The sequence below is a fragment of the Orbicella franksi genome, chromosome 3, assembly GCF_964199315.1.
Source record: "Orbicella franksi chromosome 3, jaOrbFran1.1, whole genome shotgun sequence".
In the NCBI taxonomy this organism is placed as follows: domain Eukaryota; kingdom Metazoa; phylum Cnidaria; class Anthozoa; order Scleractinia; family Merulinidae; genus Orbicella; species Orbicella franksi.
Window position 1 is genome coordinate 27,798,975 of NC_138147.1, and position 72,089 is coordinate 27,871,063.

A 72,089-nucleotide genomic window follows, 5' to 3' on the forward strand; every position below is an offset into this window, starting at 1 on the left:
CCAAAATATGATGCATGCAAAGAAAACACAGAAGTGAAAACTTGCTTTTATTATCCAACTGCAGCGAATACCGTCCAAATAACAGTACAAATATACACCGATATGGTACAGTAGAGAACCTGTTTGCCATGTTTGTCAGTACAGTAGGAAACCTGAAAGAATGAAAGATGCGAATGCAGCCATAACACTACTGGAAAAATGACCTGAAAAATATTTTCAGGCTCTGAACGGGATTCGAACCCACGACCTTTGCGTTACCTGTGCAATTCTCTGCCAACTGAGCTATCAGAGCCACATGAGAGCGGTCGTGTGTGGGTTCGGTCCTATATGTTCAGTGGACGTAATACTCGGCTCAAGTATATGAATTCCATAGTAATAGATGTCCAAAACCTATTCGCCGTACAGGTCGGCGCGCGCACGCAAAACTGCCACACTCTCCCTCTTTTATTGATAAATTTATTTGCTACAGCAGTTGGATAATGATCGAATCTCTTATTAGATGTTTTGGTGTGTAGTATCGCTGTATATTTTTACTCGTTGTTTGTATTTTGACTCGCCCTAAGGCTCGTCAAAATACGGCCCAACTCGTAAAAGTATACAGCGATACTACACACTAAAACATCTAACAAGATATATTAATTGTCCTAATTTACATTTACTGAAGGTTAAATTGAATTTTGAAGAAATTAAACCTGCTTCTTGTGTTCCAACAACTCATACCTACTGATATCTTTATTTGACTTCTTGGATGTAGGCTTCAATGACAGATCTTGGTTTTGCGTGTATCCTAGATCACAAAATGTGGAATACAAAGCAAAAGGAAAAAAAAGACTGTTTTCCCAGGAAAGGTTAAGCTGTAGTCTTTTTGAAAGATGATATTTCATTTGTCAGTTTATTATATCGATGACGACAGTTTGCTAAACTTCATTGTCTAGAAAAATGTCCTCTTCTGGTCAGTTTCAATTACTTATGTATAGCTTAAATTTGCCGCAAAAATATTTTCTGTTTTCGATTCCAGTAACTTTATCGCCATTTTTCTAGAACACATCTTTGGTCTAATTAATACGCCATTTACTTATATTAAGTCTAACAGTCGAGCTTCGTTCAGTAAATAGCGCTTCAACTCAGATTAAAGACGGAAGAGCTGTCTCGAAAGAAAGATGTTTGCAAAAGAAACCACTATATTATATTAATCTGAGCACGATTTGAAAAGTTTGACAAGAATACCCGTCACGCTAAACTCAATTAAATTCTCAAATTCTAATCTGACATAAGTTAAATTAAGTTAAAAAGTTAAAAAAAACCTGCGACCTCTTGACCTGAGCCCGCGACATGGTCACGTGATACTGGTCAGTGAATACCTTGTTTTGACAGCTGTCAATTAATTTCAACATGGATATCCAATATCAATGATGTACCTATGGTAACGGTGCTACTCTCATTTTTGACGTAGGGCCCTACGTACGTAGGGACAGTCACGTGACAACCAAGATTTTTCATATCGATGGGTTACCAAATTTTCTAAGGTATGGGACTCCACTCGCACGCGTTCGGCGAGCAGGAGCTCCGCTATTACATACAACTTTCCCATCTTGCGCCACGCGTAAAAAGCAGTGATTGTGTGTTGACCAATAGTTACGGAACGCGCTCACATGGTATGCCATGGGAATAGACAAACAAAATATCTACAATACGAAAATAAAACACCATATATTTATACACCAGATACAACTATGCTTTTCTAGAACTGGTAAATAAGCGCGCGAGCCAAAACAGGCAACCAAATTTATACACGAAGTCCTAGCAGGCAGCCTTGATGAACAAAGAATGTGTGCATATCCTATTATTGAACAAGCGTTGCTAAATTTGACTATTATATTCAAATTAACAACTGCATTTCCCTCTTCGAACACTTTGCAGTTAATTTTGAATATCAATTGGATCGATTCGACTCGGACGAAGGTGGCTCACCTCGATCTTTCGACCACCCACCTTCCCTAATTTAACCATTTTAAGATTCACACCGTCAACCGTTTATACGAATGGCACAGCTGATATAACTATTCTGACTAGTGTAAATCAGGGTGAACAGCTCTCAAAAAAATGTTTTTGAAACAAAAAAGGTGTATTTCAATTCATCGCTCGTCCATTTTTTTTTTTTGCTAGTTTAACAACTTCAGTTTTCTCGGTAAAATTAACTAATTAAAAATCAATTTTTCCTCCCTCTATCTCGAATAACTTCCCACGCCAAGTAAACATTTATGCCAAGAAATATGAGCCTTGCTAACAAGGAATTCTTAAACTTTGCCTGAAAATGATCAAATTTGTCGCAAAAACTACTTTCTGTTCACCAATCCAATAACCTTATCGCAATTTTTCTCTCTAACGCATTTATCTCATCCTTGGTTTAATACGCCCCAGAAGTAAAATAAGTCTATATTTACCTGACAGAATTTTGTTTTTTTAATAACTAGACGCTTCAATTTGCATTTAAGACAGACAAGCTGTCTCGAAAGAAAGATAATTGCATCGGAAACCATTTTTTATGGAACGGTTTGAGAAGTTCGACGTGAATGCTCGTCACGCTTAACTGAATTCAATTCCGAATTCTCAACTGACTAAGTTCAAAGACTCAGTATAGCGTAGCTTCGAAATTTAATGTTCATTATAAAATACTGCTTCACATAAAAGCACATTGCATCTGTCGATTTTAATTTTAGTATGCTATATTAGTTAACTCATTTGCCCTCGCAGCTGCAGAAATATGCGCCATCTATAAAACAAAATTGCAAAAATTTGCATGCTCCAAGAAAATAAAATTCAGCTTCAATGAAGACTTGGGTCATAATAATCGAATAATTCCCGCTTGAGTGTTAACTACGTATTCCAGAGTTTCCTTGTTTCATTCTACAAATGCACAAGAAATCATTTTGCGAATATTCGTTGGGTTGCTGAACTTAAGACGAATCATGAAAACACAACCTCTGAACTCAAGGCGGTTATTATAAAAGTTTAGTGCACAATTTCTCTCTTTTTTCGTAAACGACTTTTCGTGCCATAATAACTCACCCATCTCATAAAAGCTTCGTGCTTTCTGCCTGTGTTATAAGCTAATGTTTAACTTAATAACAGTATTTTGTCAAGAGTCTAATCTCTTTTTATTATGCGTGATGTAGTCCAAACAAAGAAAAATGGCAATTTATTGTTTTTCATGTCTATTCAGAGTTGCATTGTAAACTTACAATTTAGAACAATTTTTTAATTTCTTTTTTACAACCACGATGAAACATTTGTCGACGGCTACCTTATTGCTGGAAAAACATTTCATACTGATATATTAAAATGAGTAAGCACCACTTTTAATGTTAGGCAATGGTTACGAGAACTTTTAAAAATGATCTTGGTCGTAAAACATCATTTACGCTCTTTATCGTATTGGTATACCTGAACTAACTTGTAAAACAATGGCAAAGCACCTGTCTGATTGTGTCCTTCACTGCTTGTCTAACTTCATCTAGCTTCCAACAGTAAAGAATTGGGTTTAAAGACGAGTTTAAGAAAATTAAAGTGGTTGTATAAATCCTGGCATGATAAACAGATACAGATAGTCCACTCTTAGCCCTCAAAGCAGTCACTACACCATGAGGTAGATAACAAGCGACCAGCGTCAGTTGCAACCATATTGCAGTAGAAAATGTCTTTTTGTATCGCGCTATGTTCAGTTGATTTGTTTGGTTTGGTTGTTGAACATTGTGGCTGTGAATCTGCGTGTTATGTTGACGGAGGGTGAGGAAAATCTTTGTGTAAGAGAAGGTGGAGATTATAAGACATAGAGGTATAGCTATGGTTCCATACCATAAGGTTATCCGAGCATTCCAAAACCACATTGCTGAAAAGACAGCGGTAATAACCCAAGTAATGATAACGATCAGGTAGGTTCGCTTTAAAGTTACAACTTGTCTGTATCTCAGTCCCAACAACAGGGCGAGAAGTCTGTCTACGCTTAGTTCAGCCAGAGTTGCGACCGACACTCCACACAAGATATAACCTGTTAGAAAACTTGCCGCCGATAGGTGAGGACAAATATTCCAATTTTCATTCACCACAGACATCCTATAGGCAACAGAGAGAGGCTCTACAATTAGATTAACACAGAGATCAGTTGTTGCAAGAGAACGAAGCAAGAGTTTGGACGGCGGATGAAGTGAAGACTCCTTGTGAAGAGCAATAAGGCACAGAGCATTTCCTAGAAATCCGGTAACGGACAGAAAAAAGTTAAAAACTGAAACAAATTTCAACTGGCCGTGTAGTCCAGCAGTTAAATTTGGCGAACAAGTTAAGTCTTCGACTGTTTTCTGCTGTCCATCTCCAGTAAAGTTAGGTGTTGCCATACCGATCTGCAATATAGCTATTTGTAGTTTATCCGCAAACTGGAATCACTAGCGAAACTTCTCAGTGTAGTAAATTACGAAGCTGCTTGTTACCTCAGCAACTGACAAACAATCGAAACACCTTTTATGGCGCTTGTTATCTCCTAAAACATGTCAGTACGTGGATGATAATTGACAGTTTGGAAAGAAAACTTAACTTGCAAGCAGCTGGTGTACTGTCAGACTCTGAAGACTGACTGACGAGAGAAGCGACATGCTTCAGTTACACAGTAGTAAGAGAATAAATATGTGGAATCAAATGGTGACGAGTGAAATTGGATAATAATCTCGCGCGCGTTTTGTTTAGGCTCGGGAAATTTTCAGAATTTTGACAAAACGCTAGTGAATTATTTCCTAATTTCAAGAGAAAACCATTTGTTTAAGCTGAAATTTCGCGCCAAAATTAAGGAGTAATTTGTCGCCCATGATATTAAAGTAAGAAAGAGTAAGACTTTATTAAAGTGACTGACTCTTAGCTGCATAGAAAGCTACTTTACAGGTCTAGTGTCAACATAAGTAAGAAATGAAATAAATTTTAATGAAGAATATTAAAAATGCATAATTACTGCTAAAATCGATAAAATATAAAAATACATCCACCGTTTTTTTCTATAAAAAAAAGTACTATTGAATTAGCCCTATATGATTTGTGATTTTCGATTTTCTACCCTTAGGAAGCTGTTTTGTCTCAGGTTTTTCACAATACGGATATTTGTAGTTTTAGCTGCAGGGTGTGAAGAGAAATCATTAAGTACCACTAAAGGTTTTTTTTGCAATGCTTAACTATCCCTGGCCCACTCCACGAGGGTCTTGATCCTGCACAAAGGGCGAATTTCGTGAGAGTGCCAGATCGCTAAGTTTACTTCAACTTTTGTGGGGAAACGTTACGTTTTATTTGTTAAGATCTTGTGGCTGAAATTATCTGAAATCTAGGGTCCAAGCGAGCACACATGACAACATACACGGCACCAGTGCGTTGGGTTTAGCAAGGTTTGGCCTGGTTGAACGTTTTTAATTTTTATAGGCACTCAAGAAGCTTGAGTGGCTCCTGGCTATCGTTTTCTTTTCTACTTAATAGCCTCCTGTGTATATCCGTAGCTCCATGGCGCTGTGAAATAAGTGATTTGTTTTTTTCTGGTCACAAGACTGTATTACATATTTTACATGGTGGATGGTAAAGTAGCTGGCAAGTAGTACTGTCTTCATACTGCAAGCCTGGTCAAGATCTCTTCTGCTTCATCTTGAGATGGAGTCAGATCATCCTGACGTATGGCTAGTCGGCCATTTCAATCTCTACATTACAGACAACATGCTGACGTACTGGGCTATTTGGTCTGCTGCAAGCTACTCTTCTTTGCTGGAAATTTTCCTGTCACTACTGTCTTGCAGAGTTTCATCTTACTGCACTCATCCACTACACTTTGCCCTGTCCCCTCACCTTCCAAGAATGTTCTTTTCGGATGTGTTCACTTTCTCAGAAAAGCGGGTTCCTCTTCGTGATGTTCTCAGACCCATCTCATTGAGATTTCTCATGTGGATCATGATCACTAAAGGACGTTTGGGATTTCAACCCATTTTATCTTGATGCTGTCTATGTCGTTTCTCTCTCTAACTCCATCTGGTGTTTACCCGCATCCATGTGTCTCTGCAGACTGCAAAAGATTGGTATTCTTTTGTGAATCCCTCTTCAGGGTAGGAGCAATACACTCCTGTAGCTTTGACAACTTGGGACTCTTCTTCAATAGATTGCGAGGTCCTAGGCCATACTTAATAGACGGGAATGGTTATGAAGCTCGGCAAATATCAAAGGAGCAAACAAAGATGCCAAAATTTGTGTTGGAAGGTCCACGACCGTGCAAAATATTTTTTTGCGCTCATGTACTATGCATGAATTACGTAACCAAAACGTTTCTATTGGTCAGTTACGGGGTCGGTAGTATACAGCAATTGTGTTTTGTGCACGGTCAAGGCCAAAAAGGGGAACAAAAACATACAACAAAGGACTTTGTTGAGTTTCATAATAATCCCCTTCTATTAAATATGCCTAGACTGAGACTGTTGGAGCTGACACTTGTCAAACTCCTGGCTGTAAAACCAGCAGTCTCTCTTGCAGTACACTTAAGGGCTGCTCTATGCATAAGTCTGTAGGCCCTTGAGGTCTTCCAAATCCATTCCTCATGTGCAGGTTTGAAACGTTTACCAGGGCCCATACCATAAGCCTTCTACACTTTCAAACCTCTGGACTTGAAGCTAAAAACAATTAGAGACAGGATCCCAGACATTGTGTGCTTCATGGTCTGGCCTGACTCTTGAGTCTTTACAATATTATTGATGCCTCACACCCTTCAACCCACCTTAGGATATCACTAGCACTTTAAATGTCTTGGCCATCATTTATGTTACGACGCACATAGCTCTGCACTGTGGCAGTTCTTCTGCCACAGAGGTCCCTTCCAGCCTGTGGATCACTGAAATCATATCTGACAGTCTTAATGCCTGTGCATTCTCTAAGGCTGGCAAGTGAGTGGATGAGATTAGAACAAAGATAACATCCGGTATTGTCGAGCTTTTCCTTCAAAAAAGTTACAATTGAGCAAAATATCGAAGCCATTCTTATCATTGGAGTGTGCACATCTATAAATAGAAATTGAAATCCCTTGCGCAGTGGTAATAGATATTAAATAATAACAACAATAAATATAAATAGACATAATAATTAATAATAATAATAATAACAACAACAACAAAAAACTATTAATCATCACTTGGTGATATTATTTCCTGCTGATCAAGGTCTTTGGTTCTTGTTCCCACGCTTTCAGAATGTACAAATTGGTGAATTTCTGGAATTTGATGAAGAAAACTGGAAAAAACACAGAATTATGTCAAAAATGTTGATTTTCGGCCAAACCCACATGAAACTAGCAGTTGCTATGGAAGCATAAAATATGATGGACACACAATTGCCATATCAAAATATTTGTGAAGGATGAATGAACAGCAACTGAAAGTTTCAGCCCCTTAGAGTAAACCGTCTTTTCAATATTTAAATACCTTATTGAGGGGATGGCATCCAACCCCCACTCTCCCTTTTACGTCCGAAAGTTAAGGGATATTGCAAAGAGTTTTGCATTCATTGAGCTTCCACTGCCCTAAATAATATTCAAAGACTTTTTTAATAACATTAACATAGAAATAACTTCGATAAACTGACTCTATAATATCAAATATTTTAGATTTCGTCCTAGTCTCTTTGTTAAAACTAGCCTCTTGTCATGTTGTTTGAACAGCTTTTGTTACCAAAAAATAACAGATGCCAAAAATTTTATTCTTGATTTCATCAGGCCAAGGGTGACTCTAAAGTGTGATGAAATTAGTTTTGATTTAAAAAGTTGGATTTAAGCAATATTTAAGTCAGAATTTGAGCTAATTTGCCTTATAGCTAAATGTTGCGTGACAGGGGTAGGAAATGACATTCCTTGATTAGCACCTGTCACTTCAAATGACTTGAAATTCCTGGTGTGAACTAAGATAGGTCCAATCTTTATTTTCGTGAAATACCAATAAAATTAAATGTATTCTGTAAGCAGGAGTGGTGTCTAAACTTCGTGCTTATTTTAGTGACATTTTTGGGATTTTGGGCAAAAAAACCAGGAGGGGGGGGGGGGGGGGGTCTAACTCCTCCGGGAAAAATCACAAAGCCGGTCCACTTTGTCTTTTAGAGTAGTTGGGTAGTACCTTCAATCTGGCAAAGTTTAATCCAAAAAGGAAAGATGGCATGTATCACCCCTGCCTGGTCCTCTGGTAAACTCAGTCTTAATGGCAAAGATAGAGAGAGAATGATCTCTTGTGAACGGTTTACAGAGTTGTTCTCTCAGAATGATTTAGAAATGTCCTTTGTCCCTGAAAGAAATGACCATTCATGTTTAAATGTTCTCAGGGAGGCCCTCATTTGGCTTACGCGAGGCAAAAATATCTGACTTAATCATCATGTTTTCCCTGAAAATGGAAACTTTCCACAAGTATCTTTAATTCCGCCAGCTTCCAAAACACTGTCTACTAACTGCTGTTCATGTTTTGGAAGACAACTTTAATTGACTGTTCCTTTGTTAATTAAGATAAAATAATCGACAGCTTTCGTTTCGTTTCGTAATGTAGAATTGGTTGAGTTGGTTATGTGAATGATCTGTAAACTCCACCTCATCAGTCAGCCCAGACTGTCAAGGAATGCTTGTATTGGGTCGGTAGCCAAGCATCCCTAATAAATGTATGGGCGAAGGGACATGTCCTACAAACATAAGCGGTGGATCGAAATAACGCGCCAGTACTGATACGAGATTATACAGACCCCTCAAACTGGTAAGGAAACAGCCGAAACAAAGTAGACAAAGAAAATATCTACACAGTGAAAAATAAAACATTATAATAATATACGCCAAATACAACTTTATTTCTCTTGAACTGGTAAAGAAGCGCGCGAGCCAAAGCATGTAACCCAGAAACACTCACACTTGAGAAAAAACAAGGAGTTGATAAATGACATATATACCTCGAGCAATGAACACGAGGCGAGAAAAAAAAACAAAACAATAAACCAAATATTGTTTAATTTCTCTTTTCTTACAAATTTACCCGCCGGTCCTAACAGGCAGCCGTGATAAACAAAGAGCGCGTGCATACCCTGTGGTGTTATTGAACAAGCGTATGCTGAATCCGGCTACTGTATTTCAATTCATGAGTATATTCCCTCTTCAAAACACTTTGCAGTTAATTTTGAACGTAAAATGGGTCGATTCAACTCAGACGAAACTGACTCACTTCGATCTTTCGACCGCCTACCATCGCTAATTTAAACTGCTGATGATTCACAGCATCCACCGTTTATACCAATGTAATTACTTTGAACAGCGTATCATAGGGTGGACAGTTCTAAAAAAACAAGTGTTTTTTAAAAAGAATTGTGCATTTCAATTCATTGCTCGTACATTTTTTTTTGGCTAATCTAACAACTTCAGTTTTTTCGATGAAAATGACTAATTTAAAAGTCAATTTTTCCTTCCTTTATTTAGAATAACTTCCCACGCGAAATAAACATTTGTGCCAAGAAATATGAACATTGCTAACAAGGAAGTCCTAAACTTCCGTTTGAATAAATTTGTCGCAAACTTTTTTCTGTTTTCCATTCCAATAACTTTATCGCCATTTTTCTACCACACATTTATCTGAGCACGTTTTGAGAAGTTTGACAAGAATGCCCGCCATGCTAAACTCAATTAAATTCTCAAATTCTAATCCGACATAAGTTAAATTACTCAATAAAGCGTAGCTTCGAAATTTATGTTCATTATAAATTACTGCTAACGCTTCACTTAAAAGTACATTCCACCTGTCGATTTTAATTTTAGTATGCTATTAGTTAACTCATTTTCGCCTTGCAGCTGCAGAAATATGCACCATCTAAAAAAACAAAATTGCAAAAATTTGCATGTTCCAAGAAGACTTGAATCATAATTTTCGAATAATTCCCGCTTGAGTGTTAGCTACGTATCCCACAGTATCCTTGTTTTATTCTATAAATGCATAATGAATCATTTTGTGAATATTCGTTGGGTTTCTGAACTAAAGACAAATCATGGAATTACAAACTCTGAACTTAAGGCGGTTGTTATAAAAAGTTAGTGCACAATTTCTGTGTTATTTCGTAAACGACTTTTCGTGTCATAATAACTCACTCATCTCATAAAAGCTCCGCGCTTTCTGCATGTGTTATGAGCGAAAAGGAAACATCAAACCCCTCTTACTGTTTAACTTAATAACTGTATTTTGTCAAGAATCTAATTTCTTTTTATTACGCGTGCATGATGTAGCCCACACTACGAAGAAAGATGGAAATTTACTATTATTTTTTTTTTCGTCTCTATTCACAGCTGTATTGTAAACGTACAATTTAGAGCAATTTTTATATTTCTTTACAACAATAATGAAAACTTTCTCGATGGCTATCTTATTGCTGGTAAAACATTTCATACTGATATATTAAAATGAGTAAGCACCACTTTTCTGAATCAATGTTAGGCAATGGTTACGAGGACTTCTAAAATCTTAGTCATAATACATCATTAACTCTGTTCATCGTATTGGTCTACAAGAACTAACTTGTAAAACAATGGCAAAGAACCTGTCTGATTGTGTCCTTCACTGGTTGTCTAACTTCATCTAGCTTCCAACAGTAAAGAATCGGGTTTAAAGACGAGTTTAAGAAAATGAAAGTGGTTGTATAAACCCTAGCATGATAAACAGATACAGATAGTCCACTCTTAGCCCTCAAAGCAGTCACTACACCATGAGGTAGGTAACAAGCGACCAGGGTCAGTTGCAACCATATTACAGTGGAAACTGCCTTTTTGTATCGCCCTATGTTCAGTTGATTTGTCTAGTTTGGTTGGTGAACATTGTGATTGTGAATCTGAGTGTTATGTTGACGACGGGTGAGGAAAATCTTTGTGTAAGAGAAGATGGAGATTATAAGATACAGAGGTATAGCTATGGTGCCATACCATAAGGTTAACAGGGGATTCCAAAATACCATTCCTGAAAAGGCAGCCGCAATAACCCACGTGGTGATAACGACCAGGTACATTCGCTTTAAAGTTACAACTTGTCTGTATCTCAGTCCCAACAACAGGGCGAGAAGTCTGTCTACGCTTAGTTCAGCCAGAGTTGCGACCGACACTCCACACAAGATATAACCTGTTAGAAAACTTGCCGCCGATAGGTAAGGACAAATATTCCAATGTTCATTCACCTCAGACATCCAATAGGCAACAGAGAGAGGCTCTGCAAATAGACCAACACAGAGATCAGTTGTTGCAAGACTGCGAAGCAAGAGTTTGGACGGCGGATGAAGTGAAGACTCCTCGTGGGGAGGAATTAGGATTAGAGCGTTTCCAAGAAATGCAGTAACTGACAGAAAAGTGTTTAAAACTGAAATAAATTTCAACTGGCCGTGTAGTCCAGCAGTTAATGCGGAACACATGAGTTGTTCAGCTGTCTTCTGCTGTTCATCGCCAGTAAAGTTTGCTGCTGCCATTTACCTGGTAAGATAATAGGGCTGTTTGTGGCAGCTGTAATCAATTAGCTATCTCTGTGGAAACGTTTCACTGTCGAAAAGTTACAAAACCGTTTCTCAACTGACGAATACGATTTAAACTATTTTTATAATGCCTTTTTCAAGTTTGCTTAAACATGAATTTGAAAGACAATTAAATTTAGCGAGTAGCCAGTTAGGTGAGTAAATAAATAAAGATAAAATAAAAACTATTAAAATAACATTGCTCGACTATTGGTTTTGAAGGTTATGTCTTAAACTTCAGGAAATATGTCGCAAATTATGAAAATTCTTCCAGTTATTCTAAATTTCCTTTGATCAGGCATCAAACTAATTGTTAGTCATTTTATTTATATTGTTTACAAAGGTAGTGTCTGAAACAGTGCGGGTGGGAATGTATTACACATTTCAAAACGGGAATATATGTAGTGTGAATTTTTTTTTTTTTTTCTTCAGATCGGCCATTTTGTGGATGTAGCAAGAATGATTTATCTCAGTTTTCGAGTTGTTTTCCCGGAGACTACGTTTCGATGTATTTCAGTCCTAGATGAGAACTAATGTTCCTTGTTTATTCATGGTTGCTCGACATCCGTGATGTGTCTAGCTTTTCAGATTCATGAGACCTTAAAATCTACTTGTTTTATATAATCAAGAAACAAACTAGTACATATAAAGCTTTTTTTATTTCAGAATCTTTCACATTAACTCGAAAGCCGGCCTTTGCCCACTTTGGCGAACACGAAAAAAAGCCATTTGACGTAATCTATTGTCTATACAAAATGCAGCAGTCTCATTGGTTGCTATTCGTAGCAAAGAACTGTGATCACGCCACTGTCAAACTTGACTTGAAGTCGCTTCTCGCAGAATGAAAACTCACAGCGAAAGCATAATTGAACTGCAAAATCTACAAATCTTAAAGGAATACTGGAAAAGTCAAGTCAGTTTTTGTCATCAGAGCAGCCCTGTGGGCCGAAAAGCTTGGATGTCGCCTTGAATACTGCAGGAGTTGAAAAAATATTCTCGGAAAACTTGGGGCTGTGGTCAACACTGGAGGCCATTCGATTCGAGTTTTGAATGATAGGAACGTTAGTGACGGTAGAAATTTGTGTCCTCTGTTGTTGGTGATGCTCAAATCAGTTTGATATAGTGTCGAAGACACCTTGTAGCTGCGATACAGTTGGCCGTGAGCTGTAGTAAGCTATACTTTGCTCGCTGCTATGCCCTGAAACGGACTGGAACATTCGCATCGGAAAGCAAAGTTATGTGTTTATCTTAACTGATTTTAAGAAGTGATGTTTTGATGTTTCATTCCTGACATCGATCTGTGTCAAAAATTATTTTGAGACTGAGAAAAGTTGAATTTTTTAAATAGATTAATCGCACAAACATTTTGTTTATTGTTTCGTTAAATTCGAGACAAGCAACGGTTTCTTACCTTAAGGTAACTTCAAGACCAAATTTGTGTTTAGTTTAGTCTCACTCGACTGCCTCAGACTGCTCGAGTATTTTTCTGAGTTATTTTCTGAAAAAAAAAAGGCTTTTACTTTCTTTTTCCTGCTTCTCGTACCTGTTCAATGCCTCGACAAGACTTTTTTGTACCTTATCTTTCGTCCAGTCACAAAATATTACCTTAATTCTCCAAACCTTGCGCCATTTTAAAATACAGAGGTAGAAACTTTGAAACGATGACGTCAATCGTACGTCTGTCCACTAATAGATCATAGGCGAGAACCAATCAAAATGCGAGAATAACTTGGGTTATTATATCACAACATCTACTTCTGCTTTTGAAAACGGAAAAGGTCATCTACACACCGTCAATGACAGAAACAACATATGTAAACTGTACATTCGCGCGAACTTAACAATCAAAATACATACAGTCCCAGAGTTTGGGAGAATGTTAGGGTAGAGTATTGTATTGCTGCTGCAACTCTGCCCGTCCATTCGTGTTGGTCATTTCAAGGGAGTTTTCACATAGTGCTAACCTCTTAACTTTCGTTCTCGGTGCTTATTTATTTTATTTATGTTGTCGCCGATGTATTCATCGTTGCATTTTTTTTTACTCTTTTATCAATTGTCGCGTCTATTCATTTGTATTCTGAATAAACCCTTATTGTATTGCATTCACGGCATTGTATTATATTTTATACAGAGCATAGGAAATACAGTCGATATTTCCGACGGTAATATATAGATTTAACCAAGCTTACAAGCGGAACTCCTGATTATAATAATTAATCATAAATGAAAGGAGAATTTTTTCCCCTGGATCAGAAACTCAACAAGAAGCTATTTCTCGGGAAGAAATGGTGTTTCGTTTCCGGAAAGGTATTCAAAGTCTGCGAAAGGCCGGGGTTTTGATATCTTGTGCATGAAAAGTCCTGGGGTGAGGGGGATATGTGCTAATGCACCGCTTTGCACCGCACTGATTTACTCAGTTGTCAGAGCCTGGGGTTTTTACCGGCCAGGTGAGGTTTAGTACTGAGCCTATTGTAAAAGAATTAATTTAAGTTGTCTACACAGGTATCAATTATTGCAGTCAACACGCTTCGAAATGTATTTACTTGTGATACTTCACCTTGACTCTGCCCTAGGGAAGGCGGGGGTTGGGGGGGGGGGGACTCCCTTATATCGGCTATATAGCTATGTCCAGCGTCAGAGGGACATGTTTTTTTTTAAAGACATTTTAGTTAGAAGTAGAGTATCGATTTTGGTCATGTTGGTCTCAAACTGGGTATGGTTTGTGTACTCTAGTCTTGAATTAGGTATGTTTTTTTCAGAAGAAGCTACTTTTTTCATCATTATCGATAAGACCAGCAACTAAACCCATTCACAATACCTTTAACATCACTCTGGACTAGAGAACTACGGCAGGTCTGAAACAGGGTATTAATTTAAGGGTCAGGCCATAAATAGGTTAGAAAAATCGCAGACTTTGGTCTTAAATAGGGTAAGTGCTTTGGGAAGCGGGCCGCACAATCCCGCCAAATTTTTCGGTAATTCAAAGTATTGTGTGTAAGGCTAAATAAAGCTAAGAGGCAAAAGCATTTGACGCATAATTTTTCCATTTCTGTGCCGGGCAGTCCTTCATTCGAATGGATGCGGCACTCTACGTTTCCTTGTCAGTGACGCAGTATATTTTTCTTTTCAAAAACGACGCCTGATGTGTGACGATACTTGCGCAATTATTCCTCCACTTTCGCTTGAATATTATGGAGCTAAAATACAAATGTTATCGGTGTTTTCATGGAAACCAGCTCTTGAAATGCCGCGGGATATCGAAATACAAATTTTCTTATGTTTAAAAGCGCGCTCTAAGAAGTAAAGCTACTGAAATTGTGGCGGAAAATTCGAGAAATTCAACCAAATCTGGAAAATGTCGACACCTGCGATATGCAGAAAACCTCATAAAAAGCCATATTGTGCCTCTTTTGCAATATACCAACGTTAATTAAATTACAATAGAGAGGTTAAGCATGACGTTTACGGCAAACGGCAAACGGCAAAAATGAAACGTTTGTCGTCTCTCTTCAGCTGTGTGTACAGTAGAGTGAAATTATTTGTATTTGCAATGAATAGTAGGAGACGTTATTGCATTTTTGTGGGCTTTATTTACGGATTAGAAGAAAAGAACTGAAAATCAGAAGTTGTCTTTACCGTTTGCCGTCTGCCGTCTGCCGTTAACGTCATGCTTAACCTTTCTAATGTGATGAATTAGTTACCTTCTACAATATATCGTATCTGTAGTATCGTCCAAACGCACCAAGTGCGTGTTCTTTTCCCGTAAACAGTCACAGAAAAGGGGCGGGATTGTTCATTCCTGACAAGTGTTCTGATTGACCAAAATTATGTCGCCGTAGTTAATCACATTTAAATCAAGCACGGAAAAAGATATCTTCGTTTCTCTAGAATACATCGTTTCAGTAAGACTTAGGAACATTTAAGTCGCCAATTATTTCTACTGGCATGACATTTTAATTTCCTTTCTTTCCGTGTCACGAAATAACATTTAGTTTCGAGAAGTTATTTTTGCTGAACATGTTTACCTTGTTAATAATACACATGAAAAAATTACTCGATTCTGATTGGCTAAGAGCAGTGCAGTTCAAGTGTAACACCAGTGCAAAAAGTGTAACATCACTGCAAAAAGTGTAACACCAGTGCAAATTACACATCGAAATTCTGGATTATGATTGGCTGAAAGACAATAGGAACTTTTCTAAGAAAACGACATCACGTAAAATGATGACGAAAATTTTGTGCTAAAACTTTGAAAAAACTTTTCTCAAATGAGAAAAATGGCTTCAAGAAAGATCTTCCGGCACGTCCTCTGCGCGAATTTTTTCATGTTTATATTATTAATAAGTAATCACACGGTTCTTCTCGTTCAATTTGGAGTTAATTTGCACTTGTGAGTTTTTCAAAAAGCTGAAATTACACTCGCCGAAGCGGCTCGTGCAACTTCAGCTTTTTGAAAAACTCACTTGTGCAAATTAATTCCAAATTGAACTCGAAACCGTATGATTACCAATACGAATTACACAGCATTTACCCTGATAACATTCATACTCACTAAGTCAATAAATCACTCTGAAACGGAAAAAAGTACCATTTCTTTGCTGAGCTAAACAAAACTAACTGCTTTCATCGGCTCAAAATATCGCATTGGTGGACAAATCGCGTGGTGAGGCGGTGTCGCTACTCCCAAAATATATTTCTTTTTCACCATCACTATCAAGTCCAGGTCGCAGTTTTCTTGTATAAGATAATACTGAGAAACGAGAGTTTCACTGAAATGTTGCAAATGACACATTTTTTTGCGATGCACCGAGTTTTAGCTGAAATTTTGCCGCCGTATTTACATTAACAATTACGAACTTTACTCTGATTGGATATTACAAATCACTATGTAAATAGTTCACCCCTGAAGTGAAAACAATACCGTTTCCTTTCTGACGAAGCGAAACAAAAATGATCAATTGTGAGCATGTGATTGTTAAGCGTGTGGCTTCACTATATTTTTCTACTTACATTTTAACAAACCATACTTAATGAATGTAACCAAGATTGTAGAAACTACGTACACAATATATCGGGGATTTTGCAAGAGACGATTGCGAAAGGAATATGTCGGAAGAAAAGTCGACAACACGTCCGAGTTTAATTTGCTCCAAAATTTGGCTTTGCATGTACGCTCTCAGTCTCCCCCAGAGTAATAACCTGGCTTGAGCCCTCGATCCAACCGAAATCCCGGTAGCTGGTCAGCGGTCACCTTTGAAAAAACGCGACCTCGATAAACTCTTGACCTGAGCCCGTGACATGGTCACGTGATAGTGATCAGGGGATACCTTGATTTGACAGCTGTCAATTAATCATAACATGGATGTCCAATATCAATGATGTACCTATGGAAATGGTGCTACATGTACTCTCTTAGTTTTCAAGGTATGGGACTATGGAACGTACAACCAAAATTTTTCACACCGATGGGTTACCAAATTTTCTAAGGTATGGGTCTCCGCTCGCGCGCCTTTGGCGAGCAGGAGCTCCGCTGTTACATACAACTTTCTCATCGCGCGCCATGCATAAAAAGCAGTGATTGTGTGTTGACCAATAGTCATGCACCGCTGTCACGTGGTATGCCATAGAAGTAAACAAATGAAATATCTAAAATAAAACACCATATATTTATACACCAGATACAACTATGCTTTTCTAGCACTGATAAATAAGCGCGCGACCCAAAACAGACAACCAAATTTATACAGGAAGTCCTAACAGGCAGCCTTGATGAACAAAGAATATGTCCATTTCCATCCTGTTATTAAACAAGCGTATGCTAAATCTGGCTATTATATTCTAATTAACAACTGCATTTCCCTCTTCGAAACACTTTGCAGTTAATTTTGAATATCAGTTGGATCGACTCGACCCGGACGAGGGTGGCTCACCTCGATCTTTCGATCAACCAGCATCCCTAATTTAATCACTTTAAGATTCACAGCATCAAACGTTTATACAAATGGCACGGATGATATAACTATTCTGTCTAGTGTAACTTAGGGTGGACAGCTTTCAAAAAATGGTTTTGAAAAAAAAAAAGCTTATCTCAATTCATCGCTCGTACATTTTGTTTGTTGCTAATTTAACAACTTCAGTTTTCTGGTTAAAAATAACTAATTAAAAGTCAATTTTTCCTCCCTCTATTTCGAATAACTTTCCACGCCTAATAAACATTTATGCCAAGAAATATGAGCCTTCATAACAAGGAAGTTTTAAACTTTGCCTGAAAATGATCAAATTTGTTACAAAAAATACTTTCTGTTTACCATTCCAATAACCTTATCGCCATATTTCTCCAACACATTTATCTCATCCTTGGTTTAACACGCACCAGACGTAAATTAAGGCTATATTTACCTAAGAGCAGAGGTTTGTTCAATAAATAGACGCTTCAATTTGCATTTAAGACAGACAAACTGTCTCGAAAGAAAGATAATTGCATCGGAAACCGTTTTTAATGGAACGGTTTGAGAAGTTCAACATGAATGCCCGTCACGCTTACCCGAATTCAATTCTCGAATTCTCAACTGACCAAGTTCAAAGACTCAGTAGAGCGTAGCTTCGAAATTAAATGTTCATTATAAAATACTGCTTCACATAAAAGCACATTCCACCTGTCGATTTTAAGTTCAGTATGCCATTAGTTAACTCATGTGCCCTTGCAGCTGCAGAAATATGCGCCATCTACAAAACAAAATTGCAAAAAATTTGCATATTCTAAGAAAATAAAATTTAGCTTAAGCCTCAATGAAGACTTGAGGCATAATTTTCGAATAATTCCCACTTGAGTGTTAGCTGCGCATCCCACAGTATCTTTGTTTTATTCTACAAATGCATAATAAATCATTTTGTGATTATTCTTTGGGCTTCTGAACTAAAGATGAATCATGTAAACACAAACTCTGAACTCAAGGCGGTTGATAAATTTAGAGCACAATTTCTGTGTTATTTCGTAAACGACTTTTCGTGTCATAATAACACACCCATCTCATATCGCATGAAAACTCAGCGCTTTCTGCCTCTCTTATGAGCGAAAAAAACATCAAAGCCTTCTTACTGTTTAACTTCATAAATGTATTTTGTCAAGAGTCTAATCTCTTTTTATTATGCGTGATGTAGTCCCCACGAAGAGAGATGGCAATTTATTGTTTTCCATCTTTATTCACAGGTGCATGGTCAACTTACATTTTAGAACAGTTTTTATATTTCGTTACAACAATGATGAAAACTTTCTCAACTTTTCTCTATTTCACACTGATATAATAAAATGAGTAATCACCACTTCTAATGTTAGGCAACGGTTACGAGGACTTCTAAAATCTAAGTCGTAATACATCATTAGCCCTGTTCATCGTATTGGTCTAAAAGAATTAACTTGTAAAACAATGGCAAAGCACTTGTCCTATTGTGTCCTTCACTGCTTGTCTAACTTCACCTAGCTTCCAACAGTAAAGAATTGGGTTTAAAGACGAGTTTAAGAAAATTAAAGTGACTGTATAAATGCTACCGTGATAGACAGATACAGATAGTCCACTTTTAGCCCTCAAAGCAGTCATTGTACCATGAGGTAGATAACAAGCGACCAGCGTCAGTTGCAACCATATTGCAGTGGAAACTGCCTTTTTGTATCGTGCTATGTTCAGTTGATTTGTTTGGTGTGGTTGTGCAACATTGCGGCTGTGAATCTGAGTGTTGTGATGACGGAGGGTGAGGAAAATCTTTGTGTAAGAGAAGATCGACATTATAAGACACAGAGGTATACCTATGGTGACATACCATGTGGTTATCAGGGGATTCCAAATCCACATTGCTGAAAAGACTGCGGCAATAAACCAAGAGGTAATAACGATCAGGTAGGTTCGCTTTAAAGTCACAACTTGTCTGTATCTCAGTCCCAATAACAGGGCGAGAAGTCTGTCCACGCTTATTGCAGTCAGAGTTACGACCGACACTCCACACAAAATATAACTTGTTACCAAACGTGCCGCCGATAGGTGAGGACAAATATTCCAATGTTCATTCACCACAGACATCAAAAAGGCAACAGAGAGAGGCTCTGCAATTAGACCAACACAGAGATCAGTTGTTGCAAGACTGCGAAGCAAGAGTTTGGACGGCGGATAAAGTGAAGACTCCTTGTGAAGAGCAATTAGGATCAGAGCATTCCCAAGAAATGCGGTAACGGACAGGAAAGAATTTAAAACTGAAATAAGTATCAACGGGCCGTGTAATCCAGCAGTTAATTCTGCGGAACACAGGAGTTGTTCAAATGTTTTCTGCTGTCCAGCTGTAGTAAAGTTTGCTGCTGCCATTTAGCTGGGATGGTATGGCTGTTTGTAGGAGCTGGTATCGATTAGCTATCACTGCTGAAACTTTTCAGTGTAGAAAGTTACAAAAAGACTTCACAACTGACGAATAATCTAAACTATTTTTATAATGCCTTTTTCAAGTTTGCTTGACGTGTTGAATTTGGAAAGACAACTTAATCTAGCGGGTGGCCAATTAGCTGATTAAAATAAATAAAGATAAAGTAAAAATTATAAAGAGAACATCGTTTAACTATGTCTTAAACTTCGGGAAATATTTCGCAAATTCTGAAAAATTCTTCCCGTTATTCTAAATTATAATTTTTCCCTCGATCACGCATCAAACTAATTGTTAGTCATGTTAGCCATATTATTTACAAGAATAGTGTCTGAAACAGTGCGGGTGGCAATGTATCACACATTTTAAAACGGGAATAGTGTGAATTTTAATTTTTTTCTTCAGATCGGCCATTATGTGGATGTAGCAAGAGTGATTTATCTCAGTTTTCGAGTTGTTTTCCTAGAGACTAATTTTCGATGTATTTCAATCCTAGATGAGAACTAATGTTACCTGCTCATTCATGGATTGCTCGAAATCCGTGACGTTTCAAGCTTTTCCGATACATCTACATCTACATCTACTCGTGCTTTTGAAAATTAAAAGGTCATCTACACACCGTCAGCGAGAGAAACAACATATGTAAACTGAACATTCTGGAGAAAATAACAATCAAAATTCATGCTGTTCCAACGTTTGGGAGAATTTTAGGGTCGATTATTATATTGCTGCCCCTACACTCTGCCCATCCATTCGTGTTTGTCATTTCAAGGGAGTGTTCACATAGTGCTAACCTCTTAACTTTCTTTCAGGGTTATTATTTATTTTAATTATGTTGTCGCCGATGTATTCATCGTTGCATTTTTTTTTACTCTATTTTCAATTGTCATGTCTATTCATTTGTATTCTGAATAAACCGTTATTGTATTGCATTGCATTGTATTATATTTTATACCATGCCATAGGAAATACAGCCAATCAGAACACAGGAATGGCGTTGTATTTTCGACAGTAATACATAGATTTGGCCAAGCCTACAAGGGGAGCTCCTGATTGGAATAATTAACCATAAATGAAAAGAGGATTTTTCCCCTGGATCAGAAACTCAAAAAATAATGAATTGTCAGCATGTGGTTTCACTATTTTCCTCTAGTTACATTTTAACAAACCATACCTAATGAGTGTAACCTAGATTATAGAAATTCCGTACACAATATATAAGGGACTTTGCAAGAGACGATTGCGCAAGGAATATGTCGGAAAAAAAGTCGACAACGCGTCAGGGTTTAATTTGCTCCGAAATTTTGCCTTTGCATTTACGTCCTCACTCTCCCCAGAGTAATAACCTGGATTGAGCCCTCGATCCAATCGAAAAGACAGTACCTGGTTGGCGGTCACCTTAAAAAATAACCGCGACCTCTTGACCTGATCCCGCGACATGGTCAAGTGATACTGGTCTGTGGATGCCTTGTTTTGACAGCTGTCAATTAATCACAACATGGATGTCCAATATCAATGATGTACCTATGGTAACGGTGCTACTATCTCATTTTTGGCGTACGGTCGTACGTACGTAGGCACAATCACGTGACAACCAAATTTTTCAGATCGATCGGTTACCAAATTTTCTAAGGTATGGGTCTCCGCTCGCGCGCCTTCAGCGAGCAGGTGCTCTACTATTACATACAACTTTCCGATCGAGCGCCGCGCGTATAAAGCAGTGATTGTGTGTTGACCAATAGTTATGCAACAGTGTCACGTGGTATGCCGGGAAGTAAACAAACAAAATATCTACAATACGAAAATAAAACACCAAATATTTATACACCAGATACAACTAAGCTTTTTTAGAACTGGTAAATAAGCGCGCGAGCCAAAACAGGAAACTAAATTTATGCACGAAGTCCTAGCAGGCAGCCTTGATGAACAAAGAATGTGTGCGTATCCTGTTATTGAGCAAGCGTTGCTAAATTTGGCTGTTATATTCAAATTAACAACTGCATTTCCCTCTTCGAACACTTTGCAGTTAATTAGGGAAGGTGGGTGGTCAATTGAATATCAATTGGATCGATAGAGCGTTTTCACTCACGTGATGAGATTTGCATGTCGTCATGACAACCGACTTCATCCGCCATATTGGTGTTCGATCGCAAAATGCGTGCTACTCGTGCTAACCAACGGTGAACACCTGGGACATTCTGTACGACATTCTAGCGTTCTTAGCAAAGAAATTTAATTTTTGTCATCATGGTCCTTTGCCTCATTGTCGGATGTGGCAATAAAACGGGCAAGATACGGCCCACCGCTGAGAAAGTAAGTTGTTTTCGTGTTCCACGTTTTGTTGTCAACCAAGGAGAGTACACGGAAGAGTTGACTTTGGAGCGAAGAAGAAGTTGGATTTCTGCGATCAGCAGAGAGGACTTAGCCGACTCTATTTGAGAAAATGACCGGGTTTGCGGCAAGCAGTTCGTGTCAGGAGAACCTGCTAAAGACTGGGATCGTTTTAATGTAGATTGGTTCCCTACTTTGTGTCTTGGGCATTCTAATAGTAATGTTGCCGGAAGGAATTACATGCTAGTTGTAATAATATTAAGGCCTTCATGTAGTGTATCTACGGGAAGGGACTACAGGTGTATCCAAGTGCTCAATGGAACTCAATTGTCCCTACAAGGATAAAAATATAAATTTCAGTTTCAAGTCAACCCCTTATTCTTAGCATAGTATAATCATGGTAGTTCATCAACAAAGCCATTGTCAGCACTATGTTTTTGTAATTGAAACAACTTGGGAAGATCCACAGTTGATTACATCTTTCTGTTTATTCCAAGATCAATACATGTAAGAAGAAGTGTTTGAGACAAACTAGACAAAGTGTTTGACTTTGTTTCTAAAAGGAGTTTCATATATTAAGTCATTCAAATGTAGGAAACATTTGCAATAGACCATTCTTTAGGGAGTGATACAGATGTGCTCTCATTTTGCAGATATCAAATTGCACAGTTTGGGGAGGTATGCCATAGGCTAGGAGGTTGCAAAGGCAGCAGTAAATACTCCACAGTCACTGCCATTTTGCTGTTGCTGAACAGGAACAACTTGAATGCCAGTAAAATTTGCCTGTCCAACAAGATTAATTACCTGATCTTCTACTTCACTATAAATGATGTTACGGTAAAGACTGTCATATAAATTCACTGTGCCATCTCCACACTCCACCGATGCTATACACACCCAGTGTTTTTCCCCAGTGTGTAAAATCTGAATAAATTCACCATTGACCTGATTAAAGTTTCTGCAGGGACCCAAAGTTGGTCTCTGCAGACTCTCAACTCCAGGGTTAATTTTTCTAAGACATACATGCACTGCATGAATGATATCACAATCAAGCCAGCCGTGGGGGGACAAAATCAGTTTGTTGTGTTGTTCATTGAGCTTTGATAGGGAGCTGACTTTTCAGTAAGGCCTGTTGAAATGCCAGTTATAATGACATCATCATCTGACTTGCATGCATGTAATTCACAGGGTTCGTACGGGTCCTGGAAAACCTGGAAAGTCCTGGAATTTTATTGTGGCATTTTCCAGGACTGGAAAGTCCTAGAAAAGGGCTACTGGTCCTGGAAAGTTCTTGAAATCTGTTAAACTCAAGTAAAAAAAACCATGAAATTTATGACAGACAGTAAGGAGAATTAACATTGAGATAATGGGAGTGAAAGGGTTAACGTGAATTTTAGAGTCCTGGAAAAGTCCTGGAAAAGTCCTGGAAATTTGTTTCTGAAAAAGGGTACGAACCCTGTGTAAAGAGTCCTTTGCTTCTTTAGCTTCCTTGGTATTTAGCTTGAATTTGCCCCCTGACTTACAACCCATACATTCCCATGTTGTAAGGGCATTGTTTTGCATCCTTTTAAAGTTTAAGCAAGCCAAATGAAAAAACTGTCCGTTTTCACACAATGGGTTTATGACATTTAAGGACTTTATCTGAAGGCAATGGCTCCTTTTTTGCACACACATATGCAGTCCAGTTCAAGAGCTTCATCCAAATGTTCTTTTGTTTGTTTGCCTTTTGATTTCTTACTCCTGGCTCAAGCAGTTTTTTGGCACAGAGGACAAAACCACTTGTTGGGTACTTTTTGGACTTTCAAGCAGGTTAAGTGAAAAGAAGAAATGGGACATGCTTGGTTGCTGCATGTTACAATAGTATCAGTAGTATTCATCCTGCAAAAGCAGACAGAACTGAGACCAGATGATGGCTGAGACACATTTCTTTTCTTGGTATACCACCTTCCAAGGATTTCTGGTAGAACACAATATCTCCAAAAGTGATTTAGTTTGGGAACAACAGAATTCCAGTGACAGATATCTGGGAGAATTCTTTCACAGAAATAAGAAATTTGTTCATTGAAACCGCAAACAACAACGCCACAGTAATTGTATCCAGTAGTGAATATTTGCTGTTGTGATTGGTAATAGTATGCATGCTCTCTTTTAAGACTTGTAGCTCCATTTTCTGACTTCAAACATGAGTTGGACTTCCCAGGGTAATCTTTGAGGTCTGTATCCTTCAAACAATAGGGGTACTTTACGGCACTGAAACGGGTGCGTGGGGAACTTCTTTGACGGCTACTGGCATCAAACAGCTACATTTCACCTGTGTACATGACAGCTTTTCGTTCACACGATGCCATGCTTCAATGTAGAAGAGGACGCTCGTAATGTGCGAGCAGCACTCTCCTTGTCCTGCAATACATCCAACGCAGTGTGCGAAAAGAACTACCATTTTCTTCGGTTATAATCCACAATGTATCACACGGATCGTTGATTCTCTGCGAATGCCTGACTTTTCTGAGAACAATGTAGTTGTTTCCTATTTTGTGCCCTTTCACGCAGCTCACAAACCCTGAAACGAGCTGATTATATGCTCGCAAACTCCGAAAAGCTTGAAATTGATCCTTGCTGTAGTAGCTTGTCCCAAGCACTAAAAATGATAGCAAATCCATGGATTTGACCCGTGGCAAACAGTGTGGATCATACGTTTTGTCTGGAATTAAAATGGGATCGATACCAACGCAAGAAATCTTTTCATAGTAATGTTTCTTCACGTGGGGATCAAGGTTGTTCGCATAATCGCTAAGGGGATTTGCCGCCATCTTGAAAAATATGGAACACCAACATGGCGACTCAAATTTCCCGCGAAATTTGTTTCGTCATGTGAAAACGCTCTATTCGACTCGGACGAAGGTGGCTCACCTCGATCTTTCGACCATCCACCTTCCTTAATTGAACCATTTTAAGATTCACAGCGTCAACCGTTTGTACAAATGGCGCGGATGATGTAACTATTCCCGTTTTAAAATGTGTGATACATTGCCACCGGCACTGTTTCAGACACTATTCTTGTAAACAATATGACTAACAATTACTGCGATGAGTGATCGAGGGAGAAATTATAAATTAGAATAACTGGAAGAATTTTCAGAATTTGCGAAGTATTTCCTGAAATAAGACATAACCTTCAAAACCAATAGTTAAACAATGTTCTCTTTATAATTTTTATTTTATCTTTATTAATTATTTACTCAGCTAATTGACTACCCGCTAGATGTATTTGTCTCTCCAAATTCAGGTTTAAGCAAACTTGAAAAAGGCGTTATAAAAAGAGTTTAGATTATTCATCAGATGAGAAGCCCTTTTGTAACTTTTCTACACTGAAACGTTTTCACAGTGATAGCTAATCGATTCCAGCTGCTACAAACAACCATATCATTTTACCAACTAAATGGCACCAGCAAACTTTACTGGAGCTGAACAGCAAAAGACAATTGAACAACTCATGTGTTCCGCAGGACTAACTGCTTGACTGCACGGCCAGTTGATGCATATTTCAGTTTTAAACACTTTTCTGTCCGTTACTGCATTTCTTGGGAATGCTCTGATCCTAATAGCTCTCCACAAGGAGTCTTCACTTCATCCGCAGTCCAAACTCTTGCTTCGTTGCCTTGCAACAACTGATCTCTGTGCTGGCCTAATTACAGAACCTTTCAATGTTGCCTATTGGATGTCTGTGGTGAACGAACATTGGAATATTGTCCTCACCTAATTGTGGCAAGTTTTGTAACAAGTTATATCTTGTGTGGAGTGTCGGTCGCAACTCTGACAGAACTAAGCGTGGAAAGCCTTCTTTCCCTGTCGTTGGGACTGAGATACAGACAAGTTGTAACTTGAAAGCGAACCTACCTGATCGTCATTACCTCTTGGGTTATTACCGCTGTCTTTCCAGCAATGTGGTTTTGGAATCCCCTGATAACCACATGGTATTGGGCACCATAGGTATACCTCTACATCTTATTATGTCCATCTTCTCTTACAGAAAGATTTTCCTCACCCTCCGTCGTCACAACACTCAGATTCACATCCACAATGTTCCACAACCACACCAAACAAATCAACTGAACATAGGGCGATACAAAAAGGCAGTTTCCACTGTAATATGGTTGCAACTGACGCTGGTCGCTTGTTATCTACCTCGTGGTGCAATGACTGCTTTGAGGGCTAAAAGTGGACTATCTGTATCTTTTTATCACGCTAGGATGTATACAACCACTTTAATTTTCTTAAACTCCTCTTTAAACCCAATTCTTTACTGTTGGAAGCTAGGTGAAGTTAGACATGTAGTGAAGGACACAATAGGACCAGTGCTTTGCCATTGTTTTACAAGTTAGTTCTTGTAGACCAATACAATGAACAGGGCTAATATATAGATTTAGCAAAGCCTAAAAGCGGAGCTCGTCAGTTATTTTTTGGAATATTGTTACTGATGAAAATAATCCAACATGTACATGTATGTGAAGTAAACTGCGAGCGATTTTATAGTTTCAGCCCGAACTAGGATCACATCAGCAGATCGAGGTGTAAGATGGTGTAATGATGAAAACAGAGCCATGATTTCAAGCATTTCAGGGGAGCCACCAATAATGTTGATCACATAAGAGAACTGTCTTCTGTGCTTTTTGGTGACATTTCCTGTTCTTTCTTATTGAGAAAGACATGACATTGTTATTAATCATTATATTCTTTCTTAGTTAACAATTGGGACTCCTGCACAAAAGAAGTTTATTTACACATTTGTTGTTGTTGTGGGATATGACTGAAATGTAGAGGCTACAATATATTCAGTCCCCAAATTTCTACCAAATGAAATCTCACAAAAATACCAAAGTAGTATACACATGTAAAAAGTTAAAAAGTTTTGTTTTCTAACTTGATCCCCAAAGACAGTTAGCTATCTCCTCCTGCTAAAAGGGTTTGCACCATCTCTTAAAGTATAAGTATAAGCAAAATCACTCTGGCATGAACGATAAATATGATATTTTGTTGCTGATCATGAATACTTGCATAGGCTTCTGATAATAATTTTACTATTCAATTCCAATGTGATTTGTTCTTTTTCTCGACTGAGATTGTGGAATACAGGAGCTGTTATTGGGTGCCATTAATTAATTTTGCTCATAATGATTAAATTATACCAAGAATTATAAGTACATGTAAGCTATAAGTAAGTTATATTATGTACGTGTATTTTGTCTGCACTACACAACCAAACGCACGCAAAGATTATGAGGCATAGGTTTGTCAGAAAAAGCCAGCATATCAAAGATATGTTTAGATTGACACATCAATTAAAGATAATTTATAGCAAAATGGATAAACAATACATCAATATCCTGCATGCACCAAAGCTGGAGATGGGGTTATAAGGCAATCATTTAAACAACTGATTGAAATAATTTATAAATTAGAGAACGCTATTTGCACAACTCTAGGGAACAAATTAACCTTATTGGACGTTGCGAATGGCAAGGCTGTCAGTAGAATGTCACAAATTTCTCAACTCTTTCTTTCTACAAAAATACTAATCCTGCAACTTTGCTTAAGACCCAGTTCTCCATTTCGTGTTGGCAAAATATTAATTTATGCCATGCCCAATGCCAGTTATCACAAAATTGATTTAAGAGCAACATAAACCAAGCACAATAAATATCATTTTTAAGCCAAAAAAGAAATTATTTGAATAAACCATGACATGATGAGTAAATTGTCTCCAAGAAAAACTGATTAATTTAACAGACACTTTAAATAATTAGTTAATACATGTATCATAGGTGTTTCTCAAAAATGTAATACAGTTTATCTGTCACAATGTTGCAGCTACAGCTGTATGATATTACTACACACAGTATGGGTTGCAGAACTCAACTTCCAAGTCAGTTTGTTCAATGAACTTTGTGCAGAAATTATTATGGCATCAAGTTGTCTGTGAATATAGAGAAACCAAACAAAGCATTACAATCTTAAGTAATAAATTATTGAACTCTTTTACATGTATGTACAATGTATATTCTATTACTATTGGGGATCTCTCAGAAGCTGCATCTGTGATGATTTAATTTGCTCCCAGTGCATTTTTTTATGGAACTTTTCACACATTAAAATCTCTGTTATGACAGCGGTCTCTGTGTTCTATAACAATTAGTACACAAGAAAAATACACTCAGTAAAATATTGTTTACAATAAAAATCAATCCCTATAAGCAATCATAAGGACCTTCAATTTATATTTCTTTAGAAATATCTCACCTGGCCATGGTTGCTTTGAAAATCTTTGCTGTTTTAATCCAGGTTGCCCATGTGTACACTGTTCGTATATTGACTGACAGGAACAGGGATGTAGTCATACTGTATATCGCTGCTACTTGAACACCACTGAACATACAAAGACATATCAATTATAATTTATAACCAACAGATGACATTCCTTTCATTGATATACAGTGTCCTTCATTGCTAGTTGTTTACTTAGTGTCTACAGTAGTGAATCAAATGCTAGGGGGATGGCACCAAAACTTTCACAGTGGCAGGCTCTGTCCTGAGATGCAAAGCAAACATATATAACTGTTATGAACTTGGCGACTTGCTTTTGAGCGCACATGCAATTTGCTTTAAACAAGAAACTGGAACATTGCAGTACAACAATGTGCATGTAGTCCCAATCAAAGGGCCATCCAGGCTGTTTGGTTGTACATATAACTGAAAATCAGACTTTGTCAGGATAAATACTGATGTTCTTGCTGACTTAATCTGAGTGTGCAGTTCCAGAAGATATTCACATGCAATGTCTGAGAAATCATTAATTACAAAATATGCTTTAAGAAATATCTTACCTGGTAAGGCCAACTTTCAGAAAGTTTTGTAATCTAGACTGGCTGGCCAGTTCATACATTTGACAAGTTGACACTGGGCATGTTTGTAAATTTGTGCACTTCAACATCACATTACAATGTACATGTAGTAGCGTTGGTCAACTGAAAACAGCATAATTTGGTTAATTAATTTACACTGTACAATATTTGGTTATATATTGGTGTATATCGTTGCACACCAACAGATGACTATTAAAATTAATTTACAGAACATATTGGCAGCTAAATCAATATAACAAGTGAAAAATTGAGCATGAGCCATTTACATGTACATTTACATGTACAGCCCTCACCTCAGAACTGTCATAGGTATAATATATTTTCAAACTCGCTGAAATTTCAGATTATTCAATATTAACATGCACGTACATCTTTAACAGTGTGTTTGCTTTACATTCACTTTACACACAACCGGTATCCACCATAGGCAGACTTTTAAGTTTGCCTTTGAAAATAAATTGCATCATCTAATGCATCTTTCATTACCTATTCTTGTGACGAAATGACACAAAATCCAAGTACAAGAAGTCATAAGCATAAAACTAACTTAATTACCTGGTAATGCTTACAGCACCTCTTACTGTCTGCATATGCCGTCCATAAACTGGTACTGCCTGGACAATACTCATTATTTTTCTGATCACATCTTTAAAAATGTCACTGTTATATAATTTGTCCTGAAAAGGCAAATGCATGAAATGTTATGCCTTTGGCACTCACCACATACCTTTACATGATGTACAATGTACACCAAGTCATGATCGACATTCACAATTCTTTTTACTTTCATTGTAACTTTTTTTTGTAACTTTTTGCGGTGTCATTTTCCCACACTTGAAGACAGGACTTCCACATTAGGTGGTAATTCTCTATGAATTCACAGGGAGTGATAACAATTAAATGGTGACTAACTTTAGCAAAGGAGGCATTCAAATGTCAGATTTTAACGTTAACTTTCTTCGACGAGCAAAAAAGTAAAGCACAACAAAGAAAACAGTCAGTGACATTCAGTTAATAAGTTAGTCAATCAAAAAATTAGTGTGAAAAAGAGAGCAGAGAGAGAGAGTGGAGCGAGGAATGCACTCTCACCAACTAAATTTTGAATGTGTATAAGTAAAAGTTATTTTTATTACCGAGAAATGGTCAGGGCAAGGACTTCTATGCCCTAAATTTTTTCTACGTATGTAAATGTCATTTTCACTGTTCAAGTTACCAAGCACAGCTCTTAACATTTTTTTTAATTAGTACTATCTCACTGTTATGGAACATTTCCATAAGTGTAAATACCACACTAGGGAATAACATCTCATTAGGAAAATAGAGGCCATGTACCCCCAACCAAAAACAGTGGCACTAATAAAATGAAATAGCAAATCAAAATCGAAGTAGAGCTTTACTTGCCGACAGGGTTTACATGCATAATCGTCTACTCGACATTTCGACTACAAGCATTTCACCAAACCGAACTAACTGGACAACAACAAAGTAAAACGAGGAAATCTACATTATAAACACAATATGCATATCATTACAGCTGAGTATCAAACAGCAAATCCCTTCTCAATGAAGGATGACTGAATGAAAGAAAGGATGAAGAAAATTCGTTTAAGCTTGCAGTGTTAAAGTTTAACAATTATTCACGCTTAAGCATAGATTTGAATATCACAGTGTGTATTTTTGCCGACGGCTTAATTTAGCTTTGCAGTCATTTTATCGGCGGTAGCTTTACCAGTCTTCAACCAAATTAACCTAAAAATTCCTCCCAAGCATTTCGTCAAACCGAATAAATTGAACTAACAAAACGAGGAAATACTTTGTAATCACAAGATGTAAATATTCACATAGGTACGTCAAAAGTAAATTTAGCAAATCCTGTTCGCTTCGGCTTAAAATGGTTTGTTGACCTATCTTGGTTTAAGAAATTTTTGTAGTCTTGGAAGCGGTTGTGCCAATTAACACAGAGAAAACTTCAAAACTCGCCCGGTAGTGTTTACAAATACAGATATTTTTTTTTAAACGTGACGACGAAACTCGAGACAAAACTTGATTTGTTTACAATATGCAACTTACAACCTCGATCCACAAAACCACTCGAGTGTTATTGTTATGAGCGAAATTAAACCTATGTAATTTACAAAATGCCTCACAGCATGGCTTCAAATAAGGAAGACTTTAAAAAAGGATTCCTACTGAAAATAAGCTTATCTCGCCGAGGCAACTTCATAATTTCCATAGCAAACGCCACAACAAACGTCGCTTACCTCAAGTTGGCAATTCACTTCGGCCAGTGCAAATCTTCCAGGCAGAAACTTGCAGCAAAAGTTGTGAAGACTGAACGGAACTGATCTAATCTTTTCGATAGATCAACGAATCAACCACTTTTTTCCGCTGTGTTTTCTGTTTTACACTAAACACACAGTTCTCTAGTTCGTCACCTGATTTTAATCATGTGACTTTTCTTGCTCGGCTGCACAGCATCTCGACGCGCGAATTAATTGAGCGGTTCTACAGTCGTCGGGTATTTCGTCTCCTTTCTATAGTCCTCGTTACCTTTGCTTCACGGCATTGTTCCGTATTATTTCATCCCCTTTCTCTAGTCCTGGACTCGCTATAATTAACGGCAGTGTTCAGTACTGTTTCACCTCCTTCCCCAGTGCTGACCCGCTCTCTTTCACGATCTTCTTCGCTACTTCTTTGCTACTTCTTTGCCTGTAATTTCATGCATTCCGTTTCTGTTTTATGCTTCAGTGCAACCCCATCTTAAAAACGTTAGATCAACCTCCGCTATTATTTGTTGATATGGCAAATAGAAATGAGTTTTCTTTTCTTTAAAAATCCCGCCAAAAAAAGATGGCATTCCTCGGTTCCCCCGTTTGCGCTACCGCGAGGCTCCTCTCCCCCTCCCCCAGAGTCTGTACGGACGGCGTTCGCTCGCTCGCTCGTACGGTGACGTCATAACCAAATTTTCTCGGCTTGATGGGTTTACCAAAATTTCTAAGGTATGGGGCTCTGCTCGCGCGCCTTCGGCGCGCGGGAGCTCCGCTAATAATGTATTACGACTTAGATTTTAGAAGTCCTCGTAACCGTTGCCTAACATTAGAAGTGGTGCTTACTCATTTTATTATATCAGTATGAAACACTTTCCCAGCAATAAGATAGCCATTGAAAAAGTTTTCATCATCGTTGTAGAGAAATATAAAAACTGTTCTAAAATGTAAGTTGACCATGCACCTGTGAATAAGGATGGAAAACAATAAATTGCCATCTTTCTTCGTGTGGACTACATCACGCATAATAAAAAGAGATTAGACTCTTGACAAAATACAGTTATGAAGTTAAACAGTAAGAAGGCTTTGATGTTTTTTTCGCTCATAGCACAGGCAGAAAGCGCTGAGTTTTTATGCGATATGAGATGGGTGTGTTATCATGACACGAAAAGTCGTTTAGGAAATAACACAGAAATTGTGCACTAAATTTAATAACCGCCTTGAGTTCAGAGTTTGTGTTTTCATGATTCGTCTTTAGTTCAGAAGCCCAACGAATATTCACAAAATGATTTGTTATGCATTTATAGAATAAAACAAGGATACTGTGGGATACGTGGTTAACACTCAAGCGGAAATTATTCGAAAATTATGGATCAAGTCTTCATTGAGGCTTAAGGTGAATTTTATTTTCTTGGAACATACAAATTTTTGCAATTTTGTTTTACAGATGGCGCATATTTCTGCAGCTGCAAGGGCAAATGAGTTAACTACAATGGCATACTAAAATTAAAATCGACAGGTGGACTGCTCTTTTATGTGAGGCAGTAATTTATAATGAACATTAAATTGCGAAGCTACGCCCAACTGAGTCTTTGAACTTGGTCAGTTGAGAATTCGAGAATTGAATTCAGGTAAGCGTGACGAGCATTCATGTTGAACTTCTCAAACCGTTCCATTAAAAACGGTTTCCGATGCAATTATCTTTCTTTCGAGACAGCTTGTCTGTCTTAAATGTAAATTGAAGCGTCTATTTATTACTGTTAGGTAAATATAGACTTATTTTACGTCTGTGGCGTATTAAACCAAGGATGAGATAAATGTGTTGGAGAGAAAAATTGCGATATCAGTGTTATGATGATGGAGGGTGAGGAAAATCTTTGTGTAAGAGAAGATGGAGATTCTAAGATATAGAGGTATACCTATGGTGCCATACCATAAGGTTATCAGGGGATTCCAAAATACCATCCCTGAAAAGACAGCGGCAATAACCCAAGTGGTAATAACGGTCAGGTAAGTTCGCTTTAAAGTTATAACTTGTCTGTATGTCAGTCCCAATAACAGGGCAAGAAGTCTATCCACGCTTAGTTCAGTCAGAGTTGCGAACGACACTCCACACAAGATATAACTTGTTACAAAACTTACCACCGATAGGTAAGGACAAACATTCCAATGTTCATTTACCTCAGACATCCTGCAAATAGACCAACACAGAGATCAGCTGTTGCAAGGCTACGAAGTAAGAGCTCTGATGGGGGATGAAGTGATGAAGACTCCTTGTGGAGAGCAATTAGGATGAGAGAATTTCCAAGAAATGCAGTAACGGACAGAAAAGTGTTTAAAACTGAAATAAAAGTCAACTGGCCGTGTAGTCCAGCAGTTAATCCTGCGGAACACATGAGTTGTTGATCTGTTTTCTGCTCTCCAGCTCCAGTAAAGTTTGCTGCTGCCATTTAGTTTGTAAGATGATATGGCTGTTTGCAGCAGCTGGAATCGATTAGCTATGACTGTGAAAACGTTTCAGTGTAGAAAAGTTACAAAAGGGCTTCTCATCTGACGAATAATCTAAACTATTTTTATAATGCCTTTTTCAAGTTCGCTTAAACCTGAATTTGGAAAGACAAATAAATCTAGCGGGTAGTCAATTAGCTGAGTAAATAATTAATAAAGATAAAATAAAAATTATAAAGAGAGCATTGTTTAACTATTGGTTTTGAAGGTTATTTCTTAAACTTCAGGAAATATTTCGCAGATTCTGAAAATTCTTCCAGTTATTCTAATTTATAATTTCTCCCTCGATCACACATCGTAGTAATTGTTAGTCGTTGTTTACAAGAATAGTGTCTGAAACAGTGCCGGTGGCAATGTATCACACATTTTAAAACGGGAATAGTGTGAATTTTAATTGTTTTTTTCTTCAGATCGGCCATTTTGTAAATGTAGCAAGAATAATTTATCTCAGTTTTCGAGTTTTTTTTACCTCGAGACCAATTTTCGATATATTTCAGTCCTAGATGAGAACTAATGTTACCTGCTCATTCATGGGCTGCTTGAAATCCGTGACGTTACCAGCTTTTCAGATACGTGGGGCCTTAAAAATCGATGAACGTCTACTCGTGCTTTTGGAAATGGAAAAGGTCATCCGGACAATGTAAACGAGAGAACCAACATATGTAAACTGCACATGCGAAAATAACAATTAAAATTCATGCAGTTCCAGGGTTTGGGAGAATTTTAGGGTGGATTATTATATTGCTGCGGCTACACTCCACCGTCCATTCGTGTTTTTCATTTCAAGGGCGTGTTCACATATATAGTGGTAACCTCTTAACTTTCTTTCAGGGTGCTTTTTTATTTTAATTACGTAGTCGCCGATGTATTCATCGTTGCATTTTTTTACTCTGTTATCAATTGTCACGTCTATTCATTTGTATTCTGAATAAACCCTTATTGTATTGCATTGCATTGTACTATGTTTTATACCATGCCATAGAAAATACAATCAGAAGACAGGAAAGCCGTTGTATTTGCGAGACGAGAAAAACCGTATGCAGACTCTTCTTAACTTTTCAAACCCTCCGTCAGCCCAACAACGGAGTACCTGATCGGTTAATACGTATCAAATGACAGAGAGTTGACGGAAGGGTAAATAAAGCGTCATAAGTTTCACTCGAAGCACAACAAAGAGCCTTGAGCGATGCAATCATCCCGATTATCAATGTAAAATGGGGTTAACTAGCTTACACATCTCCTACGGTTTGTGACTTTTATATATCTAATTCGCGTTCTCTCTTCAGTCGCTCGACCTTTTCGTTGCCTCACTCGTGTTTATGAAGGGCACTTCATGTTGTGTTATAGGAAGGAATTTTAAGCAGAGTTGAGCCATATAAAGAGCGTGCTATGGCAAAATTTTTAGAGGTCATAGGTCTGCGTGATTTCCGCTGTTATCTGCATATCGCTTCGTCGAGTTTGACACCTCTATAATTTGCCATGTGTTTATGCATTTTTAGGCTCATTTTTTTCCAAGATATGTTTTTAAGTCTCCAAGTATTTGCTTTCGAGGGACAAAATATGAGATTTACCGTGAAAATGCTGCTTACTTGCAATCTGTATTGTGACGCCAGGCCCGGCTGTGATTAAAACTGTTTGCACGGTACAGTAGGTAGATTCGGATCACAGATATTTGTTGCGTTTTTTTTTTTTTTTCGGAGACGCCGTAGCTTTTTTTTTTTAGAGAAAGCAATATATTTCTCTAGAGACATTCTGATGTTTCTTGCAGCTATCTGATCGAGCGTATGTTTCTCGAGCTCGATGTATAGGTTTATTCCTCCTTTTAGTTGTTCTGGCACCACATGATACAAATGTAGTTGTTTAAACGCAAGCCTGTTGACTGTATTGCGTGTGGTATATGCCATTGTTCGGCTAAGTTCAGGCAAAACTCCCGGCAGATTTTGGTTTTTCTTTGGACGATGGAGATTTCGACATACGCTTCCAGCGTTGTTGAGTTTCGCAGTCATCGGAAGTTTTTTCAACAGCGCGGGGTTTACATTCGCCTTTAAGAAATGGACTAGCTCAACGGCGTTCCGAATTTTTAATCCACACTTCGCACAGACTCTGGAGGAATAATTTGGATTGTTGGAAAGGGAAGTCCCAGATCTTCAGAAAAAAGTTTGTCCAGAGGCCGTTTCTCCACACCTTTCTTCCCGGGAAGTTTAAATAAGTTCTCCGTGGATATGTGTTATAATTTTTTCGCCTTTTTGTACTTTACGCCCACAAAGTCGACAGCAATCCCTAGAGCACGACGTGTTTCTCGGTTTAAGTACGGAAGCAAGCTTGTTAGGTGTTTCTCTTGTGGACGACATCAAAGAATGACCTTAGCTTTGCTTTCAAAATTCGCCCGACGAGAGAATTTGCTACATCGTAAACATTACAAAAAAGTTTGAGCAATCGGTTTATGTTACTCCCGCGAAAAACTAGTTGATTTTAATTAGTTAATTGGTTAGTTAGATTATTTTTGACAAGTGTAAATGTCCTCAAAAACATGAGAAGAGTCTGCAGTCTATTTTTCTTCTCGTGCGTGCCGCGTCCATGTCTCGTCCCATTCTTCTTTAGCCAAAACGTCTAACCTCATAACCCCTACTGAATTTCGAGAGAAAACAGACTGCCAGCAGTCTACCAGAGTAACCTGGCTTGAGCCCTTGATCCAATCGAAAACCCAGTACCTGGTCAGCGGTCACCTTAAAAAAACGCGACCTCGGTAAACTCTTGACCTGAGCCCGTGACATGGTCACGTGATACTAGTCAGTGGATACCTTGTTTTGACAGCTGTAAATTAATCATAACATGGATGTCCATTATCAATGATGTACCTATGGAAATGGTGCTACGTGTACTCTCTTACTTTTCAAGGTATGGGATGGGACTTGGCACACGGACGTACGTACGTACGTAGGGACAGTCACGTGACAACCAAAATTTTTCAGATCGATGGGTTATCTGGGGTGCTTACCATTTACACCAAAAAACCGGAAATTCCCGTTGGAAAATCAAATGGTACGGACTATTCCGTTCGGAACGTTCCGGAAAAAGTGGGCGGTCGTTTGAGGCGATCCACTTTTCTCGCCCTTTTCGGTTTTCCCGGGTGGCGAGCGTACCATTTGACAGTATTCATTTGGGTTTGATTGTTTTTTGTGCGGTCAAAACAGAATAGCGGCTAAAGATAAAAGCGACGGTAGGTGAAAATTACATTTTTTGCTTATATCACTGAAGAAAAATGTGGTTTGTTTATTTGTTTCTGTGAATGGGTGTTTTTGCGCTGTAAACTGCATTTTCCCGGATTGTCTAAAAGCGTAGGTTTTTTGAAATTTGGCAAAATCGATTTGTCGACGGCAGATCGTCGGCCGGGGATCGTCGACGGTCAGTTTACAAGATCTTCTTCATTTCATAGAGTACGGACGGTGAAGAACAACCATACAAGCATCGACTGTTTCCAGTGGCAAAACAAACTTTGTTTAATATCTTGCTAGCCGTTTAAGTCTAAATTAGTTAAGCTTATGCTCACGATCTAAGCTTTTTGTGGGCTATGTTTAAGTATTATGGATTTGCTTAGCTTAATTTATGCTTGAATTGGTCTCCAATCGCTTTGTCACCTTCTTTTAAATGCAGAAAATCTAGACAGATGGGAAGACCGCCACGTGCAAATGTTAATATGTTGCTGGAAGGAAAACAAATCGTTCTGTGGTAACGAAAAAAGTACAAAAAAGGAAGTATCTGCAAAGATCGCCACCGACTTCAATGCACAGACAGATTTAAAAGTGTCTGGTATCCAGTGCCTAAGGAAATGGGCGAAATTAGAGGCTAGACAAAAGGAGATTGTCGACCACAACAATAAGAGCGGAAATTGTACACGTACATGGAAATATCATGCACAGATGGAGGATTGTATTGGTGGACAATGTAGTGTCAACCCAACTTTCACTCTCGAATCATCTTCCTCTTTAGTCATTTCTGATTATGGAGAGAGCTCTTCTAGATCTGAAGACGACGGAAATTTATGTGCAACACCCAACAAAAACAAGCACCCTCCAAACGCCCTTCAAAGAGACGCAGAAGCAGATCCTCTGCCTCCGAAATGCTTGAATTTCTCAGGGAATATCAAGGCAAAAAAGAAGAGGTTGAAAACAAAAAACTAAAAATTTTACAGGAGATGAATGAGGGAAAAAAAGGCTTTCTGGTCAAATCTCCTGGAAGTTATGAAAACTTCCAAAAAGTAAAGTAACTGGCATCATACACATTTATGCCCTTTGATTTACTTAAGGACATTTTTGAACATTTTAGATAATTGTATTTGCCCTTATCAGGATTTGCTCTGAAAGTATTTCAATTTTTGGCTATTACTTGATAGTTGGAAATGTGCTATCTAAAAAACTGTAAATTATTTACCAGCAAAGCAAACCCTTAAAGAAATAACTTCATGATATGTAAGGTCTATAGCATTGACATTGAATTGAAAACTTGTTGATCCAGTTGACCTTTGTGAGCATTGATTTTGAAATTAAAGAAAAGTGTTGTTTCAAACTTCACGCAGTTTTACCTATAAATTTTCATGTGTCTATTGACACCTTTGGTCACAGAACTATAACTTTATACCCTGAAATTAATTATTTTAATAATATATCTACTGGTAAATTAGTTCAGGGGGTGGGTTTGGGGAGTTTCCCATATAAGCTATAATATAAATCACAGACTGAGTTAGAGAAAGGTTTTGCTACCAACAATAGCTATGTGGAACAATCTGACATCATATGCAAATGCTAAAAGACAGGAAGAAAAAGCAAATGAATATTTGTTTTTAATACGCAGTCACTAACAATTTTCTGAAGCCCAGACGAGATAGGTATTAATTAAAACTATTAACCTCCATCCCTTAATTTTTAATGGTCCAACCTTATGCTAATGATCAGATGATAGTTTAACATCATGGTCAAAAATGTGTGCACGTACATGTCCATGAGTAATCACAACTATAACAAAATTCTCAAATCGTATTGGTTATCAACAGCTCGATTTGAACACTACTAGAACAGTGTACACACCATGCTTGTAATTGCACAGTGTAATAAGACAGCCATCACGTCATATATCATGCAGTATGTGTCATTAATATGCACTGTTAACGTGCATTTTGCCAAGTATACTATTATGTTATAATTCGTAAAGACATTTAACTGATGGTTAGTTAACTCTCTACTCTATTGGCACGGGGAAAGGGGGTACTCCTTTATATGGCCTATGTAGGTATTTGTGGCCCCTTCACCCGTTTCGGTCATAAATAGGGTATTGGCTTTAGTCTTTTTTTTAAGTCATTTTTATGGGAGGCGTGGTGGCCTCATGGTTAGTGCGCTCCTCTCCAAATCAAGCGGTTCGGGTTCGAGCCCTGGCCGGGGACATTGTGTTGTGTACTTGGGCAAGACACTTTACTCTCACAGTGCCTCTCTCTACCCAGGTGTATAAATGGGCACTGGCCAACTTAACGTTGGGGGTAACCCGGGATGGACCAGCATCCCATCCAGGGGGGAGTAGGAATACTCCTAGTCCCTTCATGCTACGGAAACCGGGAAAAGCTCCGGCCTGATGGGACACTTGGCTCGTACACAGACTTTACCTTAAGTCATTTTGATCATTAACAGGGTATGAGTTTTGCTGACTCTAGTCTTGATTGGCATTTTTTTAGAAGAAGAATTTTTTTAGAAGAATTTTTCTCGGAGTACCCCCCCCCCCGGGTCTATCAGTAACAGGACTTGAAGCAAACGAAATGAATCAAACTCGTCAGCTTTCATAACACACAGATGTGACCTTACATTATGCCTCACTGGAAGTCTCCTGATGTGATTATTGACAGCAGCAAAAAATGTACCCTTGGACTGAGTAGAGTTAGCATGTTATAAAAGGTAATTATTTTAAAAACATACATCCTCAATTAAAATGAATAATAGGGTCAACCAGCAAACAGATTAAGGAAATGTTGGCGCTTTTGTTCCGCTGGTCTGTTTCGAGGGAAGCTATCACATCCACTGAAATCATCATCATCATTATCATCGTCATCTTCAAGAAAGTAGCTTTCATCAAAGTCATCATGGACAAGAGCGAAGTTGTGCAGGACACAAGCTCCCATGATTATCTTTGTCATCAGCTTCAAACTGGAGTGGTTTAGGTGGGTTAGCTTTCTCCAACTCCCTTTTAAAAGACTTATTGAACGTTTCACTATCTGTCTGCATAATGACAGAACTTTGTTGAACCTTATCTGATTTGCCAGTAGGTGGCCATTATTACGAAAATTAAGGTGTCATCAACCGTCTGTAATGATATTAACAGGTACATATCATTAGAAATGTGTAACCTTCATTCACTTTATTTATTTTTAAGTTCTGGCAACCATGACCAAATCAGACTAAAGTAATAAAAGTCTTAACCACTGAAGTCATGATGGTTATTAAAAACCAATTACAGGCATATTCTGATGCATGCTCAATTGAAGTGTAAAAAATAATAATTTTAATGTGTTTCTTTTACAGCTGAGGAGATATAATATTGATATCAGACACTATTTGTCTGAAAATATAGCTCAAAAGTGGGTAACCTCCATCACCAATTAGATGATAATCACAGGGAAATTTGTTCCCTGAAGTTGCGAACAGTTCCGAATTTCTCAAGACTCTTGAGTCATCTACCGAACCAGGCCAGCCTGCTAAGACATCTGTCAGCACCATGTTATTGTCACAAACAATCTGTGAAGGCATGGGAAATATGCAATTTTTATTTTATTTTATATATTTTTTATAACACTTATTAGTAAATAGTATCTGACAGAAAAAAACAATTTATATTTTTTATCGCAGTCTGACTATTAAAAAAAATTCACCTGCAACTGCAGAGCATAAAACTCTTTCGGCAGTTGTAAGATTCTGGATCCACAATAGGTGCCTTGATCTTTATGAATGTTCCATCCACTGCACCTTAATATCGAACAACAATGAAACTATTATTGCTGTTTTCTATTTAGCTCTCTTTAGTAGATTTATTTACTCCATTAAAGTAATCTATTACTTTATTTTTGAAATAATAAACACATTTTTTTGTTAAGTATCTCTCACCCAGGGCAAATTGTCGACAAGGTGGATGTTTATCATTATGTAAACCCTCGTATATCCAACTTTTCTTTCAAAATTAATAGTAAAACTATTAAAACTATTTACTGTTAATAGTAAAACTATTTGGAGGACGCAGCGTGGCCGAGTGTTTAGGGCGCTGGTGTTGTAATCCGGGGGTCCCGGGTTCAAGGCCTCCACCCTGCCACTAGCGGGATTTGTTTCTCGGTAGTCCCGAGTTCAAATCCTTGGTCGCTTTGTAAATAGCCAACTGGTCTGCCTCCTGCCAGTTGGGATTTTTAACTATGTTTCGTTTATTTAAAATATTTGTTTCCTTTGTTTCAGAAGCATGCCTGTAAACTAGCTACCGATTAGTGCTTGTATAGCTGAGTGCATGATCACTATAAATAGGATTTACTCTTCTTTTTACATTTTACAAAACTAAGTTAAATGGAATGTCTGACTGTTTTTCTATAAGTCACATTTGCCTCCACGATATTTTTGGGTGTTGCTGGTCCCTTGCTGGTCCCTTGCTTATTATTATATTTTATATATATATTTATTTTAGTATTACTATTATTATTTTGAAAGTTTTAACTCTAAAGTATCACAAATTCCATGTTTGTATCATCTGAACGTGTTATGAGAAACTACACTCATGGGTGGCTTCAAACCGCCAAAAAAAACAAACATTATGTTCACGCATAATGTTATTTATGTCGAGCCATGACGGTCACGCAATGGTCCGTAGGTCTGGTTTGTGTCAAGTATCACCCCAGGGGAGAGAGGGGGCGTTCCCTCAAGGATAAAAGATATTTCTCTCGAGCAATTCGGCCTTCTTCCCTTGGCCCTCGTACCCTCGGTATCTCGCAAGGAAAATTTTTTTCTACACTACCTCCAAGAATTTTCAGGCAAGTAACTCTTCTCATTTTCGACTCTTCAGTTCCCTCTTTAGATCTTAGTTTACAACATTGTGTTCCAAGCGGTCAAATGACGGTAATACGTGTTTTGATACTTGGTCATTCCTTTATTCGCCGTTTACGCGAATATGTAGGGCGGAGTACCGATCTAGATGCTAATTTGCATATTCGCGAAGGCATAGAGTTAAAATGGCACGGGGTCGGGGGAAGAACAGTACTCACGACCGTCCAATTTGATTTTTCTGTGGTTGAATCGTTCAAGCCCGACATAGTTATATTACAGGTAAGCACTAACGACTTAAGCCATCTTTCCCCAGTGAACGTTGGCTCAGCAATTGAAGACCTTACCCGGTCCCTCCATGAATCGCTAAACGTGAAATGTGTCTGTGTTTGTCAAGCTATTTATCGAACAGGGGCTCCTACGTTCAACAAGAACGTGATCCTCTTAAATCGGTATTTAAAAGTAGTGCCAGAGCCCATCCCTTATGTAATTTTCTGGAGCCGTAAAGGGTTCTGGAGGGCAAAAACTAATTTTATGGCCCGTGACGGGGTACATTTAAATGGTCCTGGTCAGCACAAGCTCCATCGTAGTTTAAGGGGGGCAGTTCTACATTGCCTAAAATCGCTATAGCCGCAAATCGGGTATATGAAGCAAATTTGAAACATCCTCTCATTTATCTATACTGCCCGCCTTGCCCAGGCATTTTATGATTTTCATTTTATTGTCTTAAGATTTGCCAGTTCCCTTTATGTTTTAAGCCAAGCCGACTTGTCAGTTGATGTTTGTTTTCACAGCCCCTGGTTGTTTGCCGTTGGGTTTTACTCCCACGAGCAATGGCTGTGCTTGTTCGGTTCATTGGAACCATGGTTCGCACGTCCAACGTGCATTTATGGCTTTGGCGATGATTTATTTTCTGCTTACCCCTGCCGTATGAGTGTACAATCTTTTGACCGCCTCTTTACGAGTGGTCCAATGCTCTCGGCACTGGCGGTAATGCATTGTTTTGGGAACTTGGCCTCTGTTATCTTTTTAATCCGGTTACGTATCGTTGCTTATGAACCAGAGAACCTGTGGAGCTTCCCACCTCAACTGCGACCAAAAAATTTATGATGGAATTTTATCTTGTCATTTTGAGTCGTATTCCTTCTTATCAATTTTGTCTCGAAATTGCATTGCATTCCATCGTATTTAATTACCTAATTTAATCTATTATCAATAATTCATGCCTCCTCAACTGCGACTAAAAAATTTAGTTTGGAATTTTATCTTGTCATTTTGAGTTGTATTTCTTCTTATCAATTTTGTTTCGAAATCACATTGCATTCCATCGTATTTAATTACCTAATTTTATCTATTATCGATAAGTCATGTCTCCTAGAAAGCATGCGGGACAGCCATCAAGGATAGGCCGCCAAACACGTTCTAAGCGAGTGCGAACATCAGAGCTGACAGCAGCGGACCCACTTGTACCTCAACCAGCTATTACCAATCCCGGTTTGGTCTCCTTGGACGTAAACGCTCTCTCCGCAACCATATCGACGGCCATATCAGAAGCGGTGAAAACAGCATTGTCTAAGGACCGTCTAACTGAGATCCTGGGACAAAACGCCGTTGAAGACGGCACGTCGATTGAAGCCACATTAGCAGGGCAGTCTCAAGCCGACCTGTCATCGGACAGCGTGACCACAGCTGTGAGCAACCATATCAATAACCTCACCGGTGCAGGTACAAGAGATGATTCTTTGCTTTTGGGTCCCGACAATGTTCAACCTAAACAAATTTTTACTAGCGTCTCTGTAAATCTTAGTTCCCGGATGGGTTCGAAAATTAAAGCTAAAATCTGGGCTAACGAATATGTGGAATTTGGGGCTCTATTAGCATCCACCCCTCAAATCGATAAGTATGCGTTATCTATGACACCCTCCACTGGATCATCATAGCAACCGCGGCTGACTCTTGAGCCGTATCACACACCTAAGAGGGTTTCCAACATACAACAGTGGGTTTCAGCATTTAACATTTTTGTCTCGATTTATAATGAGCGATACCAGAGTGAAACCCCGCAGTTGATGAAGTATTGCGAGGTAGTCCATGACATAGCTTTATCGCACAGGGATTGGCTCTGGTATGACCAACAATTTCATTGTCTGAGGCAATCTGCACCCGATAAATATCCATGGGATCTAATACATTGGGAACTTTGGTTAAGGGCCTCAGCTAATTTTCGGAAATCACAGCCGATCACCAATAAGCCCCAAGCTTCAACACGCCAGCGTTTTCGTCCAAGTTTTTCCCCCGAGGAACGTGTTGGGCATTTCATGCCGGAGAACACTGCCAAAGGTGTCAGTTTGAACACGTTTGCTATAAATGTGGAGCAAAGCACCCAGCAATTCAGTGCTCTGTACCAACCCCTCAACAGCGATCTGGTGGAGTTAAACCAAAAGGAAACTCTAGTCAAGTATCAGGCCCTTCACACCCCGCCAATAACCCCCGTAAGGGTGGAACGGCTTGAATGCCTCTTACACTGTTATTATGAGCAAAACAAAAAGCAATTCCTTGTCGATGGTTTCCGTTGTGGCTTTCGTGTTAATTTTGTTGGTGATCGGCTTCCTTTTGAATCTCCTAATCTTAAGAGTGTCCTAGACCAACCGGAAATTGCTAGAATGAAATTGCGCAAGGAATGCGACGCAGGCCGCATAGTGGGTCCTTTTAGAACTCCCCCTTTTGCGAGCTTTCGTACCTCTCCTTTGGGCGTTGTACCCAAGAAAGACCCGTCCGAATTTCGTTTGATTCATCATTTATCCTATCCAAAAGGAAATTCTGTTAATGATGCTATTCCTGACTATTGTTCCTCTGTCAAATACGCATCCGTTAGTGATGCGATCACAGCCATTAAAGCCACCGGAGAGGGTTGTTTTCTAGCTAAAACGGACATTAAATCGGCTTTTCGTATTATACCAATTCATCCTGCAGACTATTCCTTGCTAGGTATGAAGTTCGATAATTTGTATTACTTTGAACGGTGCCTACCCATGGGGCTTTCTTCTTCATACAACATTTTTGAAGCTTTTAGTACCGCATTGGAATGGTTGGCTATTCATCGTCTGGGGGCCTCATCTCTTTTGCACATATTAGACGATTTTTTGTTTCTTGCAAAGACCAAAGACCGGTGCGAGGCCGACTTGGGCAACTTTATTTCTCTACGCCATCATCTCGGAGTACCCCTAGCCCCGGAAAAAACCGTCGGCCCTGATTCAGTATTGCAATATGCAGGCATTACTCTCGATTCGGTGAGAAGAGAAGCGCGACTACCAAACGAAAGGCTTCAAAAATGCCGCATGCTCTTGCACAATTTTTATAAACGTCGCACAGTCAAGCTAAAAGAACTTCAGTCTTTAATAGGCTTACTAAATTTTACTTGTCAAGTTATTGTCCCGGGCTGTACTTTTCTTCGCCGCCTGATCGATCTTACCAAGGGCGTACGAAAGCCACACCATCATATCCGTTTATGTAAAAGCTTGAAACAGGATCTCCTTTTGTGGATTCGGTTTTTAGACGAGTTCAACGGCAAATCATTTTTTCTCGACGATGCATGGGAAACGTCGCATACCCTTGAACTTTATACCGATACAGCGGGCTTAATAGGCTTCGGGGCTGTCTTTGGTAAGCACTGGTTCGGCGGCGAATGGCCGCTTTCGTGCAAATCTTATAACATTGCAGTTTTAGGGCGCAATCCATTCAACCAAAATTTCCAGAAATTTCGGTCTAAAAATGAATGGATCGGTTCGGTCCAACCGGAAAAGTTTCGAAAAAATCGGCCCACCTTTCGAGGTGGACCACTTTTCTCGGTTGGACCGGTCCGATCGAAATGGACCGGTTCCATTCGACCATTCCAACCCATACTCAATCCCAGTACCTCGCTGTTCGGTATTGTCCATGTACAACATGGAGGAAAACACTTATTATGCAGCTTTTAGGGATTGTTAACAGCGGATCCATCGGTGTTACTCGTACTTCCACGTGCAGTTACAACAGCTCTGGAGCTGCTTCGCAAGCCAAGTGTATGTTTTGGCTGTTAACGGTTCTTTAAGACGATTTATTTCCTGAGAGAGTTTGGAATATTCTTTTCGTCATTCGAAAGTGGTGTTTGAACTCATATGGCAAATATCTGGGAATCTGGTAACGGTCCGCTCAAAATAATACTACGCTTGAAACACTTAACAGCTCACACAATAATCCCATTGATATCACCGTCGAAATCGTCGTCTAGCTCTAGTACGAGCAACAGTGATCAAACTCGTTTTGCGAGTGGAATGGACTGAGACTGTCCGGACGCGTCGCGATCCATTCGACACCAAGAAATTTTCGAACCTCAGCCCGGAAATTTTGGTTGAATGGATTGCGCCCTTAGAGTTATATCCTATTGTCCTCGCGACGCATATTTGGGGACATTTAATGGCTGATAAGTGTGTAATACTCTTTACCGATAACGCTGCCGTTGTTGACGTTATCAACAAGCAGACGTCCAAACATCGGAGTATTATGGTGTTGATCAGGGATTTAGTGTCAAGTTGCCTCAGATACAATGTATTATTTCACGCGAAACACATTCCCGGTTTTTACAATACTCGAGCCGATTACATTTCACGTTCTCAGGTAGCAAAGTTCAAGGAACTCTCACCGGATGTAGACGAGAATCCAACCACAGTACCTGACAACCTACTGCCCAAGAGTTGGTCTCTAACTTGAGTGGCTTGAGCTCAGCATTAAATATAACTGAAGGAACCCGGAGATCGTATCAACGCGCGTGGGTCATCTTTCGACAATTTTATGCTCAATTTTACGGGTCCTCTAACCCCACGTTGCCATTATCCCCTGTCTGTCTTCCCCTTCATATTTCATATCTTTCCTTTCGCAAATTGGCTTTTTCTACGATAACTTTACATCTTTCTGCCATTTCTTACGCTCACAAACTCGGAGGATTTTGTGACCCAACCAAATCGTTTTTAATACAGAAATTACTGACAGCATTAAGTCGTCAAAGACACTCAGATATTCGTTTGCCCATTACAAGACCAGTTTTGCATGAGCGCGGCCGGTCCCTCGAATACACTAACTCTTCGGCTTTCCAATGCACTCTATTTTGCGCCATGTTTCTTACTGCTTTCTATGGACTTTTCCGAATTGGCGAGCTTTCGGCCAAGAGCACTCGCTTTGCGTGTTCAGTTGTCCAATATCGTAATCTGCAAATTTTATCGCGTGAAGGCGACCCATGCACGGCTAAGATCACTATCACTGATTATAAACACAATTCTGACCACCAGCCATTTGATATCCTAATCAGTCGGGATGATTCTGTCCCCTTTTTCCCGGTTAAAACCCTTCTTAATTACTGCAAACTTCGAAGTAATAGAGCTGGCCCTCTTTTTTGTAATTCTGATCTGTCACCTATGACTGTGTATCAATTTAACACCGCGCTCCAGCGTTGCCTCCAATATTGTGGCTTAGACATAAGTCGATACAAAAACCACAGTTTTCGCATCGGGGGGGGGGGGGGGGGGGAGGGGGGCGTGTCATGCTGCCGACCATGGTCGATGGAAATCCGACGCCTTTAAGGTTTACCTTAGATCAGAAAGTATCAATGCGAATTGATTTCATTTGATAGTCCTTCTTTTCCTGTATTTAGTACGTCCTGACAGCTTCGTAGGTCAGACAAGGGCTGCTATGTTGCTGTCCATCATTGTATGGCCGCTAGGGTAGGTCAGTCAGGGGCTGCTACTTTACGGCCTATTTTGATTTCAGTATACAGCCTCTTCTAACAGTATATCGAGATTTATAAGAGGGTGCTATAATATTACTTTTACCATTAGCAATATTCAGAACTGGGGGTTTACTGAAGTCGGTCAGACAGGAGCTGCGACTTCCCTCTTATTCTTTCATCCTTATATCACCTGTTGAATTTTCGATTAAATTAATTCTGTGAGACGTAAAAGAACCCACACACTGATCGAAAAGAGTAGGGGACGTAGTTCCCGGTGTGGTGGTCTATCTCTCATCTGATGGTTAAATGCTCGGAGATATTTGCTGCATAAGCTACTCTGAAATCCGAGAGTAAATAAAGTGATGTATGTACGTATATGTTTCCTTTGTCCGAGCCGTCGTCTTTTGGTGAAGTCGGTCAGACAGGGGCTGCGGCTTTACTAGCTCCCCTAGGTCCTTAAGTAATCTACCTTCTATGATTTATTCTTCCACAGAATAATTAGTGGAACGTACTCTTTAATTTTTCATTGGAGCCGGTCAGGCAAGAGCTGCGGTTTCACGCTTGCCTGTTAAGATTAAACAGGCCTACTGCTAGCAATCTCTTTATATCATTAAGCACAACAGAGAGAGTAAGTCTCGTGTTATTCGACTTATTCCGCCACGCTAACTCTGCTTTTGTCTTGGTGGGGGTGCCACAACCGGTGGCATGTGGCGTCTTTTTCGCCCCACCTTTGCTGAACAATGGAAATCCTGTAGATGTGTTGCTACAATTTAAGTGTCCTGGATCAAATTAAACTTGCCACATTTCTGGCCAAATTCATCCAATCCATGTGTTTAGTTTTATTGCGCATTCTTCAGCAAACTAGTGCGACTTCAAGCAGAGTTAGCGTTCCGTAGAGTCATGCATGGATATAAAATAATTTTAAAGTTTGTCATTTTAAATTTCCTGTCATGTTAAAAGCACTGGGCAGCAATGAAATTCAGTACCTATTGTTCCTGGCATCCCTTCATCCTCAAAATTCTGGGCAATCTCTTGCATTTCATTCACTGAAAACAGTACAGTAATAGCCATTTCAAGTTACATGAGGAAAATAGAACGTTATATGTTCTCTGCGTTTGTTGTTGTGGTTTAATCCAATTTCTTGAAAGGTTGAGAAAACAAACAAGCAAACAGACAGTATGTCAATTACAACGTGTGAATGATATAACAAGCACAAACTTTACTGAACTATTTCATTGGCAGGCACAAAAGCCTATCTTTTGCCAGCATTACCTCAAAGGACTGCAGAAATTACCTAAATTAAGAACAAAAAGAATATGAATTCCTAAATTACTCGAGAGCGAAGAAAAGGGAAGCGATCGCAAGAAAACGAGGAAATATACACAGTAATTAAAGCTTTTAATGTAATGATCGATTTTTTTTTCTAACTTCCTTCGAATGAATACATACAACTATACAAATACGCAATTTTTGTTGTCATCTTCCAAACTGAATGTATGTATGTAAAGGATAAAAACAATTGTCTTACCATTTGGCCATTCAATGTAGCGCTAGCGCATCGACAAAACAGCAGAGTTTACTCTTTGCAGGACTCTGCCGCAACTGCTCATCGTGATGTTAAATCGATCTGCTACTTGTCGCGTTGTTTCACTGCCGTTTGCCATCATCCACAAATAAACTAAAACTTGTTTTTCTGGCGGGATAGGGGCCCTGTCAAATGCGTTTCCTACATTTATCACACCGGACGCTAAAATTTCTCGTGCGAGTAACTTACAAGTGTTACGAGTTAAACGAAAGTGGTTTTTAAACTCGTCGCCAAAATAGGACGGAACCGGCTGTGACTTCAAAGTAGCTGCCAATACGGTTCAGACTTCGTCTTGTATACGTTGAGGCTACAGAGAGGATAAAAACGTCGTCTTCGTCATCCAAAAGGTCAGAAACGTCTAACTCATCTAAAATGGCTAACAAAGAGCGTTGTTGCGCCATTTTGTTTACCTCTTAATTGGTATCTCGCGTCGACTGTTGCCACAGTAGCAAAGTAAGTCAACCGCTTTCAGCTCTTAATGGGGGCACAAGTTTCCGTTCGGATCGCTGCTGAAGGTTCACAACCCGCTGCTCTGTTCTATTCGGGTGGAAAATTGATTACCATTGACAGGCAATTCTCCAACCGGGTGGTTTAATGTAAATGGTAAGCACCCTAAATTTTCTAAGGTATGGGTCTCCGCTCGCGCGCCTTCAGCGAGCAGGAGCTCTGCTATTACATACAACTTTCCCATCTTGCGCCACGCGTAAAAAGCAGTGATAGTGTGTTGACCAATAGTTATGGAACGCTTTCACGTGGTATGCCATGGAAGTAAACAAATAAAATATCTACATTGCGAAAATAAAACACCAGATATTTATACACCAGATACAACTACGCTTTTCTAGAATTGATAAATGAGCGCGCGAGCCAAAACAGGCAACGAAATTTATACAGGAAGTCCTAACAGGCAGCCTTGATGAACAAAGAATGTGTGCATATCCTGTTATTGAACAAGCGTATGCTAAATCTGGCCATTGTATTCAAATTAACAACTGCATTTACCTCTTCGAAGCACTTTGCAGTTAATTTTGAATATCAATTGATCGATTCGACTCGGACGAAGGTGGCTCACCTCGATCTTTCGATCAACCACCATCCCTAATTTAATCATTTTAAGATTCACAGCATCAACTGTTTATACAAATGGCACGGATGATATAACTATTCTGACTAGCGTAACTTAGGGTGGACAGCTTCAAAAATAAATGATCAAATTTCTCGCAAAAATACTTTCTGTTTACCATTCCAACAACCTTAACGCCATATTTCTCCAACACATGTATCTCATCCTTGGTTTAATAAGCCCCAGACGTAAATTAAGTCTACATTTACCTAAGAGTAAAGTTTTGCTCAATAAATAGACGCTTCAATTTGCATTTAAGACAGACAAGCTGTCTCGAAAGAAAGATAATTGCATCGGAAACCGTTTATAATGGAACGGTTTGAGAAGTTCAACATGAACGCTCGTCACGATTACCTGAATTCAATTCTCGAATTCTTAACTGACCAAGTTCAAAGACTCAGGAGCGCGTAGCTTCGAAATTTCATGTTCATTGTAAAATACTGCTTCACATATAAGCACATTCCACCTGTCGATTTTAAGTTCAGTATGCCATTAGTTAACTCATGTGCCCTTGCAGCTGCAGAAATATGCGCCATCTACAAAACAAAATTGCAAAAATTTGCATATTCTAAGAAAATAAAATTCAGCTTAAGCCTCAATGAAGACTTGAGGCATAATTTTCGAATAATTCCCACTTGAGTGTTAGCTGCGCATCCCACAGTATCCTTGTTTTATTCTACAAATGCATAATAAATCATTTTGTGAATATTCTTTGGGCTTCTGAACTAAAGATGAATCATGTAAACACAAACTCTGAACTCAAGGCGGTTGATAAATTTAGAGCACAATTTCTGTGTTATTTCGTAAACGACTTTTCGTGTCATAATAACACACCCATCTCATATCGCATGAAAACTCAGCGCTTTCTGGCTCTCTTATGAGCGAAAAAAACATCAAAGCCTTCTTACTGTTTAACTTCATAACTGTATTTTGTCAAGAGTCTAATCTCTTTTTATTGTGCGTGATGTAGTCCACTCGAAGAGAGATGGCAATTTATTATTTTCCATGTTTATTCACTGTTGCATGGTAAAATTACATTTTAGAACAATTTTTATATTTCTTTACAACAATGATGAAAACTTTCTCAATAGCTATCTTATTGCTGGGAAAGTATTTCATACTGATAAAATAAAATGAGTAAGCACCAAATTTAATGTTAGGCAACGGTTACGAGGACTTCTAAAATCTAAGTGGTAATACATCATTAGCCCTGTTCATCGTATTGGTCTACAAGAACTAACTTGTTAAACAATGGCAAAGCACTTGTCTCATTATGTCCTTTACTGCTTGTCTAACTTCATCTAGCTTCCAACAGTAAAGAATCGGGTTTAAAGACGAGTTTAAGAAAATTAAAGTGGTTGTATAAATCTTAGCGTGATAAACAGATACAGATAGTCCACTTTTAGCCCTCAAAGCGGTCATTCCACCATGAGGTAAATAACAAGCGACCAGCGTCAGTTGCAACCATATTGCAGTGGAAACGGCCTTTTTGTATCGTGCTATGTTCAGTTGATTTGTTTGGTGTAGTCGTTGAACATTGCGGTTGTGAATCTGGGTGTTATGATGACGGAGGGTGAGGAAAATCTTTGTGTAAGAGAAGATCGAGATTATAAGACACAGAGGTATAGCTATGGTGCCATACCATATGGTTATTACGGGATTCCAAAATACTATGCCTGAAAAGACAGCGACAATAACCCAAGTGGTAATAACGACGAGCGAGGTTCGCTTTAAAGTTACAACTTGTCTGTATCTCAGTCCCAACAACAGGGAAAGAAGTCTGTCCACGCTTAGTTCAGTCAGAGTTGCGACCGACACTCCACACAAGATATAACCTATTAGAAAACTTGCCACCGATAGGTGAGGACAAATATTCCAACGTTCATTCACCACAGACATCCAATAGCCAACAGAGAGAGGCTCTACAAATAGACCAACACAGAGATCAGTTGTTGCAAGACTGCGAAGCAAGAGTTTGGACGGCGGATGAAGTGAAGACTCCTTGTGAAGAGCAATTAAGATCAGAGCATTCCCAAGAAATGCGGTAACGGACAGAAATATGTTTAACACTGAAACAAATTTCAACTGGCCGTGTAGTCCAGCAGTTAAATCTGGCGAACAAGTTAAGTCTTCGATTGTTTTCTGTTCTCCATCTCCAGTAAAGTTAGGTGCTGTCATACCGATCTGCAAGATAGCTATTTGTAGTTTATCCACAAGCTGGAATCACTAGCGAAACTTCTCAGTGTAGTAAATTACGAAGCTGGTTGTTACCACAGCAATTGACAAACAGTGGAAATGCCTTTCATGACACTTGTTATCTCCTGAAACATGTCAGTACATGGATGATAATTGACAGTTTGGAAAGAAAACTTAACTTGCCAAGCAGCTGGCTTACTCTCAGACTCTGAAGGCAGACTGACAAGAGAAACGACATGTGTATAACTACATGTTAGTAAGAGAGTAAGGGTAAGTAAGAGCAAGTCTTTATCAAAGTGACTGAGTCTTAGCTAGATAGAAAGCTACTTCAAAGTTCTAGTCACAACATAAATAAGAAATAAAATAAATTACACTGAATAAGATCAAAAATGCATAAATTCTGTTAAAATCGATGAAATATAAAAGTACTTCTACCGTTTTTTCTATAAAAGAGAAGTACTATTGAAATAGTCCTATGTGATTTCTGATTTTCGATATTCAAACCCTCAGGAAACTGTTTTGTCTTAGGTTTTTCACATTACGGATATTTGTAGTTTTAGCTGCAGGGTGTGAACAGAGATCATTAGGTACCACTGAAGGTTTTTAGCAATTGCTAAACTATCCCTGCCCTACCCTACAAGGGTCTGGATCCTGCAGAGAGGGCGAATTTCGTGAGAATGCCAGATCGCTAAGTTAACTCCAATTTCTGTGGGGAAACGTCATGTTTTATTTATTAAGAGCTGTAACAAAATGGAAGAAGCTACTCTGTATCGATCATGAAAGATCTATGTAGCCTTACTGACAGAAAGTGAGCCTTTCCATACTCAGTTTATTATTTAAGAGGGCCTTCCGGGGACAGGGACTAAATGTTTCTTTTATTCCTTTTAGTCTTCCATTTTCTCCATCAAAAAAGTTCGACTTATAATTAATGGCAAAGATAGAGAGAGGATGATCTCTTGTGAACGGTTTATAGAGCTGTTCCCTCAGAATGATTCAGAAATGTCCTTTGTCCCTGAAAGAGATGGCCGTCCATGTTTAAATATTCTCAGGGAGGCCCTCATTTGGCTTACGCGAGGCAAAAATGCCTTGCCTAAATTAATCATCATGTTTTCCCTGAAAATGGAAACTTTCCACAAGTATCTTTAATTCCGCCAGCTTCCAAACCACTGTCTACTAACTGCTGTTCATGTTATGGAAGACAATTTTAATTTACGGTTTCTTTTTTTGAGTTAAGATGAAATGACTGACAAGTTTCGTTTCCTGTCACTTCGGCTGACAAGACCAGCTCTCCTTTATTTACTTTGCAAATGAATATAAGCCCAAAATATGATATATGCAAAGAACACACAGAAGTGAATACTAGCTTTAATTGTCCTAATTTACATTAAGGAAGGTTAAATTAAATTTTCGAGAAATTAAAACCTGCTTCCTGTGTTCCAACAACTTATACCTACTGATATCTTTATTTGACTTCATGGATGTAGGCTACAATGACAGATCTTGGTTTCGCTGGTATTCTAGATCACAAAATGTACAAAACAAAACAAAAACAAAAAACAGGCTCTTTTTCCCAGGAAAGGTTAAGCTGCAGTCTTTTGAAAGATGATATTTCATTTGTCAGTTTATTAAAGCAGTGACGACATTTTGCTAAACTTCATTATCTTGGAAAATCTCCTTTTCTGGTCAGTTTCAATTAATTATATATAGCTTGACCCTATTTCGGCGTCAGGCGTGTACCAACTAGCCTCGTAGCTTTCAATCCATTTTTAAATCAAACTGCATTGAAGCTATTGTGGTCAAAGTTTGTGATTTTTCCTAGGAACTATTACTGAACATTTCGTAGCGTCAACTATTTAGTCACATGACTTGACGTTTTATTTGTCAACCTTATATTTCAAAGGGATTTTACTCAGATTTGGTGTTCATATTTAAGTTTGTATTCCGTTCTTGTTCTAATTAAGATTTTATAATCGTTTTATTTTAGACTTTTTTTTTTGATCCTTCTTGTTTTTCTTAATTTCTTCTAAATGAGGCAAAGTAGTGATTGAAAATAACGTATCAGTTTTGGAACTATCTATATTACATCAAGAGGACTGGGTCTATTTCACCTCTTTTACCTCATTATCTAAATGTGATCACAATACAGCGTAATGAAAGAATTGGTTGAGTTGGTAATTGACTAATCAAAAGTGAATACGTGAATGATTCGTAAACCGCATCTCATCAGTCAGCCCAGACTGACAAGGAATGCTTGCATTGAGTCGGTAACCAGGCAACCCTAATAAAAACACGGGCGAAGAGACATGTACTATAAACATGAGCGGCGGATCGAAATAAGGCGCCAGTATGGTGATACCAAATCATACAGACCCCTCAGACTGGTAAGCAAACAACCGAGACACAGAAGACGAACAAAATATCTACACGGTGAAAAATAAAACACCATATTTATATACACCAAGTACAACTTTATTTCTCTTGAACTGGTAAAGAAGCGCGCAAGCCAAAGCATACAACCCAGAAACATTAACACGCGAGAAAAAACAAGGAGTTGATAAATAACATATATACCTCGTTCAATTAACACCAGGCGAGAAAGAACAAAACAATGAACAAATATTGTTTAATTTTTCTTTTATTGCAAATTTACCTAACAGTTCAAACGGGCGGCCGTGATAAATAAAGAGCGCGTGCATACCCTGTGATGTTATTGAACAAGCGTATGCTGAATCTGGCTACTGTATTTCGATTCATGAGTGTATTCACTCTTCGAAACACTTTACAGTTAATTTTGAACGTGAAATGGGTCGATTCAACTCAGACGAAGGTGGCTCACCTCGATCTTTCGAGCGCCTACCATCGCTACTTTAAACTGTTAATGATTCACAGCATCCACCGTTTATACCAATGTAATTATTTTGAACACCGTATCCGTAGGGTGGACAGTTCTAAAAAAAGTGTTTTTTAAAAAGAATTGTGCATTTCAATTCATCGCTCGTACATTTTTTTGGCTAATCTAACAACTTCAGTTTTCTCGATGAAAATGACTAATTTAAAAGTCAATTTTTCCTTCCTTTATTTAGAATAACTTCCCACGCCAAATAAACATTTATGCCAAGAAATATGAACATTGCTAACAAGGAAGTCCTAAACTTTTTCCGTTTGAATAAATTTGTCGAAAAAATATTTTCTGTTTTCCATTCCAATAACTTTATCGCCATTTTTCTACGATACATTTATCTCATCTTTGGTCTAATACGCCATTTATTTATTTTAAGTTTAACAGTCGAACTTAGTTCAATAAATAATAATAAATTCTTCAATAAATAACGCTTCAAACACGGAAGAGCTGTCTCGAACGAAAGATGTTTAGAACAGAAACCACAACATTAATCTGAGCACGATTTTAAAAGTTTGACAAGAATGTCGGCGCCACCCTTACCTCAGTTAAATTCTTAAATTCTAATCCAACATAAGTTAAATTACTCAATAAAGCGTAGCTTTGAAATATTATGTTCATTATAAATTACGGCTGGCGTTTCACATAAAAGCACATTCCACTGTCGATTTTAATTTTAGTATGATATTAGTTAACTTATTTTGCTCTCGCAGCTGCAGAAATATGCGCCATCTATAAAACAAAATTGCAAAAAATTTGCATATCCGAAAAAAATAAAATTTAACTTAAGCCTTAATGAAGACTTGAGTCATAATTTTCGAATAATTCCCGGCTGAGTGTTAACTACGTAACCCACAGTTTCCTTGCTTTCTTCTATAAATGCGCAATAAATCATTTTGTGAATATTCGTTGGGTTTCTGAACTTGAGACGAATCATGGAAACACAAACTCTGAACTTAAGGCGGTTATTAAAAAAATTTAGTGCACAATTTCTGTGTTAATATCGTTAACGACTTTTCCTGTCATAATAACACACCCATCTCATATCGCATAAAAACGCCGCGCTTTCTGCATGTTTTATGAGCGAAAACAACATCAAAACCTTCTTATTGTTTAACTTAATGACTGTATTTTGTCAAGAGTCTAATCTCTTTTAATTATGCGTGATGTAGTCCACACGAAGAAAAATGGCAATTTATTGTTTTTCATCTTTATTCACTGTTGCATGGTAAACTTACATTTTAGAACAATTTTTATATTTCTTTACAACAATGATGAAAACTTTCTCAATGGCTATCTTATTGCTGGAAAAAACATTTCATACTGATATATTAAAATGAGTAAGCACCACTTTTAATCTTAGGCAATGGTTAGGAGAACTTCTAAAATCTTAGTCGTAAAACATCATTAACCCTTTTCATCGTATTGGTCTACAAGAACTAACTTGTAAAACAATGGCAAAGCACTTGTCTCATTGTGGCCTTCACTGCTTGTCTAACTTCATCTAGCTTCCAACAGTAAAGAATCGGGTTTAAAGACGAGTTTAAGAAAATTAAAGTGGTTGTATAAATCCTAGCGTGATAAACAGATACAGATAGTCCACTCTTAGCCCTCAAAGCAGTCACTACACCATGAGGTAGATAACAAGCGACCAGCGTCAGTTGCAACCATATTACAGTGGAAACGGCCTTTTTGTATCGCGCTATGTTCAGTTGATTTGCTTGGCTCGGTTGTTGAACATTGCGGCTGTGAATCTGAGTGTTATGTTGACGGAGGGTGAGGAAAATCTTTGTGTAAGAGAAGATCGAGATTATAAGATATAGGGGTATAGCTATGGTGCCATACCATATGGTTATTACGGGATTCCAAAATACCATTCCTGAAAAGGCAGCGGCAATAACCCAAGTGGTGATAACGATCAGGTACATTCGCTTTAAAGTTACAACTTGTCTGTGCCTCAGTCCCAACAACAAGGCGAGAAGTCTGTCCACGCTTAGTTCAGTCAGAGTTGCGACCGACACTCCACACAAGATATAACCTATTAGAAAACTTGCCGCCGATAGGTGAGGACAAATATTCCAATGTTCATTCACCTCAGACATCCAATAGCCAACAGAGAGAGGCTCTACAAATAGACCAACACAGAGATCAGTTGTTGCAAGACTGCGAAGCAAGAGTTTGGACGGCGGATGAAGTGAAGACTCCTTGTGAAGAGCAATTAAGATTAGAGCATTTCCAAGAAATGCAGTAACGGACAGAAAAGTGTTTAAAACTGAAATAAATGTCAACTGGCCGTGTAGTCCAGCGGTTAATCCTGCGGAACACACGAGTTGCTCAACTGGTTTCTGCTGTCCATCTCCAGTAAAGTTTGCTGCTGCCATTTAGTTGGTAAGATGATATGGCTGTTTGTAGCAGCTGTATTCGATCAGCTCTCTGTGGAAACGTTTCACTGTAGAAAAGTTACAAAGCGGCTTCTCAACTGACGAATAATTCCTTTTTCAAGTTTGCTTAAACATAAATTTGGAAGACAATTAAATTTAGCGGGTAGCCAATTAGCTGGGTAAATAAATAAAGATAAAATAAAAACTATTAAAATAACATTGTCAAACTATTGGTTTTGAAGGCTATGTCTTAAACTGCAGGAAATATTTCGAAAATTCTGAAAATTCTTCCTGTTATTCTAAATTAGAATTTCTCCCTCGATCACGCATCAAACTAATTGTTAGTCATGTAAGTCATATTGTTTACAAAGATAGTGTCTGAAACAGTGCGGGTGGCAATGTATCACACATTTTAAAACGGAAATAGTGTGAATTCTATTTTTTTTTTTTCAGTTTGGGAGAATGTTAGGGTGGATTATTTTATTGCTGCCATTACTCTGCCTCCATTCGTGTTCTTCATTTGAAGCGAACGGTGTTCACGTAGGGCTAGCCTTTTAAAGGTCAACTGAACCATAATTCAGGGCGAGGAAATGTTAAAAAAAAAAAAAAAAACATTTAAGAGGAAACTCATGCGGAATTTTTCTTTCTGAACCGTGAAAAGGAGTAAAGAAGTTAAAAGTACGAATACAGCCGATGGCCTCGTGAAAACGTTTCTAAAATGACCGCGCACTTTAACGGAAGGAATGGAATTGAGACTCTGCTTTGTAACGTCATTGTTGTCTTGAACACTGCAGCGTTTTTGCGTCAGTGAGTCGTTCGTGGGGAAGGTTTTGGATCTAAAAACAAACCGTATTTTGCTTGGGAAATGACCGAGACCGGTACGCCCGCTATTCGGCAGGCATTATTCGCTTGTTTTTCGTAGTTTTGCTACCTTGTAAAATATTTATTATTTTCCACGTTGTAGTTGTGAAGCGATTTCACCCCATATCTCTCAGCCTTCACTCCTTCACTTCCCGTATGACATTTGGAAACCATTTGGAAACCGGGGGGGGGGGGACTCCCACATGAAAAGGCAATGAATGCTCGACGGAAAATTTAAATTTAACTCCTAAGGGAGACTGATGTGGACGTTGCTTGAGCTTCCATTAGACCCCTTAAAGATACCACTTAAAACGTAATAGGTTAAATTTCTAGCCACTGTTTAAGGAGAGATTTTGCGCGCGCACTTGTAGACCCGACTCGCGTATTTGAGAGATCAGAAGAAATCAAGCCTGAAAACAGAAATTAAATGAGAGCGTTTCTTTTATTATTGTTTTCTTGAGTGCACTCTAAAGGATACTTTGACAGTTAAAAATGGTGACCTTTCGTCATCAACACCCTAAGTGAGACCAGAATCCTTGATTCGTACCCGAGACTACAAGCATCCCCGACCTTTTCATATAGGAGTTCCCCCCGGGTTTCGAACATCAGTCGTTTAAGGCCGTTTTACACTCGCTTGCAGCGTGTCAAGTCAGTTATTTTCGAGAGGTAGAAGGTGTAACGGTTTTTTCATTGTAAGGAAAATACTTATGGTTTTTCCTTAGCGATTTGATTCAGGGAAAGTCTTCGTGGTATTTCCTTTACACACCTACGTGATATTGTGAGTTCGAAAGACATCGATATAAACGAATGATTAAACGCTCCAGACGATTATTTTAACACAAGAAAGGGGAAGACAAACGCTACCTTTCGGTAAATGGTTTTTTGACAGCAAAGAATAAAGAATGAAGAAGAAAAGGAAAAATAATCAGTGGTCACCACTGGGAGACGAACTCCCAATATCTCGCACGGCAAGGCAGCGCTTATCACACTAAGTTACTTGTACATTTAACAAATTGACGTCAGTTTTTCATGCGTCTGTCCCGTTACTGATCATGAATTTCGTCATTTCATTGTCAAAGGAGCTGTAGATCCACGAAGCGATAGCCGAGTGCATCCGCAGACTACTTTGACAATGTTATGACAATATTCATTGTCAATAACAGGACAGACGCATTAAAAACTGACGTCAATTTGTTTTTACGATAACAAATTGTCAAATTGTCCGCTCTCGCTCGTTGACGTATCGCATAATTTATAAATTCATCTGTCTGTCCGCTTATTGACGATAAAAATTAGCCAATGAGCGCGCGAGAATTTCTACAGTTATTGTAAAAAAGTTACTGGAAGGTGAAAGTATTAATGTTTTATTTACGCACCGCAGGCTCAAGTGTTTCGCTCAGTCTATACCTCACTTTTGACCAAACAAAATGATCTTGCCATTTTTGACTACAGCACCAGGAAGACATCCACAGATACATGTAATATAAAACGTGTAGGCAGGCCCGAGTAACAAACAGTTCCTTAACGTTGACTTTTTTCGTTTTTCAAAACCCTAAGTGGAAAAAGGCTTTACGGGCTTTTTCGAAAGCTAGACTGCCCTCACATCACAGTAGTTCGATTTCTTAATGAGCACTGCCCCATAACACCCACTCAAAATTTATTTTCTAAGTTCAGTGGCTCACAGCCACTTTGATTTGTCTTGCAACTTTCCACAGTGAAGTTAAGAATCGTCGGTACTGCGTCTTTCTAGACTACAAATTGATGAGGCATGAAAGAAGGTCCCAACAAACTCCTCACCGCAATATTTTGTTCAAAGCTGTCTTCGGTAAAGTGTTCTGCACAAAAGGGCGAATGCTTCTAGGGCGTAAAGCATTCCTTTTCATTTTCATAAGCCATTATCAAGCATAAAAAACAGTGATTTTAACATTCCAATATCTCCGCAATGCCTCGTCCAATTCGTTTGAAACTTCAGAATATGTTTATTTTATATTTAATGAACATATTGGACTCCAATTAAAAAAATGCCTAAATTATGGTTCATTTGATCTTCAACTTTCTTTTGGGATGCGTATTTATTTTAATTTTGTTGTCGCCGATGTGTTCACCGTTGCATTTTTTTACTCTATTATCAATTTTGACGTCTAGTCATTTGTATTATCTCTTTTTTTTGTTTTTAATTTTTATTATGATTTACAGGGCCCCACTAAAAACCACGAAGGCGAGTGGGCTCCCTGAAGAAATATTATTATTATTATTATTATTAGTAGTAGTAGTAGTAGTAGTAGTAGTAGCAGTAGTAGTAATAGTAGTAGTACTACTGGTAGTGCTAGTATTAGTATTAGTATTATTACTAGTATTAGTATTAGAATTAGTATTAGCATTAGCATTAGCATTAGTATTAGCATTAGTATTAGCATTAGTATTAGCATTAGTATTAGCATTAGTATTAGTATTAGAATTAGTATTAGTATTAGCATTTACATTAGCATTAGTATTAGCATTAGCATTAGCATTAGCATGAGCATTAACATTAGTATTAGTATTAGTATTAGCATTAGCATTAGCATGCGCATTAGCATTAGCATGGGCATTAGCATTAGCATTAGCATTAGCATTAGTATTAGAATTAGCATTAGTATTAGTATTAGTATTAGTATTAGAATTAGTATTAGTATTAGTATTAGCATTAGAATTAGCATTGCATTAGCATTAGCATGAGCATTAGCATTAGCATTAGGATTAGGATTAGCATTAGCATTAGTATTAGCATTAGCCTTAGCATTAGTATTAGTATTAGAATTAGTATTAGTATTAGCATTAGCATTAGAATTAGCATTAGCATGAGCATGAGCATTAGCATTAGCATTAGCATTAGTATTAGTATTAGAATTAGTATTAGTATTAGCATTAGCATTAGTATTAGCATTAGCATTAGCATGAGCATTAACATTAGTATTAGTATTAGTATTAGCATTAGCAGTAGAATTAGCATTAGCATGAGCATGAGCATTAGCATTAGCATTAGCATTAGTATTAGTATTAGTATTAGAATTAGTATTAGTATTAGCATTAGCATTAGTATTAGCATTAGCATTAGCATGAGCATTAACATTAGTATTAGTATTAGCATTAGCATTAGCATTAGAATGAGCATTAACATTAGTATTAGTATTAGCATTAGCATTAGCATTAGTATTAGTATTAGAATTAGTATTAGTATTAGCATTAGCATTAGTATTAGTATTAGTATTAGTATTAGTATTAGTATTAGTATTAGTATTAGTATTAGCATTAGCATTAGCATTAGTATTAGTATTAGCATTAGCATTAGTATTAGTATTAGTATTAGAATTAGTATTAGCATTAGCATTAGCATTAGTATTAGCATTAGCATTAGCATGAGCATTAACATTAGTATTAGCATTAGCATTAGCATTAGCATTAGTATTAGCATTAGTATTAGTATTAGCATTAGCATTAGCATTAGTATTAGTATTAGTATTAGTATTAGAATTAGTATTAGTATTAGTATTAGCATTAGCATTAGCATTGTATTAGTATTAGCATTAGCATTAGTATTAGCATTAGCATTAGTATTAGTATTAGCATTAGCATTAGCATTAGTATTAGTATTAGTATTAGAATTAGTATTAGTATCAGTATTAGCATTAGCATTAGTATTAGTATTAGTATTAGCATTAGCATTAGTATTAGTATTAGTATTAGAATTAGTATTAGTATTAGTATTAGCATTAGAATTGGCATTAGCATTAGCATTAGCATTAGCATGAGCATTAGCATTAGCATTAGCATTAGCACTAGCATTAGCATTAGCATTAGCATTAGCATTAGCATTAGGATTAGCATTAGCATTACCATTAGTATTAGTATTAGAATTAGTATTAGTATTAGCATTAGCATTAGAATTAGCATTAGCATGAGCATGAGCATTAGCATTAGCATTAGCATTAGCATTAGTATTAGTATTAGAATTAGTATTAGTATTAGCATTAGCATTAGCATTAGTATTAGCATTAGCATTAGCATTAGTATTAGTATTAGTATTAGTATTAGCATTATTATTAGCATTAGCATTAGCATTAGCATTAGCATTAGCATTAGTATTAGCATTAGCATTAGCATTAGTATTAGTATTAGTATTAGAATTAGTATTACTATTAGTATTAATATTAGCATTAGAATTAGCATTAGCATTAGCATTAGCATTAGCATTAGCATTAGCATTAGTATTAGTATTAGAATTAGTATTAGTATTAGCATTAGCATTAGAATTAGCATTAGCATGAGCATGAGCATTAGCATTAGCATTAGCATTAGAATTAGTATTAGTATTAGTATTAGCATTAGAATTAGCATTAGCATGAGCATTAGTATAAGTATTAGAATTAGAATTAGTATTAGTATTAGCATTAGCATTAGTATTAGTATTAGAATTAGTATTAGTATTAGTATTAGTATTGGTATTACTATTAGCATTAGTATTAACATTAGCATTAGCATTAGCATTAGCATTAGTATTAGCATTAACATTACCATTAGTTTTAGTATTAGTATTAGTATTAGCATTAGCATTAGTATTAGTATTAGAATTAGCATTAGTATTAGCATTAGTATTAGCATTAGCATTAGTATTAGCATTAGCATTAGTATTAGCATGAGAATTAGCATTAGCATTAGTATTAGCATTAGCATGCGCATTAGTATTAATATTAGTATTAGTATTAGTATTAGTATTAGTATTAGCATTAGCATTAGTATTAGTATTAGTATTAGTATTAGCATTAGCATTAGTATTAGAATTAGCATTAGTATTAGCATTAGTATTAGCATTAGCATTAGCATTAGCATAAGCATTAGCATTAGCATTAGCATTAGCATTAGCATTAGCATTAGCATTAGCATTAGCATTAGCATTAGTATTAGAATTAGCATTAGTATTAGCATTAGCATTAGTATTAGCATTAGCATTAGCATTAGTATTAGTATTAGAATTAGTATTAGTATTAGCATTAGCATTAGTATTAGTATTAAAATTAGTATTAGTATTAGTATTATTATTAGCAGTAGTATTAGCATTAGTATTAGCATTAGCATTAGCATTAGCATTAGCATTAGCATTAGCATTAGCATTAGCATTAGCATTAGCATTAGTATTAGTATTAGAATTAGTATTAGTATTAGCATTAGTATTAGTATTAGCATTAGTATTGACATTAGTAGAATTAGCATTAGTATTGACATTAGCATTAGCATTAGCATTAGCATTAGCATTAGCATTAGCATTAGCATTAGTATTAGAATTAGCATTAGTATTAGCATTAGCATTAGTATTAGCATTAGCATTAGCATTAGTATTAGTATTAGAATTAGTATTAGTATTAGCATTAGCATTAGTGTTAGTATTAAAATTAGTATTAGTATTAGTATTATTATTAGCAGTAGTATTAGCATTAGTATTAGCATTAGCATTAGCATTAGTATTAGTATAAGTATTAGCATTAGCATTAGTTTTAGTATTAGAATTAGCATTAGTAGTAGCATTAGGATTAGCATTAGCATTAGCATTAGTATTAGCATTAGCATTAGCATTAGTATTAGTATTAGAATTAGTATTAGTATTAGCATTAGCATTAGTATTAGTATTAAAATTAGTATTAGTATTAGTATTATTATTAGCAGTAATAATAGCATTACTAATAATAATAGCATTAGCATTAGCATGAGCATTAGCATTAGTATTAGTAGTAGCATTAGGATTAGCATTAGCATTAGCATTAGCATTAGTATTAGCATTAGCATTAGCATTAGTATTAGTATAAGTATTAGCATTAGCATTAGTTTTAGTATTAGAATTAGCATTAGTAGTAGCATTAGGATTAGCATTAGCATTAGCATTAGTATTAGCATTAGCATTAGCATTAGTATTAGTATTAGAATTAGTATTAGTATTAGCATTAGCATTAGTATTAGTATTAAAATTAGTATTAGTATTAGTATTATTATTAGCAGTAGTATTAGCATTAGTATTAGCATTAGCATTAGCATTAGCATTAGCATTAGCATTAGCATTAGCATTAGCATTAGTATTAGTATTAGAATTAGTATTAGTGTTAGCATTAGTATTAGTATTAGCATTAGTATTGACATTAGCATTAGCATTAGTATTAGCATTAGTGTTAGTATTAGTATTAGCATTAGCATTAGCATTAGCATGAGCATTAGCATTAGTATTAGTATTAGTATTAGTATTAGCATTAGAATTAGCATTAGCATTAGCATTAGCATGAGCATTAGCATTAGCATTAGAATTAGCATTAACATTAGTATTAGCATTAGCATTAGCATTAGCATTAGTATTAGAATTAGTATTAGTATTAGCATTAGCATTAGAATTAGCATTAGCATTAGCATTAGCATGAGCATTAGTATAAGTATTAGAATTAGAATTAGTATTAGTATTAGCATTAGCATTAGTATTAGTATTAGAATTAGTGTTAGTATTAGTATTAGTATTGGTATTAGTATTAGCATTAGTATTAGCATTAGTATTAGCATTAGCATTAGTATTAGAATTAGCATTAGTATTAGCATTAGTATTAGCAGTAGCATTAGTATTAGCATTAGCATGAGCATTAGCATTAGTATTAGTAGTAGCATTAGGATTAGCATTAGCATTAGCATTAGCATTAGTATTAGCATTAGCATTAGCATTAGTATTAGTATAAGTATTAGCATTAGCATTAGTTTTAGTATTAGAATTAGCATTAGTAGTAGCATTAGGATTAGCATTAGCATTAGCATTAGTATTAGCATTAGCATTAGCATTAGTATTAGTATTAGAATTAGTATTAGTATTAGCATTAGCATTAGTATTAGTATTAAAATTAGTATTAGTATTAGTATTATTATTAGCAGTAGTATTAGCATTAGTATTAGCGTTAGCATTAGCATTAGCATTAGCATTAGCATTAGCATTAGCATTAGCATTAGCATTAGCATTAGTATTAGTATTAGAATTAGTATTAGTATTAGCATTAGTATTAGTATTAGCATTAGTATTGACATTAGCATTAGCATTAGTATTAGCATTAGTGTTAGTATTAGTATTAGCATTAGCATTAGCATGAGCATTAGCATTAGTATTAGCATTAGCATTAGCATTAGCATTAGCATTAGCATTAGTATTAGCATTAGCATGCGCATTAGTATTAATATTAGTATTAGTATTAGCATTAGCATTAGCATGAGCATTAGCATTAGTATTAGCATTAGCATGCGCATTAGTATTAATATTAGTATTAGTATTAGTATTAGCATTAGCATTAGCATGAGCATTAGCATTAGTATTAGTAGTAGCATTAGGATTAGCATTAGCATTAGCATTAGCATTAGTATTAGCATTAGCATTAGCATTAGTATTAGTATAAGTATTAGCATTAGCATTAGTTTTAGTATTAGAATTAGCATTAGTAGTAGCATTAGGATTAGCATTAGCATTAGCATTAGTATTAGCATTAGCATTAGCATTAGTATTAGTATTAGAATTAGTATTAGTATTAGCATTAGCATTAGTATTAGTATTAAAATTAGTATTAGTATTAGTATTATTATTAGCAGTAGTATTAGCATTAGTATTAGCGTTAGCATTAGCATTAGCATTAGCATTAGCATTAGCATTAGCATTAGTATTAGTATTAGTATTAGTATTAGTATTAGCATTAGCATTAGTATTAGTATTAGAATTAGCATTAGTATTAGCATTAGTATTAGCATTAGCATTAGTATTAGCATTAGCATTAGTATTAGCATTAGCATTAGTATTAGCATTAGAATTAGCATTAGCATTAGTATTAGCATTAGCATGCGCATTAGTATTAATATTAGTATTAGTATTAGTATTAGCATTAGCATTAGTATTAGTAGTAGTATTAGTATTAGTATTAGTATTAGTATTAGTATTAGCATTAGTATTAGTATTAGTATTAGCATTAACATTAGTATTAGAATTAGCATTAGTATTAGCATTAGTATTAGCATTAGCATTAGTATTAGCATTAGCATTAGCATTAGCATTAGCATTAGCATTAGTATTAGAATTAGCATTAGTATTAGCATTAGTATTAGCATTAGCATTAGTATTAGCATTAGCATTAACATTACCATTAGTATTAGCATTAGTATTAGTATTAGCATTAGCATTAGTATTAGTATTAGAATTAGCATTAGTATTAGCATTAGTATTAGCATTGGCATTAGTATTAGCATTAGCATTAGTATTAGCATTAGAATTAGCATTAGCATTAGTATTAGCATTAGCATGCGCATTAGTATTAATATTAGTATTAGTATTAGTATTAGTATTAGCATTAGCATTAGTATTAGTATTAGTATTAGTATTAGTATTAGTATTAGTATTAGCATTAGCATTAGTATTAGAATTAGCATTAGTATTAGCATTAGTATTAGCATTAGCATTAGTATTAGCATTAGCATTAGCATTAGCATTAGCATTAGTATTAGCATTAGCATGTGCATTAGTATTAATATTAGTATTAGTATTAGCATTAGCATGAGCATTAGCATTAGCATGCGCATTAGTATTAATATTAGTATTAGTATTAGTATTAGCATTAGCATTAGCATGAGCATTAGCATTAGTATTAGTAGTAGCATTAGGATTAGCATTAGCATTAGCATTAGCATTAGTATTAGCATTAGCATTAGCATTAGTATTAGTATTAGTATTAGCATTAGCATTAGTATTAGTATTAGAATTAGCATTAGCATGAGCATTAGCATTAGCATGCGCATTAGTATTAATATTAGTATTAGTATTAGCATTAGCATTAGCATGAGCATTAGCATTAGCATGCGCATTAGTATTAATATTAGTATTAGTATTAGTATTAGCATTAGCATTAGCATGAGCATTAGCATTAGTATTAGTAGTAGCATTAGGATTAGCATTAGCATTAGCATTAGCATTAGTATTAGCATTAGCATTAGCATTAGTATTAGTATTAGAATTAGCATTAGTAGTAGCATTAGGATTAGCATTAGCATTAGCATTAGTATTAGCATTAGCAGTAGCATTAGTATTAGTATTAGAATAAGTATTAGTATTAGCATTAGCATTAGTATTAGTATTAGAATTAGTATTAGTATTAGTATTATTATTAGCAGTAGTATTAGCATTAGTATTAGCATTAGCATTAGCATTAGCATTAGCATTAGTATTAGTATTAGTATTAGAATTAGTATTAGTATTAGCATTAGTATTAGTATTAGCATTAGTATTGACATTAGCATTAGCATTAGTATTAGCATTAGTGTTAGTATTAGTATTAGCATTAGCATTAGCATGAGCATTAGCATTAGTATTAGTATTAGCATTAGCATTAGCATTAGCATTAGGATTAGCATTAGCATTAGCATTAGCATTAGCATTAGCATGCGCATTAGTATTAATATTAGTATTAGTATTAGCATTAGCATTAGCATGAGTATTAGTATTAGTATTAGCATTAGCATTAGCATGAGCATTAGTATTAGTATTAGTATTAGTATTAGTATTAGCATTAGCATTAGTATAAGCATTAGCATTAGCATTAGCATTAGCATTAGCATTAGCATTACTATTAGTATTAGAATTAGTATTAGTATTAGCATTAGTATTAGTATTAGCATTAGTATTGACATTAGCATTAGCATTAGCATTAGTGTTAGTATTAGTATTAGCATTAGCATTAGCATTAGCATTAGTATTAGTATTAGCATTAGCATTAGCATTAGTATTAGCATTAGTATTAGCATTAGCATTAGCATTAGTATTAGCATTAGTGTTAGTATTAGTATTAGCATTAGCATTAGCATGAGCATTAGCATTAGTATTAGTATTAGTATTAGTATTAGCATTAGAATTAGCATTAGCATTAGCATTAGCATGAGCATTAGCATTAGCATTAGAATTAGCATTAGCATTAACATTAGTATTAGCATTAACATTAGCATTAGCATTAGTATTAGAATTAGTATTAGTATTAGCATTAGCATTAGAATTAGCATTAGCATTAGCATTAGCATTAGCATGAGCATTAGTATAAGTATTAGAATTAGAATTAGTATTAGTATTAGCATTAGCATTAGTATTAGTATTAGAATTAGTGTTAGTATTAGTATTAGTATTGGTATTAGTATTAGCATTAGTATTAGCATTAGTATTAGCATTAGCATTAGTATTAGTATTAGTATTAGTATTGGTATTGGTATTAGCATTAGTATTAGTATTAGTATTAGTATTAGCATTAGCATTAGCATTAGTATTAGTATTAGTATTAGCATTAGCATTAGCATTAGCATTAGCATTAGTGTTAGCGTTAACATTACCATTAGTATTAGTATTAGTATTAGTATTAGCATTAGCATTAGTATTAGTATTAGAATTAGCATTAGTATTAGCATTAGTATTAGCATTAGCATTAGTATTAGCATTAGCATTAGTATTAGCATTAGCATTAGTATTAGCATTAGAATTAGCATTAGCATTAGTATTAGCATTAGCATGCGCATTAGTATTAATATTAGTATTAGTATTAGTATTAGCATTAGCATTAGCATTAGTATTAGTATTAGTATTAGTATTAGTATTAGTATTAGTATTAGTATTAGTATTAGTATTAGTATTAGTATTAGTATTAGCATTAGCATTAGTATTAGAATTAGCATTAGTATTAGCATTAGTATTAGCATTAGCATTAGTATTAGCATTAGCATTAGCATTAGCATTAGCATTAGCATTAGTATTAGAATTAGCATTAGTATTAGCATTAGTATTAGCATTAGCATGCGCATTAGTATTAATATTAGTATTAGTATTAGTATTAGCATTAGCATTAGCATGAGCATTAGCATTAGTATTAGTAGTAGCATTAGGATTAGCATTAGCATTAGCATTAGCATTAGTATTAGCATTAGCATTAGCATTAGTATTAGTATTAGAATTAGCATTAGTAGTAGCATTAGGATTAGCATTAGCATTAGCATTAGTATTAGCATTAGCAGTAGCATTAGTATTAGTATTAGAATAAGTATTAGTATTAGCATTAGCATTAGTATTAGTATTAGAATTAGTATTAGTATTAGTATTATTATTAGCAGTAGTATTAGCATTAGTATTAGCATTAGCATTAGCATTAGTATTAGTATTAGAATTAGTATTAGTATTAGCATTAGTATTAGTATTAGCATTAGTATTGACATTAGCATTAGCATTAGTATTAGCATTAGTGTTAGTATTAGTATTAGCATTAGCATTAGCATGAGCATTAGCATTAGTATTAGTATTAGCATTAGCATTAGCATTAGCATTAGGATTAGCATTAGCATTAGCATTAGCATTAGCATGCGCATTAGTATTAATATTAGTATTAGTATTAGCATTAGCATTAGCATGAGTATTAGTATTAGTATTAGCATTAGCATTAGCATTAGTATTAGCATTAGCATTAGTATTAGCATTAGCATTAGCATGAGCATTAGTATTAGTATTAGTATTAGTATTAGTATTAGCATTAGCATTAGTATAAGCATTAGCATTAGCATTAGCATTAGCATTAGCATTAGCATTAGCATTAGTATTAGTATTAGAATTAGTATTAGTATTAGCATTAGTATTAGTATTAGCATTAGTATTGACATTAGCATTAGCATTAGCATTAGTGTTAGTATTAGTATTAGCATTAGCATTAGCATTAGCATTAGTATTAGTATTAGCATTAGCATTAGCATTAGTATTAGCATTAGTATTAGCATTAGCATTAGCATTAGTATTAGCATTAGTGTTAGTATTAGTATTAGCATTAGCATTAGCATGAGCATTAGCATTAGTATTAGTATTAGTATTAGTATTAGCATTAGAATTAGCATTGGCATTAGCATTAGCATGAGCATTAGCATTAGCATTAGCATTAGAATTAGCATTAGCATTAACATTAGTATTAGCATTAACATTAGCATTAGCATTAGTATTAGAATTAGTATTAGTATTAGCATTAGCATTAGCATTAGCATTAGCATTAGCATGAGCATTAGTATAAGTATTAGAATTAGAATTAGTATTAGTATTAGCATTAGCATTAGTATTAGTATTAGAATTAGTGTTAGTATTAGTATTAGTATTGGTATTAGTATTAGCATTAGTATTAGCATTAGTATTAGCATTAGCATCAGTATTAGTATTAGTATTAGTATTGGTATTGGTATTAGCATTAGTATTAGTATTAGTATTAGTATTAGCATTAGCATTAGCATTAGTATTAGTATTAGTATTAGCATTAGCATTAGCATTAGCATTAGCATTAGTGTTAGCATTAACATTACCATTAGTATTAGTATTAGTATTAGTATTAGCATTAGCATTAGTATTAGTATTAGAATTAGCATTAGTATTAGCATTAGTATTAGCATTAGCATTAGTATTAGCATTAGCATTAGTATTAGCATTAGCATTAGTATTAGCATTAGCATTAGTATTAGCATTAGAATTAGCATTAGCATTAGTATTAGCATTAGCATGCGCATTAGTATTAATATTAGTATTAGTATTAGTATTAGTATTAGCATTAGCATTAGTATTAGTATTAGTATTAGTATTAGTATTAGTATTAGTATTAGTATTAGTATTAGTATTAGTATTAGTATTAGCATTAGCATTAGTATTAGAATTAGCATTAGTATTAGCATTAGTATTAGCATTAGCATTAGTATTAGCATTAGCATTAGCATTAGCATTAGCATTAGCATTAGCATTAGTATTAGAATTAGCATTAGTATTAGCATTAGTATTAGCATTAGCATTAGTATTAGCATTAGCATTAGCATTAGCATTAGCATTAGCATTAGTATTAGAATTAGCATTAGTATTAGCATTAGTATTAGCATTAGCATTAGTATTAGCATTAGCATTAACATTACCATTAGTATTAGCATTAGTATTAGTATTAGCATTAGCATTAGTATTAGTATTAGAATTAGCATTAGTATTAGCATTAGTATTAGCATTAGCATTAGTATTAGTATTAGCATTAGTATTAGCATTAGAATTAGCATTAGCATTAGTATTAGCATTAGCATGCGCATTAGTATTAATATTAGTATTAGTATTAGTATTAGTATTAGCATTAGCATTAGTATTAGTATTAGTATTAGTATTA

General features: G+C 36.7%; 5 protein-coding genes and 4 pseudogenes across 6 annotated transcripts; 3 read left to right on the top strand and 6 right to left on the bottom strand.

Annotated features, from left to right (window-relative positions):
• Nucleotides 1–3,303: 3,303 nt before the first annotated feature.
• Nucleotides 3,304–4,517, bottom strand: LOC145483162 (putative G-protein coupled receptor 45). Its single transcript, XM_081461755.1, has one exon. The coding sequence runs from the start codon at nucleotides 4,389–4,391 to the stop codon at nucleotides 3,450–3,452; it is 942 nt and encodes a 313-aa protein (XP_081317881.1). The 5' UTR covers nucleotides 4,392–4,517; the 3' UTR covers nucleotides 3,304–3,449.
• A 6,064-nt stretch (nucleotides 4,518–10,581) lies between these two features.
• On the bottom strand, nucleotides 10,582–11,520 carry LOC145480531 (putative G-protein coupled receptor 45; annotated as a pseudogene).
• A 7,454-nt stretch (nucleotides 11,521–18,974) lies between these two features.
• LOC145480416 (putative G-protein coupled receptor 45) lies at nucleotides 18,975–19,916 on the bottom strand. Its single transcript, XM_081458692.1, has one exon. The coding sequence runs from the start codon at nucleotides 19,914–19,916 to the stop codon at nucleotides 18,975–18,977; it is 942 nt and encodes a 313-aa protein (XP_081314818.1).
• Nucleotides 19,917–25,738: 5,822 nt separating this feature from the next.
• Nucleotides 25,739–26,681, top strand: LOC145481362 (high-affinity lysophosphatidic acid receptor-like; annotated as a pseudogene).
• A 754-nt stretch (nucleotides 26,682–27,435) lies between these two features.
• LOC145482487 (uncharacterized) lies at nucleotides 27,436–29,305 on the bottom strand (the record flags this gene model as incomplete). Its single annotated transcript, XM_081461088.1, has 3 exons — nucleotides 27,436–28,273; nucleotides 28,597–28,722; nucleotides 29,181–29,305. Coding segments are annotated over 3 exons (357 nt in total), but the record flags the coding sequence as incomplete, so codon positions are not given.
• Nucleotides 29,306–33,377: 4,072 nt separating this feature from the next.
• On the top strand, nucleotides 33,378–40,806 carry LOC145482488 (uncharacterized; annotated as a pseudogene). The gene is made up of 4 exons (XR_014048776.1): nucleotides 33,378–33,496; nucleotides 37,189–37,214; nucleotides 37,607–39,216; nucleotides 39,253–40,806. The product of XR_014048776.1 is annotated as an uncharacterized LOC145482488 (transcript).
• Nucleotides 40,807–43,417: 2,611 nt separating this feature from the next.
• Nucleotides 43,418–44,563, top strand: LOC145483163 (uncharacterized; annotated as a pseudogene).
• Nucleotides 44,564–51,605: 7,042 nt separating this feature from the next.
• LOC145483164 (putative G-protein coupled receptor 45) lies at nucleotides 51,606–52,698 on the bottom strand. The gene has a single exon (XM_081461756.1). It carries the CDS (start codon nucleotides 52,696–52,698, stop codon nucleotides 51,757–51,759), a length of 942 nt encoding a protein of 313 aa, XP_081317882.1. The 3' UTR covers nucleotides 51,606–51,756.
• Nucleotides 52,699–56,836: 4,138 nt separating this feature from the next.
• LOC145483165 (putative G-protein coupled receptor 45) lies at nucleotides 56,837–58,183 on the bottom strand. The gene has a single exon (XM_081461757.1). It carries the CDS (start codon nucleotides 57,994–57,996, stop codon nucleotides 57,055–57,057), a length of 942 nt encoding a protein of 313 aa, XP_081317883.1. The 5' UTR covers nucleotides 57,997–58,183; the 3' UTR covers nucleotides 56,837–57,054.
• Between the last annotated feature and the right edge of the window lie 13,906 nt (nucleotides 58,184–72,089).

What these genes read in the sequence shown, in the direction of transcription:
- LOC145483162 (XM_081461755.1), bottom strand. Translation starts at nt 4,391, where the DNA reads ATGGCAACACCTAACTTTACTGGAGATGGACAGCAGAAAACAGTCGAA.
- LOC145480416 (XM_081458692.1), bottom strand. Translation starts at nt 19,916, where the DNA reads ATGGCAGCAGCAAACTTTACTACAGCTGGACAGCAGAAAACATTTGAA.
- LOC145483164 (XM_081461756.1), bottom strand. Translation starts at nt 52,698, where the DNA reads ATGACAGCACCTAACTTTACTGGAGATGGAGAACAGAAAACAATCGAA.
- LOC145483165 (XM_081461757.1), bottom strand. Translation starts at nt 57,996, where the DNA reads ATGGCAGCAGCAAACTTTACTGGAGATGGACAGCAGAAACCAGTTGAG.